We start from the raw sequence: 72,089 nt of genomic DNA, 5'->3' as shown, positions 1-72,089 counted from the left end.
TCAAACAAAAAGAAGACGTTGGACAGAAGAAGAGCGTAATGCAGTACCTAAAGAATTTTCAGAAGAAATTACTATTTCACAGTTACCATCTAGCAAAAAGATTTCTTACATAAAAGAAAAAAATAAATACTTACAATTAGTCAATCGATCTGTTGCTCAAATTAAAACATGGCTTTATAACTATATATTTGGCAAAATTAAACGTTATTAAATGTCCAAATATTCAAAAATATTTAAATAGTTTATTCAAAAAAAAAGACGTGAATTATTTTTACTTAAGTTTTTAGTAATCACAAAAGCAGCGTTTTTAATCAATTTTTTTAGTTGCCAATGTGTAACAAGTGATATTAATTGTTACTGTTTTAAGTATGATTCTGAGTGTAAATCTTGTCAAATGTAATTGAGGGAAACTTACATTCATTCATTTCATTGATAATTGTTGAAAATAGGAATTATAAAGTTTTGTTTAGGCCTTTATAAATGTATATATGTCAGTGTAAATGTGTTTATATAAATATGATTTTATCTATTATAATTGATAAAATTCTCTTGTCTAATGTATATTATTAATACTTTTCTTGATATTGCAGGAGATTTCATCAATAAGAGGTTTGAACGATGCTTGCCTATCAGACCTATGCTGCTATTACTGCTGTTTCGATGCAAGTGTTGGACTATATCATGTTGCTGTTACTGCTGTTTTGACGCAAGTATTGGATTAGTATGAAGATTGTGTTCTTGTTTGCAGATGAAGATGTTAATCAGATGATGAACATTTTTAAATAGAGTGCTTTTTCTCTGTTCAACTTGTAGGAAAACTGCATTCTGATGATAATATTATTCTGGTAAGATTACTGTAGTAATAAGATCTTATATTGTACTGTGTTATGCTGTGCTCTAACATAACTATATCATGTTTATTTTAATTTTAAACAGGCAGAAGTAATACATTGGCAATAATTTATAGATTAGGAATCCAGCTTGTATCGAATTTCAGAAGGGGATCCATTTACAAAGCACGAGAATCTTTTAAGTGAGAGTTGAATATTACAGTCTCCGCTAATAGAATCTTGTGATCTGTAATGGAACGATCAACGCTCATTTACTAATTTACTAGCCGCTTGGAGGAATAATGATTGTACTGCTGAATGTGTAAAACGTTGTACATGTTAAAAGATTGAACAAACATTTGTATTGTTATTTAAAAAATTTAAATATATGAAAACATGACATTATGCGATATTTGATTGGTATATATTTTTATGTTCACTTGTTAGATAATGTATAATTCGAGACATAATTCAAGATAGATTTCTATTTATTAGTTTTGTGTCATATGTTTTAATGTGTATATGTATTCTATAAAGATCTCTTTACACGATCTATAATTAGAGATATAATTCAAGATAGAATACACATACATTCAAGATAGATATACATACATCAAAACATATAACAAATGAATCTATCTTGAATATATTTATCTTGAATTATATCTCTAATTATAGATCGTATAAAGTGGCCTTAAGTTTTAGTTTACATTCTTTATATTTTATTACTAAAATTCTATACTGAATTATAGTGATTTGTTTTATGTATCGTGTAAAGTCTTTAGATATTTACCCAGCAAACACAATATATAAATGTTATATACTTAAGCATGTTACATGTAACGTTTATGTTAGTTATAATTTCCCACTCATAGATGTAAGATTTTTAATATTACATAGTAGTAGTAGTAGTAGTAGTAGTAAATTTTATTGGTCCCCTTGGGGTTTCAATTCCCTTACAATTTAACAATACAGGAGCCGCATATACAAAGGTGCTAATTCAAACAAAAACAAAAACAAAAAAAGAAAACAAAAAATATAAAACGCACGCTACCATGACCTCTTCGCTATTAACCTCTTAACCTATCTTATTGCTCACTTAACCTATCTGTCCTAAGGGGTTGGACTTCCGCTTTGGGTCGCCCGTTGTCCAGGCCATCTCCCCTTGGCTTCTGCCCAACCCCATGTACACACACACACGCTTCTTGGACTTCCGTTTCCTCTTGCTTTCTTTTCTTAAACATTCTTCCCCTTTGCCCCCCTCACGTCATTCTCTCCTCCATCATCCTCTTTCCCTCCTACTCTCTCCACACTTCTCTCTCCTCTCCCCTTTCTTATCTCCCTTTCTCTCTCTATCTCTCTCATCCATCCTTCCCCTTCTCCCTTTTCTCCTAGTATCTCCCTCACTACTTCCTGCCGACTCTCTTTCCTCTCCCCCCTCACTTCACACCTCTCCCATACATGCTCCCACGATTCTACCTCCTCTCTACATATCCTACATTTCCTCTTTTCTGCTTCCTCCCAATACCTGCTTTCTAAAATCTCACTTCCTAATCTGAATCTTGCTATCCTCCTCCATCTACTCTCTCCCCAATCCTTTCTTAAGTATTCTGGCATTCCTTCTCCTCTAACCTCCTTGTACCATCTGTTAAATTCCGATCCCTTTATTCTCTCCTCCCTCTCCCTCCTCTGCTCCTCCAGATCCCTCCTTATTAACTTTCCAAACCATCCCTCCTCCATACCTCTTCTCTCCTCCACCTCCTCTATCCTCCTACCTCTTTTCCTGAAATATTCTTCCCTTTTCCTTTCCCACTCCGATCCCACTCTTCCTATTTTCGCCCTTTCTCTCATTTCCTCCCAGCATTTCCTCGCTAGCTCGCTTCCTCTTCCTTCCTCCATTCTCTTCTCGAAATTCCATGCCCTTTTTCCGGCTCTTATCCTCAGCTTCTCTCTTCTCAGTTCCTCCCTCACCATATAACCTGGCGTTCCCCTCTCTACTCCTAATATCCATCTCAGGTATCTTTCTTCCATCCTTTCCATTCCCTCTCTCTCCTTCCACCCCCATATTTCCACCCCGTAGCTCATCACTGTCCACACCAATTTGTCGAAAAGCCATAATCTTCTCCCCCAATCTTTTCCAAACTTTCTCTTTCCTATTCCCCATACTTGCCCCATAATAGCCGCCGCTCTCCTCATCCTATCTTTCACTTGTCCTTCTTGTCCTCCATTCCTCTGTAGTCTATATCCCAGATACGTAAACTCCTTCACTTCCTCCATTTTCTCTCCTTTCCATCTCCACTCCCTCTTCTTCCATCTTCCTCCCTTTCTCCTAAACCTCATTATCTTCGTCTTCTTTGCGTTCAGCTCCAATCTCTTGTTGTCTAGATATTCTTCTAACCTTTCTACCATACTTCTCAGTTCCTCTTCCTCCTCTACCAACAACACCATATCATCCGCGTATGCCAATGTATAAATCCTTTTTTCTTCTATTCTTACTCCTCCTCTTTTCACCTTCCCCATTTTTTCCTCTAAGTCCGCTATTAGGATGTTGAATAGTATTGGACTCAATGGGCACCCCTGTCTTACTCCTTTCTCAATCCAAAAACTCTCTCCAACTTCTTCCCCTATCTTTATCCTGCATGTTGTCTCTCTCATCACCATCTCTACCCTTCTTCTCAATCCTTTCCTTACTCCTCTCTCCTCCATTGCCTCCATTAATTTCTCCCTGTCTACCGAGTCAAATGCTGCTCTCAGATCTATAAACATTGCCGTTAGCCTTCCCTCTTTTTTTTCCAGTTGTCTATTGATTAGATAATTCATCACGTATATGTTGTCTATTGTTCCCATTCTTCTCCTAAACCCCATCTGATTTTCTGGCACTATCCCTTTTTCCTCCACATCCTTCCTCAGTCTTTCTGTCAGTATCATCGTGTAAACCTTATACATTGATGGCATCATGGTTACTCCCCTGTAGTCTTCCACCTCCTTTCCATCCTTTTTTTTCCTTATCGGTGTAATCACTCCCTCTATCCATCTCTTCGGCCATCCTTCTCCTCTCCATATTCTATTACAAAAATCCAGCATCCAATCCTCCACGTTCCCTCCTCCATACTTCCATACCTCATTCGGAATCTCATCTATCCCTGTCGCTTTTCCTGCTTTCAGCTTCTTTATTGCCTCTCTCATTTCCTCTCTACTTATTTCCTCCTCCTCCTCCTCCCCCTCCTCCTCCTCCTCTGTCCTGTTCCCCTCCTCTCTTCTTTCCTTTCTTACATTTCTCTCCTCTGTTCCTCCTAACAACTTCATAAAATATTCTCTCCACTTTCTCATCTCAATTTCTTCGTTTATTCCTTTCCATCTTCTTCTCTCTCTGTTTATTATCTCCCATACCTCCGATTCTCTTTTCACCTCTGCTGCCTTCTTTTCCCATTTCTCGTTTTCTTCCTTTTTCTTCCTCTCACACAATCTCTTGTAATCCCCTCTTTTCTCACCTCCTTCCCTCCACCATCTCCTCAGCTCCCTCCTTACCTTTCTTTTCTCCTCTCTGCACTCCCCATCCCACCATCCTCTTTTCTCCTTCTTCCCTTTCCTCCAGTCCTCCTCTGTTGCTCTTAATACTTCCTTCATCCTCTCCTCTATTCTTTCCCATTCTCCATCTATCTCTTCCTCTCCTCCTCCTATTTCTCCTATCTCCTCCACTTTTCCCTCAAAAATCCTCCGGCCCTCCTCATTCCATACTCCTCTCCTCCCTCCTCTCGACTTTCTTCTCTCTCTTCTCTGCCATCCTTCTATCTCCACTTCTATTGGGTGATGATCTGAGTCCACCTTGTCTCTTATTCTTAACCTTCTCACCTTCTCTCCGCTATCCTCATTCCCAATTACGTAATCTATAACCGTGTTCCCTCTTCCTCCTGTAAAAGTCCATTCTCCCTCCTCATCTCCCTTTGTGTTACCGTTCATTATGCTCCAACCTCTTTCTCCCATGAATTCCAGTAGTTTTCTTCCCTCTGCATTGATTAATTTGTCTTTCGACTTTCTTTTCTTTTCCTCTTTCCTCTCCTCTTCCGCATTCTCCTTATCTCTGATTCTACCCCCCTCTTGTCCTGTCCTCGCATTAAAATCTCCTCCTATTATCGTGTAAACCTCCTCCTCTTTCTCCTCCGTCCACTTCTCCATCTCCCTGCACGCCTTCTCTATTCCTTCTCCTACGTATACTCCTATCACCCTCCATTTTTCCTTCCCTATCTTTACTCTTCCTACCACAAAGCCCTCCTTACTCAGCTCCATCATTCCTCCCTTCTCTGCAATCTCCTTTTTTATCCCCATAATCATGCCTCCTTTCGCTCTTCCTCTCTTCTTCTTTCTACTTGCTCCTTGCACTCCCCATACGTATCCTTTCGGTAGGTACCTTCTCATCTTCTTCCATCCTTCCTCTTCCATCCGTGTTTCTGATAACACTATTACATCCCATTCCTCTAATCCTTTCCAAAAATCTATGTCCTTATTCCCTACTCCCGCTACGTTCCAGAAAACTACCTTCCATCCTTTTCCTCTCTTCTCCTTTTCCCTCTCTCTCTCTATCTCTACTTTAGCCCATCTTCCTTTCTCCTCTCCTCTTCCCCCATTATCATATTCTTTACATTTCCCTTCTCATCTCTCAGCACTTCCTTCTCCTCATCCCATCTCCACCATTTTTCTCCTATTTTTAACTTGCCATTACTTACCCATGTCCTTTCTCCTCTTTTCTCTTCTCTCCTTGCTTTCTCTCCCAACTTTCGTCTTATCTCCCTTTCTTTCCATGTTAAATCCGTGTCTATCCTTTCTTTTCTGCCTTTCAGCCTCTTTTTCTTCTCCATCACTTCCCATTTCTGTTCTTCCTTCTCCAATTCCACCACCACCATTTCTCTCCCCATTTCTCTATCCTCCCCTATTTTCCTTATTTTCATTATCCTCGCTCTTGCCTCTATCTCCTCTAACAATTTTTCGGCTCCCTCTCTTCTTTTCCCCTCTTTGACTAATAAGCCTTTTATTACTATATTCTTTCTTTTTTCCTCTTTTTCTAATATCTCCCATTTCCTTTCCATTTCCCCTACTCTCTTCTGTAAACCATTCCCTGTGTGCTCTCTTCTTTCTCTCTCCCCCTCCTCCTTTTCCTCCATCTTCCTCTCCAGTCCCTCTATCCTCCTCTTCATACCTTCCATGTTCTCTATCATTTCTTTCTTCTCTCTTTTCCACCTTTCCATCTGTATCTTGTAATCTCTCCTTATCTCCTCCATCTCTCCTCTTATCCTCTCTCCCTGTTCCTTTATTTCCTCCCTGATCTCCCTCATTTCTTGCCACATATCTTGCAACAATCTTTTGATCTCTTCCTTCTCTCCATCCTCTTCACCACCTTTTTCCGGTGATCTCGTTGTCTTGTTGCTTCTCTTAAAGATCTCACTGCTCCCTTCTCCCGTTTTTTCCTCTAACTCCCTTTTTTTCCTCTTCAGTAGATCTTCTATATTCCCTAGACTTCCACTTCTTTCTTTTCCCTTTTTACCTACCGATCCTATTATTCCTCCTCCCTCCGCTCCCTTGCCTCCCTCTTTCTTCCCGCTCCACATGCTTTCAGATCCTTTTAATCCAAATCCTCTCCGCTTTCCTCTCTATACTCTTCCTTTCCCCTGTCCCTCTCTTTGCCTACTTCTCGCCACTCTACGTTCTTCCTAATCCTTGCTTCTTCTTTCCTAAATTCCCTAGCTATTCCCTAGCACCTTTACTCTATTTTTCTGCACCCCGCTTTCTTTCTTTATACCCTATACTCCCTGCCCACTCTCAGCTGTCACCAGCCTCCTATTTCTCTCTTTCCTACTTTCTCTGTCTAACTATCCTCTCTCACACTACTCTCTCACCCTCTCACTCTTCTCCCTCTTCCTTTTCAAACTATCCTCTCCACTATCTCTGTGCTCTAACCCCTTTAATCGCCCTCAACTCTTCACTATCACACACCACGTGTACTCTAATTCTGCACCGGAAACGGAAGTCCCCAATATTACATATATTACATTGTAGTTATATTGTAATTATATACCAAATAGCACATTGATGTATTGATAAGTCAGTGCTTGGGATATAATGACAAATACACTAACATGGATGTTACATGTAACGTACACGTTATATTACCTGTTATATCCCGTTTTATTATAGCAATGTAACAATTATATATCGGTGTTTGCTGTGACTTTCGGATCTATATTTTTCTCTCGCATTTATTTCCTTAGGGGGGAACAGGGGATGTATGGAATTAAATCTCTTGTAGAGATTATTCCAATTTTAAATCTTGGCCGTGACCAAGTAAAAATTTGGTGCCTTGTGCACAGGTTTTTAATTTTAACGAAAAAATTTAATTTTGTTGGGATAACGCACTGTCATCCGCGATTTGGCTCTTATTGCCTATTTGATACTTTAAATTTATATTTATATTTATATTACAGAGCCTTGTTAAACTCTTAATTTATCTGTAGAGCTTTCCAAAACACTAATAAAATTATTTTTTTATGGAGTACTTTTTGATTTATAAAGGCTAACAATTTTTTGACATAAAATGTAAAATATCTTTGTAAAATGTTTCATTTTCGGTAATCATATCTTTTTTACACGGAATAATGAGACCAATGAATTGGTGTAAAAAAACACATAGTTGCTTATAAAAAAAGTATGCTGGTGCATATTGAATATTACATATTCAATTGTCTGTTTTCTTTAATAAATTGATTTCTTATTATACTGTGCAAAAAAGTAGATATGATTATCAAGAATGGAATATTTTATAAAGATATATTTTATGTCAAAAAATTGTTAGCTTCTATCCTTTATAACTCAAAGAGCACTTTATGAAAAATAATTTTATTATAGTGTTTTGGAAAGCCCTCAAGATAAGCTACAAGAATATGTAATAAAAAATATAGGATTCCATCTAAGAAATTCAAAGTAACCTTATTCTGACCTTGGTAACACTGTCCAAGGTCAAACTGATCAGATCAATAAATAGAATTTTTATAACTTTTGTCTAAAACTTTTTTCTGTAAAACGTATACTTTTCAAGATTTTTCAGTGTTCCGATCTTTTTGGGACACCCTGTGTGTGTGTGTGTGTGTGTGTGTGTGTGTGTGTGTGTGTGCGCGCGTGCGTGCGTGCGTGTCAGAATCAAAGTTTTATTGTGGACATCACGTTGCGGGACATCCTGTGTATATATATATACATACATACATACATACATACATACATACATTCATATTTATATATATATATATATATATGTGTATATATAAATGTATGTATGTATGTATGTATGTATGTGTATATATACGCAGGATGTCCTGCAACGTGATATCCACAGTAAAACTTTGTATTCTTGAGATCATTCGAAAAATAAAGATAATTTTAAAATTTGCAAGATTTTCTCCATCTATAAATTTTTTGCGATATTCTAATGACACCTTTATTCTTATGCAATATTTATGGGGTTCAATTTTTATAAATTTTTTTTTACATAAATAAATATATATATATATATATTTATATTTTTTTTCCAAAGTAACAATTTCTGAAAAATAAAGCAGTCTCTTGCTTATTTTAAATAGTTGTTAGTAGTAGAAATATTATAGTAATAATAAGTAGTAGTTACAATAGTACAATAGTAGTAATAATAGTTATAAAGCTACAGTAGTAACAAAAAAAAAGATATTTTATGCCAAACACGATCCATTTGTCTGCTAGTTGTTTCTAAAATATCTTCTCCCAGAAGACTTTGCATGTGCGTTCTGGTTATTAAAAAAAAATATATTTTATATCAGAAACGATTTATTCGTCTGCTAGTTGCTTCTAAAATATCTTCTCCCAGAACGATTTGCATGTGCGTTCTGGAAGATATTTTATGCCAGACTTATTTATTCGTAAACTGCTTCTTTACATCGGATACGGTTTATGTATCCTCTGCTTAGTATAAAAATAAAACATTTATATTGAAACTTTATTGTATAATATAATATAGTTTGAATAAGATATAGATTTATAAACAAGAGAGAAGACTGCATTTATTTTTCAAAAATCTTCTTTTGATAATTATATAATAACTGATACATTTAATTTTTTTAACAATATTTTAACATTATTCTTTTTTGCAGGCGACGGATGCTGAAGCTAAAGAGACAAGAGGAAAATGACTCCAGGTATAGCACATCTAAGGATACTAACAATGAATCCATCGATAATCAGAAATCGGCGAAATTACTATCCGATACAATGGATTCGAAAGTTAGTATCCAATCGTTAGTACCCGTGATGCAATGCCTGGAGTCAAATTCAAATACAGGTACGTGTAGTAAAAATGTCGAACTTTGCGAAGATAACAATCATTTTGTTATCGAGAATAGCCCTCTGGATATAAATAACATCCAGGAAAGCATGCCTCAAGGGCGTCGCATTGTCGACTTTTTTCATATGTGGAATGAACTTCAGAGATCATTCAATAATCATATGAAAGAAATAGAGTGCCAATTTAAAGATTGGAAACTCATAAAAACTAAAACCAAGGGCCAAGAGGTAAATGATTCTAGGAATAGCACATATAAGAATACTAACAATGAATCCATCGATTTTTAAAAATTGGTGGAATTATTCTCTGATACGATGGATTCAAAAGTTGGTATTCAAAAAGTGCAATGCTTAGAGTCAATTTCAGAAACAGATATGTGTAATGAAAATGACGAACTTTGCGAAGATAACAATCATTTTGTTATCGAGAATAGCTCTCTGGATATAAATCATATCCAGGAAAGCATGCCTCAAGGGCGTCGCATTGTCAATTTTTCTCATATGTGGAATGAACTCCAAAGATCATTCAATAATCATATAAAAGAAATAGAATGCCAATTTAAAGATTGGAAAGTCATAAAAACTAAAACCGAAGGCCAAGAGAAAAATGACTCTAGGAATAGCACATATAAGAATACTAGCAATGAATCCATCTTTTTTCAAAAATCGGTGGAATCGGATTCAGATACAATAGATTCTAAAGTTAGTACTCAAAAAGTGCAATGCCTGGAGTCAATTTCTGAAACAGATATTTGTAATAAAGATGTCGAACTTTTCGAAGATAATTATTTTGTTATCGAGAATGGCCCTCTGGATATAAATCGTATCCAAAAAAGCTTGCCTAAAGGCCGTCGCATTGTCGACTTTTCTCATGTATGGAAAGAACTCCAGAGATTATTCAATAATCATATGAAAGGAATAGAGTGCTAATTTAAAGATTGGAAACTCATAAAAACTAAAACCGAAAAGTTTAAGACGCATTTTACTTTCAAGTGCCAAATGTGTAATACTGAAGCCGAATTCTGGTCAGAACCCAAAGATCCGAAAATATTAAGCATTGATATGGCTGCTGCAGTAGGAACTATTACAGTGGGAATTGGCTATACCCAATTGGAAGAGCTGTGTGCAGCTATGAATATTCAATGTATGTCCGATAAAAGTTATATTCAAAATCAAGATATGTTAGTAGTTTGAGAAAACAGCCATGGAAAATATGAAAATGGCTGGCCAAACTAAAAAGCAACTGGCTCTCGAAACGATGTTATAAACGGTATTCCGTACATAACTGTAATAGCTGATGGTAGTTGAAGTAAAAGATCGTATGGCCACGCCTACGATTCTCTTTCCGGTGTTGGTACTTTAATCGGTTACTACACGAAAAAAGTTCTTTTTTCGGTATCCGCAATAAATATTGCACGATATGCGATGTAGCGGAACAAAACGGAATCGAACCAAAAAACTATAAATGCTATAAAAATTTTGATCGTAACGCAAGCTCCACAAGTATGGAGCGACGCCATTGTAGAAGGCTTTAAAAGTAACCTGGAAATGCATGGATTAATTTTTAGAACAGTTATTGCCGATGGCGATAGCAGCGTCTATCAGGCCATCATTGATAGTAGATCATATCGAGAACAAATGGTGACTGTGAAAAAAATAGAATGCACCAATCATTTGCTTCGCAATCTATACAAAAAGCTGCAGGCGGTAGCAGGGACAACTCAGCCAAAAATGCATAAAAGCGCGGTTTTGTCCGATTATTGTATTGTATTTTTGCTGTGTGGACGCCAAAAAGCTTGAAAACAGTACGTGTTAATAGAGACACTGTATTTTGGAGTAATCAAATTCTGCCCTTTTTAACACGTTCTATTACGATTGCATGCTTCCGGAAATCTTGGACAGTCGGCATAATCGACATATGCCAATTAGAAATCCAAGCTATATAGTAGAAGCTCAACAAGAAGTAGCTAAAAAAAGAAAACAAACGAGTCTTCCACAGTGTAATGTAGAAGATAAAAATATTGCCAAAGAAAAAGAAATGTATCGAATCAAATATGTCATCAATGGAAACAACTATAACTGCTTTAAATGCAGAACAAGATGATTGCATCGTAGTTAGTTACTCAAAAAATACAGAACTAACAGAACGCGTCATGGCAAAGCAAAAAGAATTTTTAGATAATTGGGTTGCTTTCTTTGATTCAGTAAAGGAAAATGTATTACCTTTAGATAGTCAAATAAATGACAAATCATTGGACCGATTTTTGCGCGTCATAAGAGAGAATTCTTGTTTTGAGATACAAAGTGTGCAATATTTGGAATATCCTCGTATAATTGAAGCAAGTTGTAACGACAAAAACTTACAAATTATTGGAGGAAATTGCAGTAATCACTGGCGATGTATTTCTTTTGACGGCACCAAGCTTCGAGTGTACGACAGTCTATCTGGCAGTACATATGAAACATCGAAGGCTAAAGAAAAAAATTACATTCATCGCCGTTATCCACAAATAAATAAAAATAATATAATATTTGAAAAGGTTCAAACACAACCTAATGGTATATGTTGTGAAATCTTTGCTGCCGCATTTGCTACAACTATAGCTTTAGGAGGAAATCCTTGTAATGAGACATATTCTATTGATGTTAAACGTATGAGACATTTCTTAAAAATTATAGCAGAAAATAAACTGTTGCCTTTTCCTAACTAATAAAAATTTATTATTATACTAGAAATGTGTAATTCTATTAAATATTGTTGCAAAAAAGTGTCTAATACAAATGTCTCATTTGCAAAAACCGGAGAGACGAAAAAAATACATACATGTATATTATGGTTGCGTTCTCACGGGAATGGGCGATGAAGGGGCCCATTTTATTCTATATATGCATAAAAATGTTTTGTATATTATATAATATTCTGTTATATTATATAAAAATATACAGCTGGTTGTTTGAATATATTTGATATTTTCTCAAATATTGATAAGAGGAGAAAAGCGAATTGTGCGTACTACATACATTGTAATTTATAGAAAATTACAGGTAATATCAATATACGTACCATACACGTATGCTTATACCATACACGTATGTGTATACATGTATGTGTACACAGTATGTTCAATAAATAAGGGGACTTTTAAGATATGGAATAAAACACGTATCGTACTATGTTTGAAAGTTATTTTTTATTCGAAATAGTCTCCATTTAACTCAATACAACGTTTAGAACGATCAACCAATTTATGCATAGACTCTTTCATGTCATCTAAAGGAATGTTCTTTAACACCTGTGTCACGGCTGCTTGAATGGCTGGAATATCATTGTAAAACGCTCCTTTCATGGCAGTTTTCAGTTTAGGGAACAGAAAATAGTCGCATGGTGATAGATCAGGAGAATACGGAGGGTGGTCGATGACACAAATCTGTTTTTTCATCAAAAATTCACGAACTTTTTTGGTTTTGTGAGGTAGTGCATTATCATGCAATAAAAACAGCTGTTTCCCCTCTGGATTCAGGTCTAACACGAACAATTCTTGACCACAAACGATGTAAAACTTGTACATAGTATTCTCCATTAACAGTTTGACAACAACAGCAATGATTTCGCGGACTTTTTCCACCAATTCAGCACGATTACTTCCTTCTGGACGACCAGGTCTTTCATCATTATTCAAATCTTCACGACCATTTTTAAATCGTTTAAACCACTTATGAACTTTTGAACGAGCTAAACAATCATCACCATACACTTTTTGCATCAATTCGTACGTCTCACTAAATGTTTTTCCAAGTTTAAAGCAAAATTTAATATTTCCATTGTATTTTTACGACACAAGCACAAAACATACTGTCATTAAAAAGCGCGTAACTTTTTAACCTGTCAACCGATTCACATGAAGTTGGCTGCGTTTGAAAGGTGAGACCTGTACCTTTCTAATGCTATCAACGTTCAATAGATGGCGTTACGTGTTCCATGATTTAAATAAAAAGTCCCCTTATTTATTGAACATACTGTGTACATGTATTTGTATATATGTATGCATCTATGCATGCATTTATATATGTAAAAAATATATACATATATATATATATATATATATACATGTATCAGGGTTGGGAAGTAACGAGTTACTTGTAACGAAGTTACAGCTACAATTACTTTTTTTCGGTAACTATAACTTAACTTCGTTACTTTTCTCCATCTGTAACTGTAACTGTAACTTAGTTACATTTTTTTAGTAACTAGTAACTATTTTAATAGTTACTTTATTAGTTACTTTTTTTGGAATCATGCGCTAAAAGTATTGTTTAAGTATGGTAGCCGTTATATTATTAAATTAAATTTTGATAACAGTAGCATATGGATCTTAATATGATTTAATCTTTTACCTAAAATTTTCATTTTGTGTACATAAAATAATATAACACATAATTAAGATCGACCAATCACAGTCAAATATTTAAAAAAATTCTTAAAGGTAATAATTGATCGATTTGCTTGCGACTTTGCGATTACCATTTAGTAACTTACTATAACTATTTTTACTGTTGTATATAAAGGTCATTCATACATTGATGTTAATTGCAAAGTTGCAAGCAAGTTATTTTTTACGAGTTATTTTTTAAAATCGGTAACTTGTAACTGTAACTAGTTACTTTTTCAATGAAATAACTGTAACTGTAACTAGTTACTTTTACAAAGTAACTTTCCCAACCCTGACATGTATATAGATGCATATATCCATGCATAAACATATATATAATATGTACATGGTAATTCAAAAGTCTGGCAATGACCAATTATCTCCGAAAGTAGTGGTCTTTTAAAAAAAATACTAAAAGTGTTGACTTTTACCTAGGTGTCAAATTTTGAGATCATTTATAGGTCAACTTAATTTTTTAAATTGGAATCCTTTATTTTTTATTAGATATTCTTGTAGCTTATCTCGACAGCTTTCCAAAGCATTATAATAAAACATTTTTTTATGAAGTACTTTTTGAATTATAAAGATTTGAAGCAATTGTTTGACATAAAATTATATCTTTGTAAAATAATCAGTTTTACGTTATCATACTTTTTATTTTGTTATAGCCCGAAAGGCTATAATTACAAGTTAACGGATATAAAATCCGCGTGGAGACCGCTGATGCAGCAGCGGGCCGGAAACCGCGAAGACGCAAGCTAAGAGCTTCATCTTTCGAACAGCTCTTAGCTCAAAATCTAGCCGCGTATGCAAAAGCTATGCACCAATCGGGTGCTGTCGTCAGGCACCCCTTCCAAATGAAATAACGAAAAACCGAGTTCACGTAAGAACTCGGGAGTGAACAGAGAGCGAGTTGAATTAGACCAACCTACCGAGACACATCAAGGATAACTTCCGACTCGAAATCAGATGAGTCGTTATTTAGCTAAAGTCAGAATAAATCTAGAGTCGCGTCAAACGAACAAAAAAGAGAAACAAAGTTACCAGAGGTTTTTTAAATAACCATACGCCGAGTCTTGTTGATTATATATACCAGTATACATATATATATATATATATATTGAATAAAGAAGTAATTCTACATTAAACAAGACTAAAATCTACGGAGAAACCCCGACGATTCAGAAGTCCACTTCCTAATCCGGCAACATCTCTTCTGTGTCTCACGCGAGGCATAACAATTTTTATGCACAGAATAATGAGATCAATTAATTGGTGTAAAGAAAATGCACCCAGCAAACATAAAATATAACTGCTATGTTACATGTATATAACGTGCATGTTATATGTAACATATACGGTAACTTCTCATTCATAGATGTAACACTTGTAATATGACATATGTTATTTATACATATATTGTAATTACATCCCAGATAGCATCGATATTGTAGGATGCCGGAAGATAATCTTTCGCTAAGTCACTATCCTATCTGAAATATAATTACAATAAATAATAGAACATATGTTATATTACAAATGTTACATTCATAAGTGGGAAATTACAACTAACGTGTTTGTTACATGTTACATGCACGTTAATTACGTGTTATATAGCAATTATAATGTTGTTTGCTAAGCAGTTGCTTCTTGAAATTTACATACGTCTTTTGCAACTGTGTTTTTTTGCACCTATTGATTGGTCTCATTATTCCGTGCATAAAAAGTATAAATGTATAACGAAAATTGAATGTTTTACAAGATATTGTCAATTTTATGAAATAATTGTTCACTTCAAACCTTTATAACTCAATAAGTACACCAAAAAATATTTTATTAGTGTTTTGGAAAATTCTCGAGATAAGCTACAAGAATATCTAATAAAAATAGGGGGTTTCGTTTAACAAAAGTTGACCTTGAAATGACTCTTACGTCAAAGTCAAGGTCACCATAAAATATCTTATTTTCCCTAGAAACAATTTATATATAACAATATGAAATTGTATAGAAAATAAAATTATACATATAATTGCAAAATTATATATGAAATATGTCCATATATAATTAGATAAAAGAGCTTTTTATATACATATAATTATATAAATTTATATATATTGTTACGTCCCTGGTTTACATCCCCTGAGCACCTTCATCCCTTTTTATCCCCTGAGCATCATCGCTAGGAGGGTTGTTTATAGACAACCGGTGTTCGAATGTTTTCGGGCGCCATGATTAGATTTGGTCTAGCTGTTGCACTGTGCGGACGCTTACGAGACATGGATAGACATTCTGGCCTATTACATATTGTATTTCTTCACTTTATTGTATTGGGTCGTTCCATTAAAACTCCTTTTCATATTACGAGAGTTTATTCATTCCGGGCGCGAGTGAGAGTGTGTGTGATACCTTTTTGTGAGACAGCGCAAGAGACGTCGCGAGGACGTAACATTTTGGGGACTCGTCCGAGATCGAACAAACAACGAGCTACGAAAAATAATTAGGAAAATTTGCGCGAAAATCGATTTCAAAGTAAAACCCGATACGTTTGACGGGAAAGTTCCGCTGCGGGAGTTCCTCTCCCAATTTCTTTTGGTCGCGCGCGCGAATAATTGGGACGAATCCGCGAAGACCGTTGCTTTGGCCGCGAATTTAAGAGGAAAAGCGCGAACTGTTTTAGAAAATATAGAGAATTTAAATAACCTCAGTTTTGCCGAATTAAAATCAAAATTAGAATTACTTTTTGGGGAGGGAAATCTTACTCAAAACTATTATTCTTTCTTTACGAATCGGAAACAAAAATTTGGGGAAGACCTCGCTTCTTTTGGTGCCAAATTAGAAAGATTGTCGCGAATAAACTCGCATATCACGAATGTCCTTACGCGGTGAGGGATAAAATCGCGTGCGCGCAATTTATCTCTGCTCTCTATGACGGTTTCTTGAGAAAGACCCTTCAATTAGAGGGGATAACCTCTTTAAATTTGGCCGTTGAAAGGGCAAAAACTATAAAAATTATTCAAGGAGAAAATTTTGAAAGAAAGAAGGAAAATTTCGGAAAATTTAACAGCGCGAATTTCCAAAAAGTGGGGAGGAACGACGCGCAAAAGGATTTTGATATAAGAAACGGGAACGATAATAAGAACAATGAAAACAGCGCGCGAAAATCAGATCATGAAAATAGAAATCCTTCGAGAGGAGGATGGCGAAGAAATAATTTTTCCTTGAAGGGCAAAGAGTGTTGGACGTGTAGTAAAACGGGACATTTTCGATTTGAGTGTCCTAAGGAGAAGGGAAACGCGGTTTAGTTGAGCTGTGCGGGGTGAGCTCGACTTTTTCCGAAAAAGCCCCGATATCGAATCGATTTGTAGATTTTAGTGTTGATAGAGTTAGAGAAAATAATTTTTATTATCTCGGAAAGGTTAACGGTGAAAAATGTTCTTTGAAAATAGACACGGGCTCCGATGTTTTACTTATAAATGAAAAATTGTTGAATAAGAATGTAGAAAAGATTCAAATTAAAAATTTTAATTTAAAATATCCTACAGGAGAAAAGTTTTAATTAATTTTCTAGTAGAAGTTAGAGTAGAGATTGGAAGATATTGTGTTTTTATTCCTATGTTTGTCGTCGCCATAAATGATAATTGTATTTTGGGAACAGACTTTCTTAAAAAGATTAATTTACAAAATATTTTTGATGATGAATTTAATGAATTAAAGTCATAAGAAAATAAAACTTTTAATTGTTCTAGAATTGAAAACTCTTGTAAAGTTCCAACTATTTTAGAAAATTTTTTTGAAAATAATTTTTTGAATTTGAAAGAAACAGAGAAAGAAATTTTTGCAAACTTTTTAAATGATTACTCTGATGTATTTTCTGAAAAATGAATTAAAGTCATAAGAAAATAAAACTTTTAATTGTTCTAGAATTGAAAACTTTTGTAAAGTTCTAACTATTTTAGAAAATCTTTTTGAAAATAATTCTTTGAATTTGAAAGAAACAGAGAAAGAAATTTTTGCAAACTTTTTAAATGATTTCTCTGATGTATTTTCTGAAAACTGTAGGCTGGCAACTGTAGTGTTGTAGAACATGTCATTAACATAAAAGACTCTCTCCCCATTAGCAGGCACCTCGTCGAATTCCCATTCATTTAAGGAAGGAAGTAGATAAAATTATTGAGGACATGAAGGAACAAGGAGTAATAGAGGAATCGCAAAGTCCATGGATCTCTCCGGCCGTTATGGTGAAAATGAAAGACGGCAGTATAAGATTTTGCATTGATTATCGGAAATTAAATAATGTGACGGTAAAAGATTCATACCCTCTTCCCAGGATTGACGATATTTTAGATCAACTCTCAGGTAACTCTTGGTTTTCCACATTAGATTTAAAGAGCGGTTATTGGCAACTAAAAGTCCGTTCCGAGGACAAAGAAAAGACGGCTTTCTCGATCGGCAGGGGTCTGGCAATTTACAGTAATGCCGTTTGGTTTATGTAATGCTCTCGCGACTTTTGAACGATTAATGGAAAAAGTCTTACATGGCCTTTTATCAAAAAAATGTTTAGTATATTTAGATGATAAAATAATTTTCGGAAAAACTTTTGATGAAATATTAGAAAATTTGAATTTAGTATTTTCGCGATTGAGAGAAGCTAATTTAAAAATGAACCCCAAAAAATGTATTTTCTTTCAAAGAAATACGAAATATTTGGGACATATTATTTCAGAAGAAGGCATTACTACGGATCCCGAAAAGATTATAGCCGTGAGAGATTGGCCGGTTCTCCATACTAGAAAACAGTTACGAAGCTTTCTCGGTTTTTGTTCGTATTACCGAAAATTTGTGAAAGGATTTTTTTCTTTGGCAAAACCCCTTTACGTGTTAGCAGAGAATCAAGTTAAATTTGTTTGGGGAAAAGAATGCCAAGATGTTTTTGAGAAATTAAAATCGATGTTATCGTCTTCTCCGATATTATCTCTTCCTAAAGGAAAAGATGAATTTATTTTAGATACTGACGCGTCTAATATCGGTATCGGTGCAGTGTTATCCCAGAGACAGATGGGAAAAGAGAAAGTGATCGCTTATTTTAGTAAAACGCTTAGTAAGACTGAGCGGAATTATTGTGTGACTAGAAGAGAATTGTTAGCAATAATAGATTCTTTGAAATTTTTCCGTCATCTTTTAGGTAGAAAATTTGTAATTCGTACGGATCATGTATCGTTAAAATGGTTGATGTCTTTTAAGGATCTAGAAGAACAATTGGCTCAATGGCTCGAAAGACTTCAAGAATTTGAGTTCGAAATTATTCATCGAAAAGGACAATCTCACGGGAATGCCGATGGATTATCCAGGCGGTCATGTGAGGCTTTCGGATGCGAATACTGCGCTAAAGTTGAAACGAAAAACGCAGAAGAAAGAGAGAAAATGGTCGCTTGCATTATGCTTGTGGGAGAAGATCTGGAAGAGTGGCGTCGTGCTCAGCAAAAAGATCCAAACATTTCATTTATTATACGAGGAAAAGAAACAGGAAAAAGACCATTGCATTCGGAAGTTCCTACCAAGAATGTTTCAACTCAGATTTATTGGTTTTCTCTCGTTCTAAAAAATGGAATTCTTTATAAGAGATGAGAAGCCCCAAATCTTCAAACTAGTTTCCTTCAATTAATAGTTTCTCAAGATCGGATCAAAGAGACTTTACAGGAAACTCATGATTCTCCGTCCGGAGGACATTTCGGAGTTAACAAGACTCTTGAGAAAATTCGAAAAAGATTCTTTTGGGCGAATTGTAAGCAAGACGTTGAGAAGTGGTGCAGAATCTGCAAGATATGTATATCAAAGAAAGGTCCTTCTGGAAAAGGAAAATCCCCTTTGCAAATTTATAACGTCAAAGCTCCATTAGAAAGGATGCAAATGGATATCCTTGGTCCTCTTCCATTGACTAAGTCAGGGAATAAGTATCTTCTTGTAATGATGGATTGTTTTACAAAATGGGTAGAAGCTATCCCTATCAAGAATATTAGAGCCAGAACTGTGGCTGAAATTTTTGTAAGTCAGTTTGTTTCAAGGCATGGAGTGCCTATTGAGATTCACACAGATCAGGGAAAGAATTTCGAGTTTCAGTTATTTGGAGAATTAATGCGACTTGGGATCAAAAGGCAAGGACTACTGCTCTTGATCCTCAATCAGATGGCTAAGAGGAACGTCAACATTAGACAATTATCAATTACTTGGCGAAATACATTTCTGAAAATCAGAAAGATTGGGATGAATGGATTCCTATGTTTCTCTTGGCATATAGATCATCAAAACATGAGACTACAGAAGTGACTCCTGCCAAGTTGTACTTCGCTCGAGAACTTAGACTACCAGTAGACTTGTTACAAGAAAGTCCTAAGATTGATGAAGAGAAATTGCCTCCAGAGAATTATGTGGATAATTGATAATAAATAATAATTGATAATCTTTGAAAATGAAATGAATAAATGTTTTTTTATTATTTTTTCTATTATTTGAATAAAAGGCGTATCATATGTAATAGATAAATAATAATTTATATATATATGTATATATTGAAATTAATGTATATATAAATTTCAAAACGTAATTATATATTTATATAAATTATTTATCTATTTAATCTATTACACACGATACATCTTTTATTTTAATAATAGAAAAAATAATTAATAGAAGAAGAAAACAAAGAATGAAGAAAATTTATTAATTTCATTTTTTTTATAAGAGTTTTAACAAGGCTCTGTAATATAAATATAAATTTAACGTATAAGACGGGCAACAAGAGCCAAATCGCGGATGACAATGCGTTATCCTAACGAAACTAAATAATTTTTCGTTAGAATTAAATACCGGTGCACAAGGCACCAAATTTTTACTTGGACACGGCCAAGATTTTAAATATGAAATAATCTCATATTTTGAGATTTAATTTCAATACCCCTTTTAACCCCCCTACGGAAAATAAATAAATGAATGCAAGAGAAAAATATAGATCCGAAAATCGCTGAATCGGTTGTTTTTTCTCTTGCATTCATTTATTTATTTTCCGTAGGGGGGTTAAAAGGGGTATTGAAATTAAATCTCAAAATATGAGATTATTTCATATTTAAAATCTTGGCCGTGTCCAAGTAAAAATTTGGTGCCTTGTGCACCGGTATTTAATTCTAACGAAAAATTATTTAGTTTCGTTAGGATAACGCATTGTCATCCGCGATTTGGCTCTTGTTGCCCGTCTTATACGTTAAATTTATATTTATATTACAGAGCCTTGTTAAAACTCTTATATTTGATACACGCTGGCTTAAAAAATGCGTTTGTTTACCAACATTAATATATATAACAGAGAAAAGTATAGAATCGAAAGGATCTGAATAGCTCAGCTGGAAGAGCAGTCGCCCGGCAAGCGAAAGGTCTCGGGTTCGATTCCCGATTCAGCGATTTTCGGATCTATATTTTTCTCTTGCATTCATTTATTTATTTTCCGTAGGGGGGTTAAAAGGGGTATTGAAATTAAATCTCAAAATATGAGATTATTTCATATTTAAAATCTTGGCCGTGTCCAAGTAAAAATTTGGTGCCTTGTGCACCGGTATTTAATTCTAACGAAAAATTATTTAGTTTCGTTAGGATAACGCATTGTCATCCGCGATTTGGCTCTTGTTGCCCGTCTTATACGTTAAATTTATATTCATTTTTTTTGTTTTTATATTTTTTAAATTTTTATTCAAAATAATATATTAGCAAAATTATTTATTGACTTGTAATCATATTATGCTAATCGATGTACAGCATTCATCTTATATGATTTTTATGTATTAACTACCTCATAATACTATTATAAATTAATGTAAGTTTATATATATATATATATATATATATATATATATATATATATATATACAGATATGACAACCGTTATCTTGATTTTTTTCGATTATTGATGTTACATTGTATAACTCTCATTTCTTACTCTCTGCTACATAAGTACTTATGACGTGAAAGAACTTACGAGTAACGTATGATGGCTCAATGCAAGAATATTTAATCACGTAAAAAACTTGAGTTCAAATATATCAATATCAATTTTTTTATAATATATTGGAATATAGAAAATCATAGAAATATATTTTTTATATAGGCGATAAACTTAAAAATTCGATATTGAAAATATTGTAATCATTTTACAACTACACACACTATAAATATATAAATGCAAAATAATTCCGTAAATAAATTTCAAGTAATAAATCAATTGCACACATGCACACAACTGGTATGTAGATTTTTATTAATGTTATTTTTAAATTTATTTTCTGAATTATTTTACACTTATATATAGTGTATGTAGTAAAAATATTTTCAATATATTAAAAAATTTTTAAATCGCCAAAATATATTTTTTTATCATTTTTCTATATTCCAATATATATATATATATTATAAAAAAATTGATATTGATATATTTGAACTCTAATTTACTGGATGATATACTGAACATCCTTGCATTGATTATACATTACTCAACGTTTTTTCACGTTATAAGTATTTGGAGCAAATTATACAATAGCATCAATAATCAAAAAGAAATCAAGAATAATCAACATATCTCTTATATAATATATATACATATATATATATGTATATATATATATATATATATATATATATATACATATGTAAGCATATATAAAATTTACAAAAAGTAGGTACTTATTAGCCTTGATACGCTACTGCCTTCTGCTACGGAAGGCCAGAAAGCATTTTCAGGTCGCTTCTCGCGTATATCGGCACGGTAGAGGAACAAGGAGGACACGTGATTATCGGTCCTTGTTTCTCTACGGTGCGTCCGCGTGAGCAATGCAATGGTGTATGTACGTGTACAGACATGCGTTACTACATAAAACTCGAGAATTGGTTTCTCGGCGTTGGCAACACTGAAATGGGAGTTTCGCGTTGTCACCGCGCGAGGTCTCCAACATCAATTCGAAGTCTGGCCGGACGACCTGTCGACCCTTAAGACCATTCTTTTGTCTCATAATGTAGGTCATTTCAGAAATGAGTCTTTTTCCATTTTCGATAGGCTCCACATCTAAAATTGAGATGTTCCAGTCAAACTGATGATCAGAATCAAGCCTATATTCAGTAATAACAGAGTGAGTCTTATTCTTCCAGTTAATATGATTCCCATGTTCAGCAATTCTTGTATGTAACTGTCATCCTATTTGCCCCACATAAAAGCAGACGTTATAATTCAAGTAGTTAATTTTATAAACTACGTTACAGCGATTTGTCTTGGGGATGTTATTTTTATGGACCTTAATAAATTTATTCATTTTATTTATACTAAAATATAAAATTGTCAAATTAAGATTTTTTATTATGTTTTTAAAACTATCCAAAACTAGCGGTATATAAGGACTCGCGAAAAATAATGGTATAAACCAATTATCATTAGAAATAAGCTGGCTGTTCAGATTAGCATTATTCTTATTTAGTAAAAATTTCAATCTAGAATTGTTCGGAAAATAAATTCCAACGGGTAACTATTATTTAATAAAACTCTTATACTAAATTCTAAATTTTTTCTATAAAATAGAGGGTGCGAAAGATACAAAACTATACAATGCCATAAATGAACCCCTTTTTCGACACATCGGATGTTACGAATAGAAATTTAAATAACGGCCTGAAAATGTTGGTTTGTGATACCAATTAAAAAGAAAATTGATTTTTATTAAGATTATTTGCATCTAACGCGTACGGTACGAGGCTCCTATTGTCATTATTACTCTACTAATTGTATAAAATTTAAAGGCTGAAAGGCGTAGTCATTAATTGAATATTTATTATACGCAGTTTTTTTGCATCAACACTTACAAAATTACAATATAAAAAACTTGCATAGCAAATAAAACAAAATTGTCACGTTTAAATATTTGCATTTTGAGAAACTGGTTTTATTTTTTAAGTAAAAAAGTGAATTTTTAAAGTACCATTTTATCTAATTCTTTATATCGCATTTTTCAATTCTTAAATCTATATTTGCTAAATATAATTCTATATATTAAAAATGTTGTATAATATCTGTATTATAAAATGTTACTAAAATATTTTAATTTATTAAAAAAATACCAACAAGATAATACAAATCTAACTTTTACTTGGGACTTACTATACATAATAGCACACATTTCTATATAAAATTTCTTGTTAGAGTTAATAATTAATAAATATATAATCAATAAATTTCTAACATCTTAAAAAATGCGCGCATTAATTCTGTTAAAAAGATAAAATCACTTACCAGAGAGCTCTACAAATAAATAATTATAAATTTCTTTTATCAGAACTGCAAACGTCAATAACTATGCTCACTTCTGATACTTATTAAAGCTAGATCGATTTTGTTATTTCTATAGTCACTTTGTCAATTATATAAATATTCGTAGTGTACTTTGTACATAGACATTAATATTAATGGATTATTTTGCATATTTTGAATATTATTATAATATTAATTACATTCTAATCATTTTTTCCTGCTGTAGTGAATTTATACCGTTCATAAAAATTAAAAGAATTCATTTTTTTTAAATAAGCAAAATTCAAACAACTTCAATGAAAATGAACAAAATTTAAATCCAAAGAAAGGGATGTGGTAATCAAGCTCGAATGCAGTCTTGCACGAATTTATTGTGAATTTTATATTTAAATACAGTAATTTTACATAGTCAACCATATTTACTCGCGTGTAAAAGCCTTTTCCTATTGTATTAATTTCCAAAGAAAGGGTTTCAAAGGTTGAAATCTTTACTCTCAAAATGTTACTTTTTTAGTTTCTGTGAATTTGTTAATTTTTGAAAACCACGAATTATATATATAAATAAAATAAAAAATTTTTGTCTTGTGGGAGTTTCAGTTTCTCAAAAAAGAATCTGCGACAATTTTTAACTTTGCAATGTGAGAGCTTAAAGTTTTTCCTGTAAAATCATTTTTTAAATGTTTTTAAAATTTGTTATTATTGCATTCCCATACAGCACAGATTATTGCAATTATATTGCAGCAATGTTGCAAGTTGCAATGCAACATTATAAAGACATTGCAGAGATATAGGTGCACAAAATTCCAGCACACTTGTAGCAACATGACATTAATATTTCGGAAATATTGCATTCAATCCAAATTCTATAATTTATATATTGTAATATATATATATATATATATATATACCCAGCAAACACCAAGTTACAGCTATATAATTGTTAGTTGTAATTTTCCACTCAAAAATATAATACGTGTATTATAACAATTATATTGTTGAGTGGAAAATTACAACTAACAATTATATAACTGTAACTTGGTATTTACTGGGTATAATACTGGAATAAAATAATTTTTTGCAATATTGTACAATAAAAGATGTTAACGATAATCAATAATTTTATTAAATCATTGGCTTAAATTTCTGCGCCAAACGCTCTGAACAATACATATATGTGTGCGTGTATAGCAGGCGCCGGCTTCGCTACGTAGACGTAGACCGTTGCAACTCGTGGTTATCACGTGTACAGTAACTCGCATTGACTTGTTTTGCTGTGTTTAAGGAATAGGTAAGCATTTTTTTGATAATACTATGTTTAATTATAACGATATACTATAACGTTAAAAATCTATATTTCGTAATTATAAAAGAGAATCATTTGTCCCAAAGTTAATAAGAACCTATAACCTCTATAACCTCAAGGAGACTGAGATTGATTGGGAAAGTAAAAACTATATATTTATTTATGATATATCTTTGTATATTTTTTAAGTGAATATTTTTGCTTTATTTTATTTTCTATTTTGCTATGGGATATATGTACATATCTCTATGATACAGTAATATGAAACTATAGATACTTTAGAGGTAAATATAGGCAGCCGTTAAAATAAATAATTATAATACATAAAAAGTAATATAATATATATAATCTGTAGCTAGTGCTTTATGTGTGTATATTTTATATTATCATTTCTTACTTGTGATTGTGGTACAATGCAGATAAACGTTCAAGTATTTGGCCTGCTCATTTTAAAAGTAAATTTAGAATAAATAAAGCAATAATAACAAGAGAAATGCCACAAAATGTTGAATGGGAAGTATTACCAGTGAAAAGGATTTTTGGCAGAGCAGGTAAAAGTTAATTATTATATTTATAATTGTTATATTAAGAACTTATATAGTAAAAAAAGTTTTGAACACTTTTTTCTATTTATAGTACATTTTACAAGTTATTATTAGTAAATTAAAATTTATTATATAACATATTATTGTTTTAAATTTTACAGATAATTATAAAGAAGGTATGGAAAAATTAATCATAGCTGAAGACACATCTAATATAGAGGCATCATCTGATAAATTAAACATACAAAAGTGTTTGGTATTTAATAAATTATTTACGCGTATCGCTCGGTCAATTTACCCGCTCGAATTCGTGTACCCGCATATATACGAGTATATGTCGGGTCCTTCGCCGTCGCCTTCGAGGGCTTCCGTTGCCGATCGCGACCCATCGTGCGCGGTTCCCGCTAATACGAATCAGAATCGTCTCAGAGACAACGAGAGACACACGTGCGGCCGCCATAGCCGGCTATTGTATACCATTATACGCTGTATTTCAATTAAGCATTTATACTTTGTATCTCGAGTGCGGTCACTACCTTCTGAGTTTTTCAATAAATATAAGCAAGTGAGAGAGAAACATTCTCGGTCGTATATGAAGCACTCATTCCACGACAACATACGACGGGCACATGCCCAATAATTCAACTTACGTACATCCCGTACATTTGGTCCTTCGAGCCGGATTCATCCAAGGAATTCCGCAAGCTCGGTCAAGGTAGTGTCCAACAAACTTCTAGAGGATATAACACGAAGGGCGCAAGCCAAATTAAAGAAGGCCAACGTATCGAGTTATCACGTACGGTATCGGCCTACGAAATTTCCCATACATCGGCAGACGTCCTAACAAAAGAGAGGTCAGGAGCGGCTATTTTGCTCGTCGGCGAGTACAAACGATTGCCCCGCATTGGCGACAATGGCATAATTCTAACGCACGAGCAATCGAACCAGCAGTCACGGCGATCCTTGTCGGCCATATTCGACAAGACGAACGACGTATCGAGGGCCAAGCAGCGCATTGAGACGACGACACGCCCCCTCCTCCCCGCAGGATGACCGACAAAGGATTCCCGAGCGTTCACGCGTTTTCTTTCTTTGATAAGAAATAAATGTAAGGTAAGGGTAACTATCTAGTGACGAGTACCAACCAGATTCGAATAATACGTGTATCTCAATTCAATTAGTTTAAAATGTCTAATACAGAAAATCTCGCGGTACTTAAAAGACAACGCGCTATGATCAAAGGATCTTGCACGCAAATAAAACATTACGTCGAGACAATTACTGCTATCAATACCTCGACAACGGCTCAACTTGAGGAACGCAAATTAAAACTAGAACATTATTGGGCCGAATACCACACGGTACAGATGCAAATAGAAATTTTAGAAGAAGTCGAAGGTAACGACCGGGCTGCGTTCGAGGACGCATTTTATGCCGTATCCGCTAAAATCAAGGAGTTATTAAGCCCTCCCACACACTTACGCACTGCCGCTGTTTCGCCGGCAATGCTTTCGGAAATCTCGGACGCAACTTCCCGCGTGCGCTTACCTAAGTTAAATTTACCGACATTTTCTGGGAAATATGACGAGTGGTTCCCGTTCTTCGATACATTCACGTCGGTCATACATACGAACGCGTCTCTCAGTTGCATACAAAAGTTTCAATATTTAAAGGCCTCTCTCACAGGCGATGCGAGCAACGTAATTAATTCTCTAGAGATTTCGGACGCGAATTACAATGCAGCGTGGAATCTTCTTAAAGAGCGATACGATAATAAACGGGTAATCGTGCAAAATCATATCAAGGCCATTATAGAATTACCTTCCATGACAAAGGAAAATTATACCGAGTTAAGGCAAATCGCGGATGGCGCGACAAAGCACATACACGCGTTGCAAGCTCTAAAGCGACCCACTGCGTATTGGGACGATATTTTAATACACGTGCTATGTTTGAAATTCGATCCCCTCACACTACGCGAGTGGCAATCTTCGCTTACGGGTAACGAATTACCAACGTCAAAACAATTTTTCGATTTTATCACACGACAGTGTCAAATGCTCGAAGTCACAAACAAATCTAGTAACGTCGCGAACGTCAAGGACGGCGCTGCCAAGGCACACGCCAAGCGTCAAACAGCATGCGCAGCTACCGTCAAGTCAAAATGCAACTACTGTCGAGGGGAGCATTCCATTTATTACTGTAAAAATTTTCTGGCACTTCAGGTTCCTCAAAGGATTGCGGAAATTCGTTCTCGCAAAATTTGCCTCAATTGTCTGCGTTCCAACACGTACATTGCTAACAAATGCACTTCAGGAGGTTGCAAGGTCTGCCAAGCCAAGCATAACACGCTTCTTCACATGACGACCGTCTCGCAGCAAGCGCCTAATTCCTCTAGCTCTTCAGAAAAGGGCAACTCCAACTCCGCAGAATCCTCTGCCGTAGTAGCGACACACGTCGCAGGGGGAGGTGGTAACGTCATATTATCAACAGCCATGGTGCACGCGCGCGATCATCAGGGCGTGCTTTGACCTTGTCGCATTCTGTTGGATTGTGATTCTCAGGCGAATTTTATATCAAAGAAATTTATGACGAGGCTTGGCCTCACTCCCAAATCACTAAGCGTAGCCATATCCGGCGTGAACGGAACAGTTACAACGGCCACGCAAGCAGTAAAAATCGAATTGCAATCGCGAATAGATTCATACAGTGCTACAATCGATTGTATCGTTTCAGATCAAGTCACAGATAGACTCCCTGGCGTTGAGGCGGAAGGATTTCGAACTGCCACAAAATATAAAGCTAGCTGATCCACAATTTCACGTATCTTCCGATATCGACATTCTAATAGGAGCCGAAATATTTTGGGATCTTCTCTGTGTAGGACAAATACAATCATCGGACAGGCATCCTAAATTACAAAAAACGAGGTTTGGATGGATTCTAGCAGGACGAATGATTGATTCAAGGTCAATTCACACAAAGGTACATTCTCTCCACGCATCTACAAACTAACAAGCAGTTACATGATCAATTAAGTCGATTCTGGCAATTAGACGACGCGAAAAATGACTTCGATAATTTGACTCCTGAGGAAAGTTATTGTGAGCAGCATTTCATCAGCAATATTCATCAAAATTCATAAGGCAGATACGTGGTCAAACTTCCCATTAGAGATCAATTAATCGACAAGTTAGGAGACTCTCAAAGCATTGCCATGTCTCGTTTAAAGGGCATCGAAAAACGTTCTAAACGACAGCCCGATTTGGAAGAGCAGTACAAACAATTTATCAATGAGTACATATTGTTAGGGCACATGCGGAAAATAGAATTGCAGCTCAATGAGAGTTCCCCATGTTTTTATTTGCCGCATCATTGCGTGTTCAAATCTAACAATCAAACATCAAAGATCCGCGTAGTATTTGACGCTTCATGCAAATCTACCGAGGGCTTATCCTTAAATGATACACTTATGATAGGGCCAGTAGTGCAACAAGAGCTAACATTCATACTGATCCGATTTTGTTTCTTCATTTATGTTTTTAGCGCCGATGTAATAAAAATGTATAGACAAGTATTGGTGGACCCTTCTCAAACGCGTCTACAAAGGATCCTATGGCAACCCTGCTAACGACGTTGACACCTACGAACTATTGACAGTTACGTATGGAACATCATCAGCTTCATACTTGGCTACCAGGTGCCTTACTTATCATGCTGATCAATACGCAGCCAAGTACCCGGTAGGCTCCAGAGAGGTGAAACGCAGTTTTTACGTAGATGACTTTTTGTCGGGAGCAGATACTCTGCACGAGGCTAAGGTACTCCGGGATGAACTAATAGAATTGCTGAGAATAGGATCTTTCGAACTCAGTAAGTGGGCGTCGAATTGCCCAGAACTTCTAAAAAATATAAAGGATTGTGATGGGGAAGTAATTACCATTCATAACGAGACAGATTCTAGCATACTAGGGATTCAATGGAATCAAGTCAAGGATGTTCTTCACTTTGCATACAATTCAGGCTCCACTAACAGCGCAGTATCTAAGCGCGTTATTCTTTCTGAAGTTTCTAGGTTGTTTGATCCTCTGAGTCTCCTCGGACCCGTCATTGTAAAAGGCCGGCATCCATTGGGATGAATCCGTGCCGCAGGAATTACATACAAGCTGGCTAAAACTCAAGTCTCAATTACATGCTGTAAATCAGCTACAAATCTCTAGGGGTGTCAAATACAACCCAGACTCACAGCTCGTGCAATTACACGGGTTTTGTGATGCAAGTCAAAATGCATATGGCGCGTGCATATATGTACGCACAACCATCGAATCTAGTGAATATCGTTCAGAGTTGTTGTGTTCAAAATCCCGTGTGGCACCACTCAAGGCCGTGTCACTGCCAAGGCTTGAACTATCGGCAGCGGTTCTGTTAGCTCAACTCATAACTAAGGTGAAAGACTCATTGGACTCGCCCATGCAAACATTTCTTTGGTCGGACTCCACCATAGCATTGAATTGGATAGCTTTATCCTCGCGCAACTGGTCAGTATTCGTGGCAAATAGAGTCGGAGAAATTCAAAGGTTGACTCAAATCAGTCAGTGGCGTCACGTCTCCTCTTCCGACAATCCTGCAGACATACTATCCAGAGGCATATATCCGTATGATTTAATCGCATCATCCATGTGGTGGCACGGGCCCAGCTTTTTACGGTCGCATAAAAATCAGTAACCATCAGGAAGTTTTACATACCCGAAAGAGGACATGCCCGAACAAAAGAGAATAGCCGCTATCGTTGTCAAGCATGACCAATGCATGGTCACCCAGTTACTAACCAAGTATTCAAGTCTGAACAAAATCCTTCGGATCATTGCGTATTGCATGAGATTTTCTAAGAAACGGAACCTTGCGCCAACTAGAACAATATCTTTGTCTGAACTTTCACTTGCAACGGAAATCGTGTGCAGGGCGGTGCAAAAACAAGTCTTCTCTAAAGAATACAAAGCATTAAAATTAGGAACGACCATTAATGCAGGCAGCCGTCTATTGCCGTTAACTCCGTTCATGGATAAAGATGGCCTAATCTGGGTGGGCGGTAGGCTTAAAAACTCAAAGATTTTGACGCATGCCATCCCATTTTGCTGCCGCGCAATCATGATTTAACACAAAAAATAATTAGACAAGAGCATATTCGGAATATGCACGCCGGAACGCAAGGTACTATGGCCGCCGTCCGGCAACGTTTCTGGCCACTTTCGCTAAGATCCGCAGCGCGAAAGATCATACAAGAATGCGTAACTTGTTTTAAAGCAAAACCGCGATTCTCTGAAGCTTTAATGGGATCATTACCCGCCGGTCGGGTCACCCCATCTAGACCGTTCGCGCATTGTGGGATAGATTATGCCGGCCCAGTCACAATACGCGAAGGAAACAGGCGCAACTCTCGCAATCATAAGACCTACATAGCCATTTTCGTATGCTTTGCCACTAAAGCCGCGCACATCGAAGTCGTAAGCAATTTAACTACGGACTGTTTTCTTGGTGCATTCAAACGTTTCATTGCGCAAAGAGGGAAACCGACCCACATGTACTCGGATAACGGGACCACCTTCGTCGGGGCTAAAAAACAAATTAAAGAACTATACGAATTTTATAACAAACAAGAAACGCAGTCCGATCTCAATCAATTCTGTGCCAACGAGGGCGTTTGCTGGGGATTCATTCCGCCCAACGCTCCCCATTTTGGCGGTTTATGGGAAGCGGCGGTAAAATCCGTAAAACATCACTTGACTAGAATTGTGGGCCAAGCCCATTTAAATTTTGAAGAACTGCAGACTGTATTGTCTGAGATAGAAGCTATATTAATTTCGCGCCCTATCACGCCACTAAGCGAGGATCCCAACGACTTGTCTTATTTTAGTCCGGGTCACTTTCTGGTTGGTACAGCACTAAATAGTTTCCCTTGCAGAGACTTCAGCGAGATCAATGAAAATAGGCTCTTACGATGGCAACGTGTGGAGCAACTTCGACAGCACTTTTGGCGCAGATGGAGTAGCGAGTATTTAGGCTCGCTGCAAGAAAGGTCGAAATGGAAACAAAATTCGGACATTTAACTACGCGTCAATCAGCTCGTACTTGTAAAACAACAAAATCTACCCCCTCTACAATGGGCTATAGGTCGCGTCTTAGAAATTTATCCCGGATCCGACAATGTAGTACGAACCGCAACTATAAAAACCACCAAGGGTACTTATGTTAGACCATTGTCGAAGCTCGCGATATTACCTTCAGAAATCCAAACGACGGATAACTAATATACGCAACTAAGATGCAATCTCACGTAATAGTCACAACGCGCATATTTAGCTATTAAGATCATAGGAAAATTTATATTCATGTCTTCCGTTCTCTTAGTAATTTAGTTTAATTTGCGAACAAATATATAGTATTTTAGTTTATAGGATACTGTAGTCACTATTTATAAGAGTACTAAACTTACGAAATGCTATCAGTCATGGTTTATATTCTGTTGCGTTATTATCTTTATTTTATTGTACTGATAAGTCTTATATGTTTGCCTTGCGGTTCATTTTTTCTTCTATTCATTTTGAAAGAGCATTCTTTCGAGGCGGGCGGCGTTTGTTTGGTATTCAATAAATTATTTACGCGTATCGCCCGGTCAATTTACCCGCTTGAATTCGTGTACCCGCATATATATATGTCGGGTCCTTTGCCGTCGCCTTCGGGAGCTTCCGTTGCCGATCGCGACCCATTGTGCGCGGTTCCCGCTAATACGAATCAGAATCGTCTCAGAGACAACGAGAGACACACGTGCGGCCGCCATAGCCGGCTATTGTATTAGGAGACGCGGTAGTGTCTCCGGCCATGTTCAAACTCTAAAAGACCTTAAAAGACACTACAAGTCTCCTTATCCTGCACCATCAAAGTCCATTTTTTGGGGGTGTAGAACTACTAAAATATAAAAAATTTTGAATTGCACGTAATTTAACCTGAAAGGCGGCATCGCCACGAGTAATTTGAGCCAAATAGGAATAAAATCGGTCAAGCCGTTCTGGAGATACAAACGGTCAAAAAGTGACGTTTTTCATGAAAAATGAAGTAACGTCGTCTTCTTCTTCTTCTTCTTCTCTGTCCGCGTCCGCTGACGTCATCAGGATTATATATATATATAAATCTCTTCTCACTTTTCACTCACACCTCCCTCAACTTCCACCCACTCCTTTCCCTCCCACATCCCGCCCTCGCCCCCACCCCCACCCCCACTCCCACCCCTCTTTCGCCTCTTTCACCCTCTTTTGTCCTCTTTCACCCTCTTTCGTCCTCTCACTTTCTTTCGTCCTCTTTCACCCTCTTTCGTCCTACCTCACCCTCTTTCGTCCTCTTTCACCCTCTTTCGTCCTCTTTCACCCTCTTTCGTCCTCTTTCACCCTCTTTCATTCTCTCTCACCCTCTTTCATTCCCTCTCACCCTCTTTCACCCTGTTTCGTCTTCTTTCACCCTTTTTCATTCCCTCTCACACTCTTTCGTCCTCTTTCACTCTCTTTCGTCCTCTCTAACCCTCTTTTATTCTTTCTCACCCTCTTTCGCCCTCTCTCACCCTCTTTCGTCCTCTTTCACTCTCTTTCATTCTCTCTCATCCTCTTTCACCCTCTTTCGTCTTCTTTCACCCTCTTTCGTCCTCTTTCGTCCTCTTTCGCCCTCTTTCACCCAATTTCGTCCTCTTTCACCCTCTTTTGCCTATCTCGTCTTCTCTTACCCTCATTCGTCCTCTCTCACCCTATCTCCAAAAAATCATAAAAATGAAAAGGTCAAGCCATGTTCAAAAGAAGGTCTTCAAAAATTTAAACCTAGTCTGTACAATGAAAAATAATTACTCGTAATTCCAGAGTTCCAATTTGTTAATATCGAATAATATATTTGTTTCAAGTAATGGCAGTAGAGTTAAATACATACCTACGTATATGCAGTTTTTGCTGTTAAATGTACTTGAACGAAAAAAATAATTAAATGATTTAAATATAGCACATTTTAAATCAAGAAACTTATACTATAATCGAACTCTGTTTAGAAAAAATGTTTGTTTCAATCACAATCACAATACCATTTTCTATTATTTCTCTTATTATTATCAATAATGTTATTCACCAAATAATTATAGTATGAATAATGTTTTGCGATTTATTTAACAATTCATAATATGTTAGGGTTATAAAGTTTTATCTATAGGGTTTTTATTTAAATAAAATGAAGAATGTATATATATGTATATTTATTTATGTATATAACGTATTTATTTATGTATATTTATTTATTTAAATATATTGTAGCACATTTTACGGATACATTATTCGGATATCATGTATCATTCGGCGTTTTGCCGTCCCCGTCCTCGTCCGCCTTCTCGTCCGCCCCTCCTCGGCCTGTTGCCCCAATAATAATAGGGCGAGGACAGTTTAAGGAGGAAGCGCATAAAGCGCTCCTCCTGGACGCGAACTCCGGCGCGTCTTCTTCTGTAAACTGTAATTAAAAAAGAAATTATTTTAGTAATTAGATAATATGGTATATTTAGGTATATCTCGGTATGGTATAAAATAATAAATGTATAATATGTTATAATAAAATGTTATAATACTATAAGGTTACTCTTTCTATAAAATATATCACTCTTTTCTTCCTTCGCCTCTCTTTCCTCCCTCTTCTCCCTTTCTTCTCCCTCCTTTCTTTCCTTCCTCCTTCCTTCTTTCTTCCCCATCCTCCCTCTTCTCTCTCGCGCCCTCGCGTCTTCCTTCTTCCTCTCTTTCCCTCTCTTCTCTCTCCTCTCTTTCCCTCTCTTCTCTCTTCCCCCTTCTTCTCCTCTTTCCGCCCCTCTTTCTTCCTTCTTCCTTCTTTCTCTCTTCGAGCGCCGCGGTAGTGTCTCCGGCCATGTTCAACCCCTAAAAGACCTTAAAAGACACTACAAGTCTCCTTATCCTGCACCATCAAAAGTCCATTTTTTGGGGGTGTAGAACTACTAAAATATAAAAAATTTTGAATTGCACGTAATATAACCTGAAAGGCGGCATCGCCACGAGTAATTTGAGCCAAGAAAAAATAAAATCGGTCAAGCCGTTCTGGAGATACAAGCGGTCAAAAAGTGACGTTTTTCATGAAAAATGAAGTAACGTCGTCTTCTTCTTCTTCTCTGTCCGCGTCCGCTGACGTCATCAGGATTATATATATATATAAATCTCTTCTCACCTTTCACTCACACCTCCTTCAACTTCCACCCACCCCTTTCCCTCCCGCCCCCCGCCCCCACCCCCACTCCCACTTCCACCCTCTTTCGTCCTCTCTCACCCTCTTTCACCCTCTTTCGTCCTCTTTCACCCTCTTTCGCCCTCTTTCACCCTCTTTCGTCCTCTTTCACCATCTTTCGTCCTCTCTCACCCTCTTTCATTCTCTCTCACCCTCTTTCACCCTCTTTCATTCCCTCTCACCCCCTTTCGTCCTCTTTCACTCTCTTTCGTCCTCTTTCACCCTCTTTCGTCCTCTTTCACCCTCTTTCGTCCTCTCACCCTCTTTCGTCCTCTTTCACCCTCTTTCGTCCTACCTCACCCTCTTTTGTCCTCTCTCACCCTCTTTCGTCCTCTTTCACCTCTTTCGCCCTCTTTCACCCTCTTTCGTCCTCTTTCACCATCTTTCATTCTCTCTCACCCTCTTTCATTCCCTCTCATCCTCTTTCGTCCTCTTTCACTCTCTTTCGTCCTTTCTAACCCTCTTTTATTCTTTCTCACCCTCTTTCGCCCTCTCACCCTCTTTCGTCCTCTTTCACGCTCTTTCATTCTCTCTCACCCTCTTTCACCCTCTTTTGTCCTCTTTCACCCTCTTTCGTCCTCTTTCGCCCTTTTTCACCCAATTTCGTCCTCTTTTACCCTCTTTCAAAATACACGACAAAGTCGGAAAAATGCAATACAGACTTTGAAGTGATAGATTCGAATAAGTCCTTGGCATCGAAACTGTGGAATTTTGCAATGCGTTCATTAAATAACAGAGAATGCGGTGCTTTAGAAGCTGCGGATACACTATTAGGGAATCCCTTGTACGGTACGGATAATGATACCATGGTCAAATGGATCGATGTTAATGAGGTGAGAAATAGAAAAGTTAAAACATTTAATGAAATTTAAGCTCTTGATGAAAATTCTACAAATATTTACTGTTCGTCACTCATCGATGATTACTATCCAAATAGACCTCAGGAATTAGAATCATTGAATTTGTACGATTTTGCCAGATTCTGGGAAATTACGAAACAGATGTCAAATAATGACGAAGTCAAGTGTTACAAATTGGCATCGGGTTTATTTTTAAAAAAACGAAAAAAGGGTTATTTAATTAACCATTATCGATTTAATATAAAAACTGAGCCCGAAAAATACTTTTACTCGCTGCTTCTTCTGTTCAAACCATGGAGAGATTTGAGTAAACTCAAAGGTACATTCGAGACTTACACGGATGCCTTTAAGAATTCAGAGTCTGTTTTAACGAAAGTAATGAAATATCACGAAAGGCTCGAAGAAATACAGAAAGCTTTTGAGAACGTTGCTGAATTAATCGAGAAGCGCGAAAATGATCTGAAAACAGCAGACAGAGACAAATCCGATGACGATGAACTGGATTGTAATCCGATAGAAGCTGACGACGCGATGAAAGATCTGGAAGATTTTGGTAAGATTGACGACCCGATTGATTTATCGCAAATGATGTCGCAATTGAACAAAGACCAGAAAAGAGTCTTTGATGGAGTATGCCAAGTTTTACAAGATAAGAATCAGATTCTGCGACTGTACGTAAGTGGCGAGGGTGGTACAGGGAAAAGTTTTCTAATTGAAACGATTAAACATTGGATCAGAATAAATTTGGAAAAAACGACTGCCATATCTGCTCCCACGGGTATCGCAGCATTCAATATCGATGGCTTGACAATCCATAGAATGTTTCAACTACCGGTTAGTCATGAATCTACACCAAAATATACGCAATTGTCAGACATGGTCTTGAAAACTTTGAGAGACAAATTAAAGAATGTCGAATTATTTATAATCGAAGGAATTACATGTAACAATGCAATGATGGATTTAGGAACGACTGTATTCAGTGATGGTCAAGCCTATGTAGGTTTGTCACGAGTAAGTAAATTGGAAGGCCTACATTTGATAAATTTCAATCCAGCATCAGTTAAAGCAAACTCGAGAGCCATTGTAGAATATAATCGACTGAGATCTATATTCAAATCTGAACTGCCACAAATCAATCCGTCCGAGAAAAAGGTTGTGAAAATGTACGATCGTCGATGGGCTATCCCTAATATCATTGATGATGTGCAGAATTATGATTGTGAGTAACCAGAAAGTATAGTTACGTGGAAAATATATGGCCTTTGCAATAACGATGCTGTTTCGTGTTACGCTAATGTAATATTACAATGTGCGTTTCATTGCTTACGTATTAGGCAACAAATACTGAAAAATAAAGCATCGAATGCATTGACTGATGCTATCTGCGCGTATGGTGAACGTAAATATTGCAACATTCAAGCGGTTAAAAGATCTGTCGGAAAACGCTTCGAAGAACGAACACAACAAGATGTTTCGGAATTTTTTACGGCTCTAATGTCGACGTATTCCGACATCAATGATGTATTAAAACTCGAATTAAAGCACGTAACATGTTGCTCGAATGTCAAATGTAATTAAAATGTAACTAAGCTGGAAAGCAGTAGTTTGTTAATATTACCTATACATTCGACATTAAAAAGGGAAAAAGGTGTCACTCTACAAAGTTTGATTAATGTAGAATTTTCTAAATGGGAAACGATAAACGGCAATTGTAACGAATGTAAGGGCACCGTGTTGAAAAAGAAAACCGTAATCGAATCAACTTTATTCGTCGTAGTAATACAGTTCAATTTATATACTTTTGTAAACGGTGCTTCTAAAAAAATTATCAACAATTGGATTAACGCCGTGCCGACGAGTAATATCACGATTAATAAAAAAAAGTACAAGCTAATAAGCGCTATATTTCACGAAGGTGAAGAAATAAATCGTGGTCACTACACGTGTATGTTGAGAGCTGACACAAAATCGGAATGGTATTACTCTAATGATATGGAAGTGTTCAAGAAAAAATGGCCCAAAGGAGCACAAGGGGCATACATATTGTTCTTAGAACAGATTAAATAATGGCGCTGTATAAAGGCTGCCGTAAACGCTACATTAAAACATCAACTGTTCTAGCGCTGTATAAAAGTTGCCGTAAGCGCCAAAATAAAATATCGGCTGCTCTGGCGCTTTATAAAAGCTGCTGTAAGCGCTGCATTAAAACGAGTGCAATAAGTTTCTAATTTGACCTAGGCTTCATGACATTTCAAAAATCATCAAGAAAAAAATTATTAGACAGAAATATGTATGTCGTGTTAAAATCGGAGAGACGAAGAAAAATATATGGTTGCGTTCTCACGAGAATGGGCGATGGAGGGGCCCATTCTTTATTTTCAATATTCATACAAGAATATAAATTCATTCTGTTGCAATTGAAATAAATGTGCAATGTATCGTTAAAAGTTATTACAATTATACAAACATTTACATATATGATTAAATAAAATATATATTATATGTATACTATAATATAATTATATATTTTATATATGTACATATATACCATATATTTCAATTATTTTGAACTGTATTGCATAAATTGTTACTTATACAAAGTTATGTGATAAGAATCGAAAATACATATATTTGTGATACTTGAATTACTAGAAAGCTGTTCTATATATCTGTACTTTAAAAAGTAAGTGATATCCTAAAAAAATCATAAAAATGAAAAGGTCAGGCCATGTTCAAAAGAAGGTACTCAAAAATTTAAACGATCTAATAATAAATTATCACAAAAAGTAACTGATATGTTATTCAAGGTGCTAGTTCAAAGTGAACATACGTAAAGTGTATATTATCTAAATTTAGTAATATATTACCATGAAAAGTAACTGTGATATTTTATTCAAGGTGCAAGTTCACATTGAATATACATACATATAAGTAAAACTGATTACAATTTGATTCTAGAAAATAAGTGCGATATGTTATTCTTAGTGCACAAAATATAATAGTCGTTCATAGAGATTTGATTTGAAATTCATACTAGCCCGTACAATGAAAAATAATTGTTCGTAATTCCAGAGTACCAATTTGTTAATGACTCAGAAAAATAACATGGCGGCCTGCTCTCAAAAAACTTTTGCTTCGAAGCTGTTCCCTATGTTACAGTTCATAAAAAGCAGCTGTTTCATCGAAAGTGGTAAGTAATTGATACAAATATTTGTAATAATTATACTTATTGACTGGTTTTATCTAGCAATGAATATTTACATCTAATAAAAAAAATATGCAGTGAAACAGATTCATAAAAGCTGGTTATCGATTCTTATAGCTCTGTTTAATTGCATATTATTTAATTAGATATAATGTTTACTGCTATTTATAATGAACATGATATTTAATGTATTTAAATGATATTATATGTGTTGATATTAATGTATTTTAAATATTTTGTTTTACAGCATACTCCAGGCTTTGCAGAACATTGATACAAATCAACGCTTGCCTAAATTGATTAGCGACTTTGATTTCATATGTTGCTATATTCCATAAGCTTACACATATGTGTACGTACCTGAGCAACAACACGAGAGACACACGTATATAACTATGTTTAATGTATATATATAGATACATATAAAAAAAGTGCTAAGTTTTTTTAATTTTTTTAATTCTGGAAGAGTTTATGTTAAATTATAATCTATAATTTATACATGCGTGTATAAATATATGTATACATATATACGCCGTATGTAATAAAAAATATATAAATTTTTATTATAAATAAAAAAAGAGTTCTTTATATAGAAACTTATGTATAATATTAACACCTTATAATAAAAATAAAAATTGTAATGATTGCATATTTGTTACAATTAAATATTTAATTGAGAATAAAAATTTTAATTATTACATATTTATTACAAACGCGAATACTACAAATATCAAATTCTTTAATTAATTTCAAGCAAAATTAAATAAAATTAATATAGTACATTTGCGTTATATTGCGTGTTATATTTCGTTTTATTGTGATAATATAAATGTTATATACCCGTGTTTGCTGGGTTAAAGAAGAAAAAACAGTATCAACTTAAAAAAGGACACCGAGCGACTTGACGGTTCTTATTTTGATGTTTTAGAAAAATTGTCTATGTCATCTTAGCATGGCGGTATAGATACAGCGTTCTGACATTGTAATTTACAGATATTGAGTTTGCTTCTTATAAAGCATACATTGTTTATAATGTTTTTCAACAAGAAATATTTTAAAGAATTTTTATCGTCTCGACATAGATGTAAGTGATCACTATTTATTTAAAAATCAAATATTCAATATTTAGGCTAACACATTAATTATTTCACAGCTTATTACATATCATTATTACATCATGGATTACAAAATTAGATGTTTATTTAAAAAGAACTACAGAAATTTGATGTTCGGGATTAGGCTCTTTAACGACTAATTCGAACGATCAGCCGTAATTCAAGCCAACAATTATAATGTGTTATACTGCGTTTTTTTTATATTATAAGTCTATATATTTTACATGTATGATAAGTTCTGTCTTTCCAAATTATTTAATTTATGAATATGTTAGCAAAGCGATATTTGTATTGATAAAGACTGTGGTACAGTTAAAACGTTTCCTAATTATCATTTGTATTATTTTCATGACGTAGAATAAATTGTTAATACCTAATTAATTAGCTCGTTAAGTTGGGCTTTTAATTTATAACTTATTTTAATTTTACACAAGCCGAATTTTATTTTTCATTATATATATTTACTTCTTTGTTTGCCGGAATAAATTCTTTTAATTGTTCCGAATAATGTCCTATTCATGAATCAAGCAGTAACAGACTTATTTCTCTTTCGTATTTCGTTTTTATTTTATTTCTGAAGAACTAATTTCCGCAACATAACTTTATTATATTTATACATATATAGTTGAATTTGGCGTAATACATAAGCTTTAAAATATATATAATTTAAAAATTTTCTCCAAATATAAAAAAATATTGTGTGGGAAAAGGGTAGTTTGAAAAATTGTATCATTTTTTAAAAATCCAAATACGCCATTGTAAAGTACATTTAAAGCCAAACTTTTGTGTAACATTGAAATCTTTTATATTTCTATTCGTCTCGACGATATTCGCTTCGGAATGTAAAAACAGATTTTCTGACGATTGGTTGCACCCCTAAACTCATTTTTAGCACTAACAAAAATGGTTTCGTTATTAGACCTATTATCCTAAAATTGTGCTGAGTTTCAGATTTTTAAAATTTTCAATTTACCGAACGTTTCTTGTCAGCCAAATATAAACTTGTATCAATTTTGCAAATTATTATTTGATTGGATATATAGAATCACTTTTGTATTTTGAAGGATGCATAGTCAAAACGATTTAAACCTGATATTGAAAGGATTAAAAGGACGAAAAATTTGGCCCGGGTCGAGACATTAAAATGACATCAGTTTTTAATACAAGATCTAAATTGTTTTGACTATATAGATGATAACATCATACATAAAAATACATAGGTGATTTTGTGATAAATTTTTCAGATCAGATCTGCAAAATTAAAATCTGCAAAAGTAATACAAAATATATGGCTGACAATGAGTAGCTTTTTTAAATATTTAAAATAATAAAACTTTATTTATATACTTTAATTTTTATTTATTTGGCGCAGTTTTTTGATGTCATAATTATTTTGTAGAATTTTCTATATAACTGAATTTTGTAGAACAATTTTTTGTGAGACAATTTCTTAGTAATTAAATAATAACATTGTTTTTTTATATAATATTTTTACTTGGAGCTTTTTTACCTTTTTTTTAAAAAGGTAAGTTTTTTTATGGAAGTAGTCTTACATTTATTTAAATACATTTTCTTGCAATACAATAGAAGCTGCTTTGCAGCATTAAAATATTTGTGTCGCATTATATCTATTTTGACCTATTTAAATTCAAAATTTTCATAATATCCGTTAAACTTTGATTTATTTAAATTTTACATTTATTTAAGTACATTTTCTTGCAATACAATAGAAGCTGCTTTGCAGCATTAAAATATTTGTGTCGCATTATATCTATTTTGACCTATTTAAAGTCAAAATTCTCATAATATTCGTTAAACTTTGATACCGCATGCAATATGTTAATTTAAATTGAATGAATAATCTATTTTATTTTGCGTACTCTACTTTGATATATACAAAAGTCAAGGTTTTTAAGCTTATTAATATTTATAGTTTATTAGCATTTACACTTTACACATAAGTGCCGCTAGTCCAGTGGCAGAACACAAAAATAGTAATCCCGGGTTCATGACTTTGGGCTGTCATAATTTTTTTTTATTTATTTTTTTTATTTTTTATATTTTTTTTATTTTTTATATTTTTTTATTATTGTATATATAAGAGTAGAGAAATTAATGAAAGAGATGGGAGCGAAAGCAGAGATAGAATGGATAAGGATGTTGAAAGGAAAGGAGGGAAAGGAAGGTGAAATGGTGGTAGTAAAACTAGGAAGTAGAGAACAAAAAAGACAGGTAATGGAGAGGAAGAAGATATTAAGAGGAAAGAGGGTGAGAATAGAAGATGATTTAACATGGGAAGAGAGAAAGGTAAAATGGAGGCTAATGGAGATCGCAGAGATAGAAAGGAGGAAAGGAAACAATGTATGGACGAGCTATGGAAGGATAAAAATCAATGATGTATGGTGGAGATGGGAAGAGGAGGAAGGTGTGCTTAAAAATTGGAAAGGAGAAATTAGAGAAGGTATAGAGAAAATGAGGGGGAAGAAGGGGGTATGAAGACAGGAATGGAGGAAAAAAAGGGATAGAAGAAGGGAGAAGAGAGGAAAGAAGGAAAGGAGGAGGGGAGGACAATAGTAAGAGGAGAAAGGAGGAAGGAGAAAGGGAGACGGAGGCAGAAAGGAGAAAGGAACAGGAGAGAAAGGAAAAAGGAGGAGAAGTAAGAGAGGAATGGAAGATAGGTTTTTGGAATGTGGCAGGGCTGAAGAATAAGGAAGAAAAGTTCTGGAAGGAAATAGAAGATTGGGAGGTGGTGGTGATGATGGAAACATGGATAGAGGAAAGGGGGTAGGAGGCGATTAAAAAGAGGTTACCGAAAGGATATAGATGGGAGAAGCAAGCAGCAAAGAAGAGAAAGAAGAAAGGAAGACCGATAAGGGGAATGATCATGGGGGTAAGGGAGGAGAGGGGGAAGATAAAAGTATCAGGAATGGGAGAAAAGGAGGAGGGAATAATGATGGCGGATTTAGAAGTAGGAAGAGAGAAGTGGAGGGTAATAGGCGTATACATCAACGGGGACATGGAAAGGAAATTGGAGGAAATGAAGGAATGGATGGAAGAGAAAGAAGAAAATAAATGGACGATTTTGGGAGGAGATTTCAACGCAAGGACAGGTAGAAGGGGGGGAATGATAGGAGGGGAGGAGGAAGAAGAAAGAAGATCGAAGGACAAGAAAGTTAATGAGGAAGGGAAGAAGTTGATAAAAGAGTTGGAAGAGGTGGGATGGGGAATTTTTAACGGAGGGATAAGAGGGGATAGGAAGGGGGAGTACACATATACAGGAGGAAGAGGGGAATCGGTAATAGATTATGTGGTGGGAGAGGATAGAGTAAAGGAAAGGATAAAGAGAATGGAGGTGGGAGATAACATAGAATCGGACCATCACCCATTGATTGTAACGCTAGAAAGAAGAGGAGGAGCTGAAAAGGGAAAAAGGGGGGAGGGAAAAGGAATAAGAAAAAGAGGGAGATGGACAAAGAGGGGAGGAGAAAGAATAAGAGAGGAAATAGAGTGGGGAGAGGGGTGGAAGGAGGGGATTGAAGAGGAGCTAGAGAAAAAAATAGGAAGAATAGAAGAGGAATTGAGAGAAGGAGAAAAAGAGAGTGGAGAAAGGAAAAGGAAAGGGTTGGTGGGACGAGGAATGTGAGGAGAAGAGGAAAGAAGTGAGGAAAAAGTTAAGGGAATGGAGGAAAAAAGGAGGAGGAGGAGAAGGATATAGAAAAGTAAGGGCGGAATATAGGCTAATGTGTAAAGGAAAAAGGGAGGAGGAGAGGCTAAGATGGTACAAGGAGGCGATAGAGGCAAGAACGGAAGGAGAAGTATGGAAGATTATAAACAGGGAAAGGAAAAAGAGAGAAGGGGTGAATGAGGAGATAAAGGCGGAGGAATGGAAGGAATATTTCATGGACTTACTGAGAGGGATGAAGGTAAAAGTTGTAAGAGGAGGAAAAGAAAAAAGGGAGAGAGATGAGGAGCAGGAGATAAGCAGGGAGGAAGTGAAGAGGATGCTGGGAAAACTGAAGAAAGAAAAAGGAGCGGGGGAGGATGGGATACCGAGTGAGGTATGGAAATATGGAGAGGAGAGGGTAGAAGAGTGGGTATGGGAAATGTGCAACAGAGTATGGAGAGGAGAAGGATGGCCGGAGAGGTAGAAAGAAAAGATAATAGTGCCACTGTTGAAAAAGGGAACGGGGAATAAAGTAGAAAACTATAGAGGAGTGACATTGATGCCAACGCTATACAAGATATACGTGGGGATTTTAACTGAAAGGTTAAAGGAAGAAATAGAGGGGAAGAATATGATACCGGAGAGTCAGACAGGTTTTAGGAAGGGAATGGGGGTGATGGATAGTATCTATGTGTTGAACTATCTGGTGAATAAGAGGGTAAATAAGAAGGGAGGAAAGGTAGTTGCGGCATTTATGGACCTGAAGGCGGCGTTTGACTCGGTAGATAGGGAGGTGTTAATGGAGGCAATGAAGGGGAGGGGAGTGAGGGAAGGATTAAGGAGTAGGATAGAAGAGGTGTACAGGGAAACGAGGAGTAAGGTAAGAGTGGGGAAGAAGGAGGGAGAAAATTTTTGGACGGCAAGGGGGGTGAGGCAAGGTTGCCCAATGAGTCCGCACTTATTCAGTCTGCTGATAGCGGATATAGAGGAAGTGCTAAGAAAAGGAGGTTGGGGGGGGGGTGAAACTGGGAGGGGAAAAGGTGCATTGTTTGGCGTACGCAGATGACATGGTACTGTTGGCGGAGGATGAGGAAGGGATGATACATATGTTGGGGAAAATGGAAAGTTATATGGACAAGAAAAGGTTAGAGGTGAATGTGGATAAGACAAAGGTAATGAGGTTTAAAAAGGGAGGAGGAAGAATAAAGAGAGTGGAGTGGAGATGGAAAGGAAAAAGGTTAGAGGAAGTGAAAGAATTCACATATCTAGGGTATAAGCTACAGAGGAACGGGGGGCAGGAGGCGCAGGTAAAGAACAGAGTTAGGAAAGCAGGAGCGGTGATAAGACAGGTGTGGGGAATGGGAAAGAGAAGGTTTGCAGGAGACTGGATGAAAAGAGTATGGCTAATGGAAAGGTTGGTGGGGACGGTGTTGGAATATGGGGCGGAAATATGGGGATGGAAGGAGAGGAGAGAGGTGGAGGCAATGCAGGAGCGATGGATTAGGTGGACGTTAGGAGTAAACTGGTGCCCGCCGGGGTATATGGTAAGAGAGGAGATAGGAAAAGACAAATTTAGGATAAGGGCAGGAAGGAGGGCGGTAGGGTATGAGAGGAAGTTGGAGGAAGGAAGGGGAGGAAGTTTAGCGAGGAAATGTTTTGAGGATATGAAGCGATAGGTAGGGACGGCTCTTTCTCTCTCTAAAGTAGTAGATAAGTAGGTTAAGGTAGAATTAAGTTATTTGTAAATTAGATGTAAGAGTAGAGATAAGAGTAGATATAAGTATGATTGTAAGAGTTTTGTAAGGTTGGGGAACACTCCTTCAAAAGCGCCTTCAATCCCTCAGGGGACGAATAAAGAATTGAATTGAATTGAATTGAATTATTGTATATATATTTATATAACATGTATTATTTATTATAATAAATAAAATATTCGGCATACTAATAATGTTAGAATATACATTCTATTCTAACATTATTAGTATGACAAATATTTATTTATCATAATAAATAATACATGTTAGAAAATAATAAAAAAATATTTAAAAAAATTAAAAAAAATTATGGCAGCCCAAAGTCCTAAACGCGGGATCTTGGGATTAATATTCTTGCGCTTTACCACTGGACTAGCGGCACAGATCGAAAGTGTATCTTTCTTTAAGCCTGATAACGAACCTGGCAATTTCTTCAAATCCGAGGAAAAAAAATTTTTTTTAGAAGGCGCATTAGACGAAAAGCTCGAACACGGATCAATTTTTTTTTTATGTACATTCACTACACCAAAGAAAATCAAAATCGGTTAAGGGTCAATCGCGACCTCTTCTTGTTAGATATTTTAATTAATGCGAATTTAACAAAATGGTATAAAACTTTTCTATTCAGTTTAACGTGCTCTACCTGTCCACGAAAGGTGGTCCGCGAATTATCGAACACCCTGTATAAATATGTTATATTTTATTTTAAATTTAAAATATGAGCTCCCCTTTCTAGACGTGTTAATTAAAAAGAACGACACCTTAAGCCATCGGGTTTATTAAAAACCAACACATACGGATCGTTACCTCCATGCCACCTCTCATCATCACCCGACTTAGAAGAATTTTGTCATCGGTTCATTAATATACAGAGCCTTAACAATTTTTTAATCAACTTCCCTAAATGAAAAATTAGAACATTTTAACCAAATCTCGACTAAGAATGGGTACAACAGCAAAGACATCAATCGAACAACTGAAAGGCTGAAAAACTAAATACAGTTTCCAGTTCTACAAATATTGCTACATCGAATGAAAAAAAAAATAAGAAGATAAAAAATGAACGATCCTTCTGTATCTTGTGACGTGGCGTTTTTTGGTAAGCGCCGTCACAAGGGCTATTACCTGGCCAAGGGTTTGTCCCTTATCCCTTGGGGAGAAACAACCCCGCGTTACCAATTTGGATCTTATTTTGTTATAAATTATTTTTGTTTGAGTCAGTAAACGGCCATTGAAGGTCGTAACGATTATCTGAGTGCGGCGAGATTCTAACAATTGTAAAGCAAAATACCGAGGAATAAAAAGAAAGAGGCAGAGGACTATTACCGTGTCAAGGATGGATTTCGGGAGCCAAGGTCATGTATCGCGTTCCCGCTAATCACGCTATTCCCCATATTGCGTATCGAATTAACGATCCTGCCTAATTTCAGTAAGTTATCAGTAATCACCGGGCCATCAGCGTGGACCATACCTTGCTGCAGAATGGGTGGACCCCGCGGACCCGTATATACCACGTCAGGAGAGGCCTGGAGGACGGCCCGGCCAGCCGATCCAGAGCCTACCCCTGAATACCGTGTACCGGCTAACATCAGCGACAACAGGGAATGTCAATCAGGAATCGAATCACCCCCCCCCTACACCAGTCGACTATTGAGGGGATGCGCAAAGAATTAGCGCGGAGCGCGCAGGACCTCACGACGCTCCAGGAGAGGATTATTGTTTGGCACGACGTAGACTGGAGAAGATGACTCCTCAGGACAACCCTGAAGAGTCCGCCTGTGAACATTAAATTGTAAGCCGCTACTCAGACAAGTCGTGTAAAATGTATAAGTTATATCTTTCGCCAGCAAAAATAGTTCTTTATAATAATAAAAAATATTATCTTCTCAAAAATTATGTTTTTAGGAAAAATAATACTTTGCAAAAACTAATCATCATCAAAAATATTATCTCAAAAATTATATTTATAAATTATATTTTATTTTTGTTTGTTCGAAAATCGAACGTCTAACGAAAGCTGAAAAGTCTTAAAACATTATTGCATTAAAATTCATGCAGTCTTTTTATTCACATGCAACATGCATCATGCTTAATTTTATATTAATATTATCTTCAAATAGCGCTCGGCCGCACAGATATACGTATACCCCGCGCCTGCGAAAAGGAAGCGCTTACGTCAAATCACATATAATTGTAAACACCGCGGTCGCGCGAGAGGAGATACAATTTAGTTCTCAATAATAACAAAACTACGAATTGCAGGAACGTAAATAATTACAGCGAATGTTCTTTCGCCCTCAACCTACAGATAGAGTAATAAGAATGTTCTCGAATATTCCAGAAAATAAGGCCTATATAAACCTCCTCTCTCGTAACCCCGGGGCTCTTTTCCGATTGCTTGTCGCGTCAAAAGTGTGCTTATACTTTACGAAAAAGATCGCTTGTCTTTTTCGTTTTTCACGTTTAATTACTGTTGCTTGCGGACATTCAGTAATTTATTTTCGACCCGGCTTTTCTCTCGTTTATTGCATTCATTTCTAATACGTTTGACTCGGCTATCTTTTGGTAAATTCTGTGCGGTTAAACAATTGTATTTTTTGTTAATAGTTGAAATATATTTTTGTTAACGATACGCGTGTGTCGAGTGTAGTGCCTATCTATCGTCTCGCTTCCGACCTTCCTATCCTGCTTTCCGTCGCGCACATTATTTGGTCCTTCGAGCCGGATCCTCAGGAATCTCCTTTGAATCCGGTGCCACGGAAGCGATAGTGAATCAGTGTCGGTGACCAGTGCTTCTGGAAAAAAGAGACAGTGTTAGAGATGGCAGACACTAAGGCAATCATTGGCACAGCCACAGTGCTATACGGCAAGATCTCGCGCGCGTACGAGAACCTTCGGAAGCTCGGCGAGGCCAATATCACCCTCGGCGCGGTGGAGGCCCGGCTTCAAAATCTCGAGAAGCTGTGGGAGAAATTCGACGCGATTAATGATACGTTAGCCGATCGTGTGGACGAAATACGACATGATGTTTACGCCAAGCAAGACATCCCTTCGTTGGGCGAGGAGGCTTACCTGCAGAACAAGGGCCTCATGCTCGATCTGAAGAGCGCTCTCCAACGACAATAGCATATATCCAGCTCAATTTTGTTAGCGACACCGGCCGCCGCTCCTCGGACCGCATTGCCAAAAATTCAGCCGCCGACCTTTGCCGGGAAGTACGAAGACTGGCCTTTTTTCCAAGACCTCTTCCAGTCCATCATTGGCAGGAACCAGGCAGCCAGACCTGTTGAGAAATTGCACTATCTCAAACTCTGTGTCAAGGGTGATGCTGAACTACTAATACGCAACCTGAACACAACGGAGGAAAATTACAAAATCGCTTGGAAGACGCTGAGCAATTTTTACGAGAACAAAAGGTTGTTAACCCGTAACTATCTCAACAACTTTTTGACGCTGACCAAGATGAAGAGCGAATCCGCCGCTGAATTGAGGAGGCTTTTTCACGGAGTTAAAACTACGGTCAGCTCACTGAAGAGCATCGATCGACCAATAGACCGCACGAAAGACCTCTTCGTCCACCTAGTCGTCGAGCTCCTCGACAATCATTCTAGGCGAGAATGGGAGAGTGACATAAGTCACACAACGAATCCACCTTCCTACGCCGAGCTGGAGGCCTTCATAGAACGCCGACTTCATACATTGGAGGCGCTGTTTCCGGCCAGGAACGATAGCGGCAGCTCCAGCACTTTGAAATCAACGCGGAGCCACCACGTAAAAATGCAAGACCCGAAAGAGAAGCCCAGAGGCCGGTGCTCCATCTGCAAGGGGGACCACTTTGTGATGTTCTGTGGCGACTACAAGGGCAAGACGGCGATGGCGCGCAAACAGCTCGTCAGCGAACAAAAGCTCTGCTCGAACTGCCTTGGACGCCATCAATTTTTGGAGTGCGCGTCAAAGAAGACGTGTACCGCGTGTGGCAGTCGACGTCACTCCTCGCTTCACGACGCCTTCCGGGAAGCCGAGATCTCCACGACTTCACATGTGGCCCAAGGTACAGACTCTTCCTCCGCTACGGTGCTGCTCGCCACGACTAGGGTCCGCGTTCTCGACTGCCACGGATCTTCGCAGTCCGCTCGCGCCCTAATCGACTAGGGATCCGAATCATCTATCATCTCTGAACGATTAGCGCAGCGCCTACGATTACCTCAAATAGCCGCCGCTGTGAGTGTCTATGGGATCGGAGAAAAAAGAACCGGAGTAGCAAAAGGAAAGGTGAGACTTACCCTGCAGTCACGCAGCGGTGAATCGTCCATCTTTGTCGACGCTTTGGTGCTCCCGAAGTTGACATTGTTCTTCGGAGGATGCCGCAGCCGTATGAAATCCTGGACCTATTTGAAGGACCTGGAGCTCGCCGACCCGGAATTCAGCGCCTCGGACCCCGTCGACATCCTGCTGGGAGCCGACGTATATGGGTCCATCATTCGCCAGGGCCTACAAAAGGGAGGTCCTCAGGAACCTGTAGCCCAACTAACCTCGTTGGGCTGGATTCTCTCGGGCACCGTTAGCTTGACGGCGCCCGGCCAACGTATTTCCAGTCACCACTGCCAAATCGACAAGGACATCACCAGCTTGGTGCGGCGGTTCTGGAAGCAGGAGGAAGTTCCTCGGCCATCTCCGATCCTCACCAAGGCCGAACTGGAGTGCGAAGAACACTACCGCCGACATCATACTCGTTCTCCAGACGGCCGGTACATCGTACGGCTGCCAACGATCGAGCCTCTCCCTGACCTGTCGGGGACTCGACGCGCCGCAAGTCGTGCTCTGCATCATATGGAGACAAGATTCGAGAAAAAGAGCGACTTCAAAAGCATGTACGTTGAGTTTATGCAAAATTGCAAGGACCTTAGCCATATGATGCCTGCGCCAGAGCCAGCTAAATCGCATCGAGATGCCTGCTACCTGCCGCATCATGGTGTGTTGCGTCCAGACAGCACCTCCACAAAATTGAGGATAGTCTTTAACGGCTCGAGCTTCTTGCCTAACGGAGACTCCCTCAACAAAAATCTCGCCACAGGACCAAATCTGCTTCCATTACTGGCCGACATCCTGCTGCATTGGCGACGCCATCGCTTCGTCTTCGCGACCGATATCGAGAAAATGTATCGGCAGATCCTCGTGCATCCAGACGACCGAAGCCTGCAACAAATCCTATGGAGAGAGAATGATACAAACAACGTGCAAGAGTACTGGTTGTGCACCGTTACTTACGGGCTATCATGTGCTCCATATCTGGCCATCCGCACCTTACGTCAACTCGCCGAGGATAAGGAGCATCGCTTTCCGAAAGGCGCCGATATCCTGCGGGGCGATGTCTATATGGACGACATCCTGTCCGGTGCCAAAAATCTAGAGGATGCAGAAACCATGATAAGACAGCTGACGAGTATATGCACGGCGGGCGGGTTCACGCTCAAAAAATGGTCCACCAACGCCTCCTACCTGCTGAGCCTCGTGGAACCGGACGCGCGCCTGCAACAAGAGGCCAGATGGTGGCTGCCCGGAGAGAGTCACTCCACTCTCGGACTTCGATGGCAACCGTGCGACGATCGCTTTGCCTTCGCCACTCATCAGATCACCCTCTCGGCGGTCACTAAAAGATCGGTCCTCTCCTTGACGGCGAAATTGTTTGATCCACTCGGCTGGCTGTCTCCAACTACCGCGCTGGCCAAGATCAACATTCAAACTACCTGGCTGCTGGGCCTTGACTGGGACGCGTCTCTGCCAACCGAGGAAGCGAGGAAGTGGCTGCGGTTCCAGGATGAGCTAGCTGCATTGGAAAACCTGGGTGTGCCTCGTTGGTTAGGCAGCGTAGCGGACTCCCATCAGGAAATTCACGGGTTTGCCGATGCCTCCGAACGTGCCTACACCGCCGTCCTCTACCTGCAAACCAAAACAAACGGAAGTAACAGAGTGACGATGTTGGCTGCGAAGACTAAGGTGGCTCCGTTGAAGCAGGTATCCTTACCTCGTTTAGAATTATCGGCCGCCAATCTTCTCGCTCGACTGGTCGCCCACGTTGTCCCTCTTATTGGCGCAGAGAAGGCACCTCTACACCTGTGGTCGGATTCCACTGTGACTCTCGGTTGGATTCGGGGTCACCCCTCGTCCTGGGTCACCTACGTGGCTAACCGAATGAGCGAGATCCAGACGCTGACTCCGGACGCCCACTGGCATCACGTCCCCGGCCGAGATAATCCCGCGGACTGCGCTTCCAGAGGACTCTACCCCAGCAAGCTGGAGGACAACTCACTCTGGTGGCAAGGTCCGTCGTGGCTGTCAGCCGGAAGCCACCCTTGGACGACCAACAGTGAGGAGCTTCCAGAGGATGACCTCCCAGAGAGGCGAGTTCGCACCCACGTCGCCGCCATCACCGAACTGAGGACCGAACCTGAGATGCTGCTCCGATACTCCTCGCTACAACGATTGCTCCGGATCACTGCGTGGTGCCGCCGCTGGTTGTGGATCCACCGTCAGCCCCACCTCGAGCACGGCCAGCTCGGCTTGATCAGCGCCGACGAGATCGAGGAAGCCCGGATCTCTTGGTTAAAGACAGTCCAGGCTGCCGCATACAAAGATGAGATTAGGCATCTACAAAGGGAGCAACCCCTGCCGTCGCAAAGCTCCCTGCTAAAGCTCAGTCCATTTCTGGGCAGCGAGGGGTTCCTACGCGTCGGCGGGCGCCTTAAACATGCTTAGCTGCCATTCGATGCCACGCATCCACCAATACTACCAAGCAAATCAAACTACACTTGCCTCATCGTCGACGACCACCACAAGCGGACGCTGCACGGCGGTACCCAGCTGTCGTTGTGTTCTCTTCGCCAGGAGTATTGGGTTCCTCGAGGTCGCTCGCTGGTGAAGAGCCGCATCAGCCGCTGCGTAAGGTGCACAAGGTGGCGGGCCTCCACTCCTCAGCCGCTGATGGGAAATCTTCCCGCACCAAGGGTCACGCCAGGCCGGCCGTTCCTTCATACCGGCGTAGACTACGCCGGACCGGTTTGGATGCGAACAACAAGGGGCCGTAAACACAAGACGATTAAAGGGTTTATCGTTGTGTTTGTTTGTTTAGCCTCCAGGGCAGTCCACCTCGACGCAGCCTCGGACTACACCGCCGACGCCTTCCTTGCTACCTTGCGCCGGTTCATCGCCAGGAGAGGAGTATGCCACTCGCTGTATAGCGACTGCGGCACCACCTTCGTGGGTGCCGACAAGCAGCTAAAGCAACTGTTCTCCACCGCCAGTGTCGACGGACGCCGCATAGCATCCTGCACCGCCCAGGAAAAAATCTGGTGGCGTTTTAACCCGCCGGCGGCACCTAACTTCGGCGGCTTGTGGGAAGCCGCCGTGAAGGCCATGAAGCATCACCTTCGGCGAGTCATAGGTGAAGCAACCCTCACCTATGAGGAGATGGCGACCCTACTCACGCAGATTGAGGCCTGTCTCAATTCCCGACCACTGCAGCCATTCTGACGACCCGGAGGATTTAGCCGCTCTGACACCCGGTCACTTCCTGGTCGGCTCCGCTCTCGCTACGATCCCCGAGCCGTCGCTCGAACGAGAGCCGTCGGCACGTCTCTCACGGTGGCAGCTCCTGCAACAGATGAGGGACCATTTCTGGTCCCGGTGGTCCAGCGAATACTTACACACGCTGGCCCATCGGCCAAAATGGTCCCGAGTCAACCAGCAGGCTCGCGTCGGTCGGCTGGGTTTACTCCGCAGCGAAAACACTCCACCAACGCAGTGGCCGCTCGTGCGCATCACTCGATTGCACTCCGGATCCGACGGCCACGTGCGCGTAGTCGATATCTGTACCGCGAGTACGAATTTAACGCGCCCCGTCAGTAAACTTGTTTTCCTGGGCGGCGACAACAAAACTGCACAATAATCAGGCGTCAAGTGGCTCACATCATTCTTTTCTTTTCTTCACATATTTTCATCGTTCTTCTTTTATCAATTGCACGCGCACTTTTACATCACCAGCATACTGTCACATCAATCATCACTACATTCTTCTCATTACTACACCCCTCTCATCGCTGCACTATTCTCATCACCAAACTATTCGCCTCATTATAAATCACGATTGATTCAACTATCTAAAATGCCCGGTCTTCGCGACACAAGAACCGATACGCGGCTATACTGCTACGCTCGCAATAAACAGCTGACGAATTCAGCATTCCTTTTGCGATCTAAGTCGGAGCACGTGAACTCCACGTGTCCGACACTCGCGAGCGCGTGAACAAGCGCGCGCCCTCTCTCTCGCACTACTTAGTCGATTGCAGGTATACTGCAAGGCGGGCGAAATGTTCGAAAATCGAACGTCTAACGAAAGCTGAAAAGTCTTAAAACATTATTGCATTAAAATTCATGCAGTCTTTTCATTCACATGCAACATGCATCATGCTTAATTTTATATTAATATTGTATTATCTACCCCTGTGTGAAGTTAGCCCCCCAATATTAAAAAGGTCAAAATTTTTTTCTTGCAAACGTTTGCCCATCGTTTGCCCACAAATGCCCCGTTGGAATTTTTGTTTGCTCCCCTCTAGTTCAAAAGTGACAGTCAAATCAATTTAGGGGGGGCCAACTTCACACTGGCCCCCCAATATTAAAAAATAAAAAATATTTTTTATGGAAACGTTTGCCCATCGTTTGCCCATGAATGCCCCATTGGAATTTTTGTTTGCCCCCCTCCAGTTCAAAAGTGACAGTTAAATCAATTTTGGGGGGGGCCAACTCCACACTGGCAATTTTTTGTTGCAAACGTTTGCCTATCGTTTGCCCATGAATGCCCCGTTGGAATTTTTGTTTGCCCCCCTCTAGTTCAAAAGTTACAGGCAAATCAATTTTGGGGGGCCAACTTCACACTGGCACTTTTGTCTTGCAAACGTTTGCCCAACGTTTGTCCACGAATGCCCCGTTGGAATTTTTGTTTGACCCCCTCTAGTTTAAAAATTACAGGCCAATCAATGTGGGAGAGCCATTATCTTCACTCCAATTTACAAAAAAATATTTCGAGTCATGAATTATCAAAGTTTATATATGATACCGCCGGCATTAGCTTTACCCAAGGTGTACAACGTGGATGTTGCGCGATCGGATTTACACCTCGCGCGCGCGCGCGCGTGTGTGTGTGTGTGTGTGTGTGTGTGCGCGTGCACGTGTGTGTGTGTGTGTGTGCGCGTGCACGTGTGTGTGTGTGTGTGTGCTGTGTCCGCGCGCGCGCGCATGCGTATAATTTTTTTGTTTTTATGTATTTTATATATTTTATTTTATATTTTTTTATATTTTTATATTCTATATTTTTAATTTTTATTTTTTTTAAATTCTTTTTTATACTTTTTTATCATTTTATTCTTTTTTATTTTTCATTATATATAATGTGTTTTTTTTATTATTTTTTGTATTTATATTTTATTTATGAGGCTATTAATTCTATACTTTAACAAATCCTAAAATTGCTGGTCGAATAAGTATGTTTGTTAGGGATTTACTTGAAATTATATCTGCTTTAAATTTTAGATCATTATGCTGTTTCCATGATCCAGTTACTGCCTTACAAAAACTGGTATAATGGCCAATGCCGTTTTCGATTTCGGGTGGAATAAAATGTACGATACCGATTAAAATATATTTATTATTTTTTATTATAATAAAGTGCGGTATTTCAGATAAAGATATTTCAGATGATTTATTTTGCGAAAATCCGGGATCTGTTTGAAGCGTACTGATAAAAGGATATTCTGTATCAATTAACAGGTGTGGGCCTGGCTCTCTAGATTCACACCCATAATTTTTGCAAGAATTACAGTAAACGTTTTTTACTATTGAAAAATATTTATTAAGACTTTTCTCTAAACCAGTTTTCAATCCTACCATCAGTATCGACTGTGAATCAATTTCTAGAACTGATTTAATAATCTTAGAGCTACTTTTACATTTTTCACAGTTAAACTCGTTAATTGTACTTGGTATACCATGTAATAATTTTGAGATTAAACTCGATATATTATACGAACAATCAAATGTACTTGTGAGGGATTTGTCAAGGACCTTAGACAAGTAGAGAGCTCTTTTAATGTACCATTTCCTTGTAGTATTGTTTCTTGCATAGTCAGTAACTAAATGAAAAAATTCAAAATCAGAAAATTCTTCTTCCACTCATCTTTGATATATAATATATTCCGAGTACCCATTAGCCATAAGTTCAATAAGTGAATCAAATGAACAGGTATTCATAACCTGAACTTTTGCTTTTCCTATTTTTACAGGAGCAAGTAAATTGCCATTTTGTATTATGGTATCCTTCCGTTTACGCAAAGAACGATTGTGCATTAATGTAACATTTGGACAAGCCCGTAAATATTTTTCTCTTTTAGACGCGCGCGGAGTACTTTTGTCATGTTCACTCGTTTGAACTTTTATTTTGTCCGCGCCAGTTTTCTTCTTCCTGTAAATATCTGCTTCTGAGGTATCACTCATATTTTCAAAATAATCGATTATTTTTGTCGCAGAACAATCAGAACAATCTGAATTTTCGACGGCTTTGGATATTTCCAATAACTCTTCCCTTTGTGTATTTAAAGCCATATTGTAAGCAGCACGTTGAATTTTACATGCAGCTATAATCGAACGAACATGTTTTATAATGAGTTTATCAATTTTAAGAGGTTTATTATCGTCGCTCAATATGATGTTTTTGATTTCATTAAAATATAATTCAGATCTCGCTGACGAGGCAACAGTATAATTTGTCTTGCTACATTCAGACATTACGTTTGTCCACAAAACATAATAACGGCATAATCGCATGAAAGATTTTGCGAATTCTGGAGCGTAATAGGGATTAGGTCGCATTAACAAACGCGTTTTTTCAGCTATTAATTTAGCATCATTATATATTTTTGTTAATTGTGGATAATTGTAATCAAACTTCTTGTCAAAATTTTTAATAGATTCTACAGAAGCATTTATACTATCATTGTTTTCTTCATCTAATTCTATTGAAAATGTTCGAATTGCGTTTAAAATTCTTGTTTATCACAATCAGTTCCACTATCATCACATTCACTGAAACAAACTATAAGAACAGCTGACATCATTTTCTTAAAATCTGAATTGTGTTTGCAAGTTGTCATAAGACCAATACATCGGACATAGAAATCTTTAATGCGCGGAGGCTTATTATTAAAATATCCCCACTTTGTGATCATTTTTATCGTATGAGCTATATCTACACGCATGTAGCACTTTATTGCGGTCTGAATACTTTTGCCAGAAAGATGATGTAGACAGTTGTGCACATATGTTTTTAAATTGTATTTGTTAAAGGCTAAAGAAATTCCATTTAATAAAGCAAATGAAAAATCAGTTACAGTTTCATATGGAGCAGAAGCACCGGATCGTAGCCATTCTTTTATAAAATAAGATATAGTATTTGCATCATGTTTCTCTGAGAGAATTTGGAAAACAGGAAATAATCCTTCTGCAGTTGGGATAATAGCCTGATACAAGAAAATTACATTGGATTGATTATTAGGTCTTATTAATTTGCGGACTATTGATCCAGTGGCGTCAATCGATAAAGGTACTTTAGTTTTTATAATGTCTTTATACAAATCGAGCTGCATCGGCGACCAATACATACAATAGAATTTATCCAGTGCTATTTCTCGTATAATACTTGCAAATTCTACATTATATTTCATTTTTTGTAATGATACAAGAGGATCGGAAATCTTGTATAATCCAAAATCTTTATCTTTAGCCTCTTGACGGGCTTTCTTAAGAACATTGCTACTGTATAAATGGCTAGGTTCTGGATCTCCATACGCCATAACTTTCGTTGCTTTACAACGCCAATTAGCTGCCTTTGTAGAAAGCAATTCTTGCTCAACTTTCTGTCTTTCTAATCCTTTAAGCATACGTTTCTTAACATGAGGAATTCCTCGAGTATCTATCGTTTTTACAGAAATTTTAATACTGTGACCAGGAAGAGGCTTTTTTAAACAATGTCCTTTAAAAGTTGCGCCACATTCATTGCATTTGCCAACTATTTCTAGGTATACGCGATTTTTATGGTCTAAAATCTTTGCTCTCTTAAAAGAATATGCGCAAGGTAATTTACTCTTTTCCCAGCATGCTTTTTGTAAAACATCCGTCCAACCCTGTTTTAACACGGTATAACGACGCTTATTACCATATCGGTTTTTCTCTTTGTAAATGACAGAAACAGGTGCAATATTATTCCATGAAACATCATCTCTACCATATATTTAAATCAAATAATAAATCTGGACAATTATAAATATCTTTACAGATTCCACTAATATTGTTACTTGCGGTGCTTTCAATAGATTGATCGACTGAATCGACTGAATCGTCTTTCGATTTATTTACACTTACTTCATTCATATCTGCTATATTCATTTGTCTTTTGATTTCAGTTAAGACACCATTTCTGTCTTTTTGTACATGTAGAAATAAAGTATCACGTTTAATTTTATTTTCTAATAATGCACAAACATTATTCCAAACTTCGTTGGAGTGTGGTTTAAGTGTTCCTTTTGAGTCTTGAAAAATCTCGACTTTTGAGAGAGCATCAGTAATCTCGTTTGAGGAAACAATAGCTGTTCGTGGCATGTTTAAGAATAATAATGAAATGTAATTCGCTAAACCTGAACAAATAAATCGCAAGAATAACAAAAATACTCAAAGTAAATTTGCTTTTACTTTGCGATAATAAAATAGTGTCAAAGAAACTATTTTATTATCGCAAGGTGTGGCAAAAAGCAAGACAAAAATCAGAAGTGTGAGTCAATTCCAGCTGTACTCATAGATCTCCGTTAGCCGACGAAAGCTGCTTAAAACGTAAGCTACGTAAAGACGACGCGCTGCGCTGCATAAAACAACGACACATCTGGTGGCATTGAAGGAGAGATTCGAGATTCCCTCCGCTATATAGGTACTAAGTACCCCCACTCAAGTAGGCGTGACTACGCACATAAACGAAAATCGCGCTAACTTCGGATAGTAGAAGAGGACAGATATATTATTTTCTGTCTCTTTTCTATCAAGTCGGTCACGAAGGAGACGGGCGACACGGGCAGCGACATGCGCCTCTTGCGTTTTTTGATATACGCAACAGAATTTCTTACAGCCTTTTGATATACAGGGTGTTTCAGAAATAGTTGGCCAACTTTAAAAGCATATTTTACTTATTGTAAGGATGAAAAAAGTCAGAAACATGGATTCGGAAATGCTTCCTTTCTATAAAATTAATAGCAGCATATTCTATCGATAGCTTCTAAAATTTAGGTACCATTGCTAAATATTATTTATTGCATAATATGTATGAGTTATATAGTTATATAGATAACTGCTTTGAAGAAACTTTCTTTCTAGAGTTCACAAACAGAGAGTACAGATATATATTATATTGTCTCTGTTATTTAAACCAATTAAGTAAATTACATATGCAATATTACAATACTTGCTAATCACTTTATGTGTGTCAGTTAATTCGTTACACCTAGAAACTTTTTTGCTGTGATTGCAAGATAATTTTTTTGAGTGTAAACTTTGATAATTCATGACTCGAAATTTTTCTTGTAAATGAGCTTATTGTAAATCGGAGTGAAGATAATGGCTCTCCAACATTGATTGGCCTGTAATTTTTAAACTAGAGGGGGTCAAACAAAAATTCCAACGGGGCATTCGTGGACAAACGATGGGCAAACGTTTGCAAGACAAAAGTGCCAGTGTGAAGTTGGCCCCCCAAAATTGATTTGCCTGTAATTTTTGAACTAGAGGGGGGCAAACAAAAATTCCAACGGGGCATTCATGGGCAAATGATAGGCAAACGTTTGCAACAAAAAATTGCCAGTGTAAAGTTGGCCCCCCCAAAATTGATTTGACTGTCACTTTTGAACTGGAGGGGGGCAAACAAAAATTCTAATGGGGCATTCATGGGCAAACGATGGGCAAACGTTTCCATAAAAAAAATTTTTTATTTTTTAATATTGGGGGGCCAGTGTGAAGTTGGCCCCCCATAAATTGATTTAACTGTTACTTTTGAACTAGAGGGGGGCAAACAAAATTTCCAACGAGGCATTCGTGGGCAAACGTTTGCAAGAAAAAAATTTTGACTTTTTTAATATTGGGGGGCTAACTTCACACAGGGGGGGGTATATTATCTTCAAATAGCGCTCGGCCGCACAGGTATACGTATACCCCGCGCCTGCGAAAAGGAAGCGCTTACGTCAAATCACATATAATTGTAAACACCGCGGTCGCGCGAGAGGAGATACGATTTAGTTCCCAATAATAACAAAACTACGAATTGCGGGAACGTAAATAATTACAGCGAATGTTCTTTCGCCCTCAACCTACAGATAGAGTAATAAAAATGTTCTCGAATATTCCAGAAAATAAGGCCTATATAAACCTCCTCTCTCGTAACCCCGGCGCTCTTTTCCGATTGCTTGTCGCGTCAAGAGTGTGCTTATACTTTACGAAAAAGATCGCTTGTCTTTTTCGTTTTTCACGTTTAATTACCGTTGCTTGCGGACATTCAGTAATTTATTTTCGACCCGGCTTTTCTCTCGTTTATTGCATTACTTTCTAATACGTTCGACTCGGCTATCTTTTGGTAAATTCTGTGCGGTTAAACAATTGTATTTCTTGTTAATAGTTGAAATATATATTTTTGTTAACGATACGCGTGTGTCGAGTGTAGTGCCTCTCTATCGTCTCGCTTCCGACCTTTCTATCCTGTTTTCCGTCGCGCACATTGTTAATAATACGAGAAAAAAATTAAAATATTAGCATCAAAAAGTAGTGGAATCAAAAAATTGCGCTAAATAATTATATTGATAATACGAGAAAAAAGATTAAAATATTAGCATCAAAAAGTAGTTAAATCAAAAAGTTGCACTAAGTAAGTGACAACATATAATATATAATATTTAGATAAATTTCCTATAATGATACAAATGTATAATTATTGCTTTATTTTAAAATGTTTATATTATCAGGAGACGCGGTAGCGTCTAGCTAAGTTATATCTTTCATTCGTCAAATTAAAATACAATCTACAAAAAAACAAAAAAAAATATCAAAAAGATAGCGAAAATATCAAAACAATAACAAAAATTATCCGTAGGACGCTACTGTGTATCTTTTACCGGACGTAACACGATTTTCGTAACCTTGAAAACAAAAATTTGAAATATTTTATGAACGAAAACATATTTTTCAAAAGATGACCATATCAATCGAAAGCGCGATTTTTTCCGAGTAAAATAAGACCTTAACGAACTTGATAGCTCTATTGGTTGCGGAGATATGAATTTTTCAAGTTCTTTTTTGGTCAAAAAGGTGTCACTTTTTTTTAAGACTACGGCGTCGTACTTGTCTCGGTCACCCATCCCGACAAAGTGATTTTGTCCGCAGCTGCTTTATCCGCGGTCACCCATCCTAGTATAGTGACTTCCTCAGTTGCTTAACCTTTTAAGCAATCAAACAAAAAATAAATTCTCGCTCTCTCTCACTCTTTCTCTCTCTCTCTCCCTCTCTCGCCCCACCCCCTCTTTCAACCTTTTCCTCTTGCTTTCCCATGTCTTCTTTCGCTCTCTCTCGCCCTCTTTCGTTCTCTCTCGCTCTCTCTTGCTCTCTTCCGCTCTCTCTCGCTCTCTCCCGCTATCTATCACTCTCTCTCGCTCTCTCTCGCTTTCTCTCGCTCTCTCTCGCTCTCTCTTGCTCTCTCCCGCTCTCTCGCGTTCTCTCGCTCTCTCCCGCTTTCTCTCACGTTCTCTCGCTCTCTCTTGCTCTTTCTCGCGTTCTCTCGCTCTCTCTCGTCTTCTCTCGCTCTCTCTTGCTCTCTTCCGCTCTCTCTCGCGTTTTGTCGCTCTTCTCCGTTCTCTATCGCGTTTTCTCGCTCTCTCTCTCGTTTCTCGCTCTCTCTCGCTTTCTCTCGCTGTTTCTCGTCTTCTCTCGTTCTCTTACGCTCTCTCTCGTTCTCTATCGTTCTCTTTCGCTCTCTCTCGCCCTCTCTCGCTCTCTCGCTCTCTCTTGCTTTCTCCCGCTCACTCTCTCGCGTTCTCTCGCTCTCTCTCGTCTTCTCTCGCTCTCTTTCGGTTTTTTTTTGCTGTTTCTCGCTTTCTCTCGCTGTTTCTCGCTTTCTCTCGTTCTCTCCCTCTCTCTCTCTCTCTCTCTCTCTCTCAAGTGGAGAAGACGTGTGTCACATTGCTCCGTCAAAATACTGAGTTTTCACCGGTAAACAGTGGAAAAGAAGTATAATAAGTTATTCAAGTTACGCTGCCATAGAAAGGGGATAGCTATGAAAGTTATCTAGCCGGGATATGGCGATCTGTGACTGTGAGCAGTGAATTTATTCTTCGGGACATTGAAGTCTCGTAAGACAAGTAGTCATTATACGTGGACACAATAGTGCTGACGTGTGAAAGTGGATCACAGGTGAGTGATCGATTAGGCTGATATTAGCGGTTTCGGCCGGTAATTATCGGCATGGACGATGAATATGCAGAGTATTGATGCTCGGCATGTAGGAAGGCAATAAAGAATAAAGTCGTCAAATGCAAAAATTGTATAAATAAGCTTTTTTACCATCCAGGATGTGTAATTAAGCATAAAATTCTGGACAGTAGACAAGAATTAGTGCCGTGTAAAGGCCCATTTGAGGAGTTTTTGATTGATAGTGGGAAAGAAACAAACATGAAGAAAGCGACGCCAACGGCAGGAAGAGATAGGACATCGTCTACAGGATCCGTGGGATCTGCAGGATCGTTCACAAGTAAAGGATCAGGCATTGATGTAAAAGTAGACTGGATCATAAAAACTGTAAAGGAAATAAAAAATGAAACAGCCTGTAAAAATGAAATTAAACTAATGATTAAAGAAGTAGTTCAAGAAGAATTAGTAAATGTTAAGCAAGAACTGGAAAACTTGAAGAAAATGATACAGGGAGTAACATGTGTATCAAAGGAAGGATCGCAGATAAGCTACAGTGAAGCGGTTAAAGGGAAGAAGAAAGAAAACGTTATAATTGTTAAGCCGAAAATGAAACAAGAGAGTGAAGCCACTAAAAAATTGATAAAAGAAAAGGTGGATATTAAGAGTATGGCTATGGGAATAACGAAATTAAGGAAAGGTAGCAAGGGAACAGTGATCATGGGTTGTGAAACCAGCGAGGAGGTGAAAAAATTGAAGGAGACAGTTCAAGCTAAGCTGGGAGAAAATTATAAAATGATAGAGTCGCCTCAATCAAAACCAAAGATAAAAATTATTAATATAGGTGGAGAAGAGATGAAATTAGATGATAATGAACTTATAAATACGATAAAGATGCAGAATAAAATAGATACAGCAAATGTGCGAATTGTGAAGAGAATGATCAAAGAAAGGAGAAATAATCGATCTGAAAGAAAAGGAAATGAAGAAGGGTCAATAATAATAGAAGCAGATGAAGAGACACATGAGCTGATATTGAAGAAAGGAAAGCTAAGTGTAGGATGGAAGAAGTGCCCTGTATTTAATCACATCAATGTTAAAAGATGTTTCAAATGCTGGGGATATTATCATATTGCAAAAAATTGTACGCGAGAGGAAGCATGCTATAAGTGTGCAGGAAGTCATAACTCGCGTGATTGTACAGCGACAAAGAAGAAATGTGTGAATTGTATGTTCAAAAATCGAACATACAATCTGAATATAAGCGATGACCATGACGCCCTTAGTCCGGAATGTCCGACCTTTAAGAGGGCGCTACGGGAGGAGAAGAGGAGAGCAGGCTGGGAGAACGCTAAATAGCAACCACAGGAAGAAGCGGAGATAATACTATATACAAATGCGCAAAGTTTAATTGCGCACAGAGATGAGATACAACATCAGATCATGAAGAAAATAAATCCTGCGTTCTTGGTATTATCGGAGACCAGAGTGACTGAGGATATCGAAGACAGTGAAGTGAACGTTCCGGGTTATAGTATAGTTAGATGTAATGCTGAGAATAGGAATACGGGAGGAGTTATTTTATACGTTAGAAGCGATATTAAATATGAGATAGTATTAGAGGAAAAAAAAAATTAGAATCAAATTGTTGGTGTGTTGCGGTAGAAGTAAAAGATAAATTATATAAAGGAGTGATAATGGTAATATATCACTCACCGAGCGCATCGCACGGAGATTTCTTGAGATTTTTTGAGGATATAGTAGAAGAGTTTATAATAAAGGGAGAATGCATGGTGATAGGAGATTTTAATATAGATCTTATGAGAGATTCGTTTTATGCGAATAAACTGCAAACGACAATGCTAAGCTTAGGTATGAAACAATATGTTAACGAACCGACGAGAATTACGAAAGACAGTCAGACAATTATAGATTTGATCTTCGCTAATAATAATAAAATAGTACAGGTAATTAATAAACTTAAAATTACGGATCACGCGTGGCTGAAAGTTGAGCTGAGTGTTAGTAAAACTGAAAGTAAATATAGAGAATTTAGTGCTAGGAATTATAAAGAGTTTGATGAAAATAAATTTGCTATATTAGTGAAAAATAAATTACAAGAAAGCCAGGAATGTCAGTGTGAATGTATGGGTGTCAGTGAGAGGGCGAAAAAACTTGTCGATAGTATAGTGCGTTAGATGTAATGGCGCCGAGGAAAAAATTTAGAATTCCGAAAGTTTGGGAAGGGAAGAAATGGTTTTCAGACGAAATAAGAGAGGCTGCGGATAGAAGGGATAAGGCATATAGAAGAGCATTGTATGACGATACCGAACAAAATTGGTCGCAGTATAAAATTGAAAGAAATACAGTAGTAAAATTAATTAGGGAGAAGAAAAAAGAATATTATGAAAATATGATAGATCTTAATAAAGAAAATCCTACGTCTATGTGGAAAACCTTGAAAGAAATAATTAGAGGCGAGCCAGTAGGCATAAAAGAAGTAGGAAATATAGATTTTGAAATTTTAGGCGATATCGAAGAGTGCAATATAGCTGATAAATTTAATTTATATTATATACAAAGTATTAATAGTATAATAAACTCTATAAAGGTCGTTAGATCCGGTGATATAATCGAACATTGGATGAATATAAATAAGAAAATTATTTATATTATCGAAAATAAAGGATTTATGGAAAATTTCGTGACTATTAAACTAGAGCAGTTAGAAAAAATTGTTATGGGATTGCCGAAAAAGAAAGGTACGGAAGAGGGAATAACTAGCGATATATTGAGGACAACTTTTTCTGTAATAAAAGAGGAATTTGCGAATATAATAAACAATTCTTTAAGAGAAGGTCTCTGTCCGGAAGGTTGGAAAACCTCTACGATAATACCGATTCCAAAGATAGATAAAGCGAAAAAAGCGAGCGATTATATGCCTATAAATATGTTATCAATATTTGAGAAAGTGTTAGAATTAGTAGTAAAAGAACAACTTGAAATGTATTTGGAAACTAACGATATTATAACAGAACATCAGTCGGGGTTTAGAAAATATTACTCGTGTGAAACAGCGATTCAAACTGTCATTGACGAATGGAAATTAATAGTAAGCGAAGGAAAAATGGTAGGTGTAATTTTCATGGATGTTAAGAGAGCGTTTGAAACAATAGACAGAGAAAGATTATTAGGAAAAATGTATTATTATGGAATTAGAGGAATGGCCTTAGAATGGTTCAAATCATATTTAAATAATAGGAAACAGCAAGTGCGTTTCAATCATACATGGTCTAAATTATTGACAACAGAATACGGAGTGCCACAAGGCTCGGTACTAGGACCTTTACTATTTATAATATATATAAATGATATAATCGAAGGCTGTCCAGAAGGGTGCAATATAAAAATGTTTGCAGACGACACGCTTATATACGTAAGTGGAGAAAGTAGCACGGATATAGAGATAAAATTGAACACGGCTTTTAATATAATCGAACGTTGGATGAATATAAATAAGTTAAAAATGAATGCAAGTAAAACGAAGTATATGATAGTTAGAAGTATTTGAAAAGAATTGAGAGGTAATACTATTTTGAAATGTCTGGACGGAATTGAAATAGAGCGTGTAGAGACTATGAAATATCTAGGTATAATTATCGATGACAGACTTCGATTTCATGATCACTGTGATTATATGTTAAAGAAAATAGGTAAAAAAACGAGTTTCTTAAATAGAGTAGGTAATTACATATCAGTGTATACTAGATGCATTATATATAAGACAATCATAGCTCTTCATTTTGAGTATTGCGCGACGATATTAATAGGCATGGGGGAGACGCAGATAACCCAACTGCAGAAGGTACAAAACAGAGCTATGAGGATAATACTTCAATGTGATAGATACACCAAAGTGGAAAACATGCTAGAGGCGTTGCAATTTATGTCAGTAAGACAAAGATTACAATATAATATATGTATATTTATTTTCAAGATATTGAATAACCTGTTACCAATTCAGTTAAGAGATAAGTTACAAATAGTAGGGAACGAATGCGATAGGGAAACAAGACAAGCGGGTAATATCGAAATTCAATTTCGAAAAACAAGGAGTGCACAGAAAAGTTTGTTTTATGAAGGAAGTATATTGTATAACGTCCTGCCAGTAGAAATTAAAACATGCGATAGGCTCGAATTATTTAAAAGAAGATGAAAAGCGCATATCTTACATATGTAAATGTTAAACTGTATAAGAAAATAGCTGAGAAAGCTAAATAAAAGCTCATCAATCAATCAATCCCGCTCTCTATCGCTCTTTTTTGCTCTCTATCGCCCTCTCTCTTGCTCTCTCTTGCCTTCCCTCGCTCTCTCTTGCTCTCTCCCGCTCTCTTTCGCGTTCTCTCGCTCTCTCTCGTCTTCTATCGCTCTCTCAGTTTTTTTCGCTCTCTTTCGTTGTTTCTCGCCTTCTCTCGCGTTCTCTCACGCTTTTTATTGTTCTCTCTTGCCCTTTCTCGTTCTTTCTCTCTCTCTTCCGCTCTCTCTAGCTCTCTCCCGCTCTTTATCGCTCTCTTGCTCTCTCTTGCCTTCTTTCGCTTTTTCTCATTTTCTCTTGCTCTCTCGCGTTCTCTCGCTCTCTCTCGTCTTCTCTCGCTGTTTTTTGCCTTCTCTCGTTCTCTCACGCTCCCTTACGCTCTCTCTCGCCCTTTCTTCCTCTTTCTCTTTCTCTCTCGTCTTTCCTTGTTTTTTCACGATCTCTCTCGGTCTCTCTCGTTCTCTCTTGGTTTCTCTCGTTCTCTCTCGACTTCCTTTGCTCTCTCGCGTCTTCTCTCGCTTTTGTCTCGCTTTTTCGCGTTCTTGTTTGCTCTCTCCCTTGTCTTTACTTGCTCTCTCTCGCTCTCCCTCGCCTACTCTCTCTCTCCCTTCTCTCCCTCTCTCTCTTTCCCTCTCTTTCTCTCTTTCTTCCTCTCCCACACCCTCTCTCTTTCCCTCTTTCTCATTCTCTCTCTCTATCCTTCTCCCTTTTCCACTCTCTCTCTCTCTCTCTCTCTCTCTCTCTCTCTTCCCTACCTTTGTCTTTGTCTCTTCTATTTAATAATATTACAGTTACTTTAGGGTTTGACCTCGTACATAAGCTGAATTTTGGTAAACTTTTGTTTTTGCATAAGATTGAAGAGAAAAAAATTATCATTATTATATAGCGGTCTTTAAGAAAAAAATGTAGACAATTAGGATTCAAATTTTGTTCTTTGCAAATGTCTAGTTGAATATCGATTTTACAGAAAAAACAAGAAAATACAAAAGTACAAAATTAAAGAATGGATAATTTTGCATAAAAAATGTTATTTATAAGTTTTTCATACAAGTAACTTTTTATGTAAATAATTTTGCAAGACGTACGCTGCACGGTGTATTCACGGAGCGTGCTGACAGACGTTATGTGGATTGAAGCGTTACACCCGCGCACAAAAATGTCATAACTTTTGAATGAATTATTGTACAAAAATGTGTGAAGTGTCGAGAGTTGAGAGTCTGAGTTGACAGGCCAGAGATTTCAACTTTTTAATGCAATCTTTTGTTATTCTACGCTAATACTTTAAAAAATTACGATAGTTTAAGCAAAATGTTACAAAGTGTTACATTTATGTAACTATAAATTTTTTTAATTTTCTAAACTTAATTCTTTGTCTTATATTACCTTTTTTGAATATACGCTTAAATATATTTGAATTAAATAATTATTTAGAGATAAATAATTTATTTTATTATATATATCTATTTATCTAAATATTTTATAAAAATATATTGTTACGTCCTCCGGACGTTCTTTCTCGCAAAAGACGTCTCTCGCACACACTCTCACTCACTCGCGGCTCGCGAAATAAATACACTCTCTTATGAAGAAATGATCCTTTATACAATGATGAAATACAATGACTAATGTACACGCGAAAGGAAGAAGATTGCTCTCTGGTCAAGTCACGTCCGTACGAGATGACAGCTAGACCAAAACTGTCATGGAGCCTGAAAACAACCACCGGGCGGTTGTCAATAAACAACCCCCCTTAACGATGAAGCTCCACGACACAAGGGATGATATTCAGGGGATGAAAGATCAGGGACGTAACACTGCCCCCCTTCTTCAAGATTGTCGTCCCGACAATCAAAAACAGAGGGCTATCCAACGCTGTACAATAACTCTGCATTCCGATGCCGACCTCAGGACTCCGACGAATTTTCTTGTTCTACCCTGGGCTCCTGCCACAGGTTACCAAACAATCCGCCATTCTGGATCCCGTCGCACATCCGTTGGACTATATTCGCCAATCCAAGTCCACAGTACAACTGTATTGTCGATTCCAGGGCACCGACGAGTCTTCCTGCCCTACCCTGGGCTGCTGCCGCAGGTTACCGAGCGACTCAATTTGGTCCCAATCGACTTTCAAAATTCCTTGAAGATAAGTCCCAGTCTCCCTTCGTCCTCCGGTTCAGACAAGGGGGGGGTATCTTCCGTGGACCCATTGTCCCTCATGGACTCCCCAAGTCCCTGTCTCGGCATTTGCCCAAAGTCCCGTGGGAAAACCACGGATCAAAAACCGCGGGCAAGACAGTCTTCTTAGCGTAGAATAAAGACGGATGAAGATTTTCTCCCTCGAAGACTAAGCTGGGAGATCAATTTTTCCGCCATTCAGGAAACTCTTCTCAGGTCAAAGACAAATTTCTTTCCAAATTGAAGACTCTGTAACGAAAAATAAAATGCGCAGTAACTTATTCTATTTTTTTAAAATTAAAACATTCCCCCGAATTTTTAAATGAAAATCGACATTTTCGGGCTCCAATCTACTTAATTATTTTTCTAAACGTCTCTCGAGAAAAGGAGCTAATCTATCTTTCTTTCGTAACCCTCCCCTTGAATTATTTTTATGGCTTTTGCCCTTTCAATTGCCAAACTCAATGAGGTTATATTTTCTAATTGTAAAGTTCGTTTGACAAAATTATCATATATCGCTGAAATGAATTGCGCGCAGGCGATTTTATCTCGGATTTCATGTACGCACTCGGGATACGCAAGGCGAACCAATCTTTCAAGTTCCGAACCTAATGTTGCCAAATCTTCCCCAAACTTTTGTTTCCGATTTGTAAATTGAACGTAATAATTTTGTGATAAGAGTCCTTCTCCAAAACGCAATTCAAGTTTTGATTTTAATTCGTTGAATTCTAAATTGGACACGTCTTCTACCGTCTCTAATACTGAACGCGCTTTTCCCCTCAAACTTGAAGCGAGTGCAACAGTCTTTGTCGTATCATCCCAACTATTTGCTTGAGCAATTAAGTTAAACTGCGAGAAAAATTCACGAAGTGATACTGTCCCGTCATAAGTATCAGGTTTTAATTTGTACCCTAATATCGCGCGAAAATCGTTCTCCCTCTCATTTAAAAAATGCGTACCCGAATTTCCACACGTTCTCTTATTAGAAGGACTTAGCTGTAGATTTTGTGGCCGGGAATGAATCTCCTTCAAGGCTAGAAGTTCTTCGTCGTGACGACGCAGCATCGCCGCAATTTCGTCCTCTCGACGAGTCTGTTCTTGTCGCATCTCTCGCATTTCAAGAAGGAGAACCCGAAGAGCTGTAGATTCTGTTACCGCCGGTTCTCCTGCGACTTCCGGTAACGAGCCCGTTTGCTCTCCTGATTCCTCGCTGCCAGTCGTTCGAGACGGAGCTTGTGAACGGGTAATTCTCGGGTAATGTATCATTCTCGACGTTTCCGTTCCGCTGCGGTGAGATATTCCTTCGATCCGATCCCGGACGAGCCCCCAAAATGTTACGTCCTCCGGACGTTCTTTCTCGCAAAAGACGTCTCTCGCACACACTCTCACTCACTCGCGGCTCGCGAAATAAATACACTCTCTTATGAAGAAATGATCCTTTATACAATGATGAAATACAATGACTAATGTACACGCGAAAGGAAGAAGATTGCTCTCTGGTCAAGTCACGTCCGTACGAGATGACAGCTAGACCAAAACTGTCATGGAGCCTGAAAACAACCACCGGGCGGTTGTCAATAAACAACCCCCCTTAACGATGAAGCTCCACGACACAAGGGATGATATTCAGGGGATGAAAGATCAGGGACGTAACAATATAATAACTTTACAATGTATATACATCCCAGTTTAAATTACATACATAATTATTCATGTTATTTAAATGTAAAGATAAATAAATATATATATGAATTTTACTGAATTTATTTTGTTATTGTATATATTATAACCGTTTTAAAATAAAGCAATAATTATACATTTGTATCATTATAGGAAATTTATCTAAATATTATATATTATATGTTGTCACTTACTTAGTGCGACTTTTTGATTTGACTACTTTTTGATGCTAATATTTTAACCTTTTTTCTCGTATTATTAATATAATTATTTAGCGCAATTTTTTGATTCCACTACTTTTTGGTGCTAATATTTTAATTTTTTTCTAGTATTAATAACAAAAATAAAATATAATTTATAAATATAATTTTTGAGAAAATATTTTTGATGGTGATTAGTTTTTGCAAAAAATTATTTTTCCTAAAAACATAATTTTTGAGAAGATAATACTTTTTATTATTATAAAAAACTATTTTTGCTGGCGAAAGATATAACTTAGTGCTTTTTTTACATCTGTGATGTTTTTTTTTTGTAGGATTTCACATATTTTTGCAAAGTTCATTAAAAGATATGTTAAAAAATATATATATGTAAACATATATCTATGTTTACGTACGCACATGCTTGTGTACTTATATGTGCATGCGTGTAGCTTTTATAGTAATTCTCAATATATTTTATACTACAGTTACTTTAGATAAAAATTGAGCGATACCTCAAAAAAAATGTTAGCAAACTGAAGTTTGGTAAAGACTTTCGTTTTGCATGAAATTAAAGAAAAAAGTTTATCATTGTATAGTGGCCGCTAAAAAATAAAATTAAACAATTAGTACCTAAATTCTGTTATTTGCTTGAAGTATTCTATAACTTTTTTCGTATAAGCTAAACTTTTTACTTCAAAAATTTACAAGTTGTTTGTTGCGGTGTATTAACAGAGCGTGATGGAACGTGCCAACAGACATTATGTAGATTAAAGTATTGCATGCGCGAACAAAAATGTCATAACTTTTGAATAAATTATTGAACAGGATTGAAAAAAAACCGTTGAAAATCTGGTGATTTCAGCTTTTTAATGTTATTTGTTTTGTTATTTTATGATAAATTTTCTAAAAATTCTAAGACTATCTGTTACTAATTTAATGAGAGAAGACAAACATTACATGTAACATTTTGCTTAAACTAACGTAATTTTTTAAAGTATTAGCGTAGAATAACAAATGATTGCATTAAAAAGTTGAAATCTCTGGCCTCTCAACTCAGACTCTCAACTCTCGACACTTCACACATTTTTGTACAATAATTCATTCAAAAGTTATGACATTTTTGTGCGCGGGTGTAATGCTTCAATCCACATAACGTCTGTCAGCACGCTCCGTGAATACACCGTAAAAGTATTATTTGTATGAAAGACTTATAAATAACATTTTTTATGCAAAATTATCCATTCTTTAATTTTGTACTTTTGTATTTTCTTGTTTTTTCTGTAAAATCGATATTCAACTAGACATTTGCGAAGAACAAAATTTGAATCCTAATTGTTTACTTTTTTTTCTTAAAGACCGCTATATAATAATGATAATTTTTTCTCTTCAATCTTATGCAAAAACAAAAGTTTACCAAAATTCAGCTTATGTACGAGGTCAAACCCTAAAGTGACTGTAATATTATTAAATA

The 72,089-nt window shown here is 37.3% G+C and overlaps 5 protein-coding genes and 2 pseudogenes across 5 annotated transcripts; 6 read left to right on the top strand and 1 right to left on the bottom strand.

Annotated features, from left to right (window-relative positions):
* The window catches only part of LOC146721061 (uncharacterized), a 2,498-nt pseudogene extending 2,287 nt beyond the window's left edge, over nt 1-211 (top strand).
* Nucleotides 212-1,934: 1,723 nt separating this feature from the next.
* LOC146721060 (uncharacterized) lies at nt 1,935-3,670 on the bottom strand. The gene has a single exon (XM_085487476.1). The coding sequence runs from the start codon at nt 3,648-3,650 to the stop codon at nt 2,067-2,069; it is 1,584 nt and encodes a 527-aa protein (XP_085343602.1). The 5' UTR covers nt 3,651-3,670; the 3' UTR covers nt 1,935-2,066.
* A 23,499-nt stretch (nt 3,671-27,169) lies between these two features.
* Nucleotides 27,170-28,333, top strand: LOC114943636 (uncharacterized). The gene has a single exon (XM_029319287.2). The coding sequence runs from the start codon at nt 27,170-27,172 to the stop codon at nt 28,331-28,333; it is 1,164 nt and encodes a 387-aa protein (XP_029175120.2).
* Nucleotides 28,334-31,018: 2,685 nt separating this feature from the next.
* On the top strand, nt 31,019-31,909 carry LOC146721059 (uncharacterized). The gene has a single exon (XM_085487487.1). It carries the CDS (start codon nt 31,019-31,021, stop codon nt 31,907-31,909), a length of 891 nt encoding a protein of 296 aa, XP_085343613.1.
* An 18,177-nt stretch (nt 31,910-50,086) lies between these two features.
* On the top strand, nt 50,087-52,468 carry LOC146721058 (uncharacterized). The gene has a single exon (XM_085487486.1). It carries the CDS (start codon nt 50,087-50,089, stop codon nt 52,466-52,468), a length of 2,382 nt encoding a protein of 793 aa, XP_085343612.1.
* Nucleotides 52,469-52,774: 306 nt separating this feature from the next.
* On the top strand, nt 52,775-53,242 carry LOC146721057 (uncharacterized). Its single transcript, XM_085487485.1, has one exon. The coding sequence runs from the start codon at nt 52,775-52,777 to the stop codon at nt 53,240-53,242; it is 468 nt and encodes a 155-aa protein (XP_085343611.1).
* An 8,800-nt stretch (nt 53,243-62,042) lies between these two features.
* On the top strand, nt 62,043-63,604 carry LOC146721056 (uncharacterized; annotated as a pseudogene).
* Nucleotides 63,605-72,089: the final 8,485 nt, after the last annotated feature.

Source organism: Nylanderia fulva, unplaced genomic scaffold (assembly GCF_048542155.1).
Source record: "Nylanderia fulva isolate GAGA-0341 unplaced genomic scaffold, ASM4854215v1 Scaffold56, whole genome shotgun sequence".
NCBI lineage: Eukaryota > Metazoa > Arthropoda > Insecta > Hymenoptera > Formicidae > Nylanderia > Nylanderia fulva.
The sequence above is the reverse complement of the archived record's forward strand: the minus strand, read 5'-3'. Positions and strand labels throughout refer to the sequence as shown.

Coding starts and splice junctions, on each gene's coding strand:
- LOC146721060 (XM_085487476.1), bottom strand. CDS start 3,650: ATGAATTATCTAATCAATAGACAACTGGAAAAAAAAGAGGGAAGGCTA.
- LOC114943636 (XM_029319287.2), top strand. CDS start 27,170: ATGCAAATAGAAATTTTAGAAGAAGTCGAAGGTAACGACCGGGCTGCG.
- LOC146721059 (XM_085487487.1), top strand. CDS start 31,019: ATGGCCGCCGTCCGGCAACGTTTCTGGCCACTTTCGCTAAGATCCGCA.
- LOC146721058 (XM_085487486.1), top strand. CDS start 50,087: ATGAAATCCTGGACCTATTTGAAGGACCTGGAGCTCGCCGACCCGGAA.
- LOC146721057 (XM_085487485.1), top strand. CDS start 52,775: ATGCGAACAACAAGGGGCCGTAAACACAAGACGATTAAAGGGTTTATC.